The 71,761-nt window shown below is 36.2% G+C and overlaps 6 protein-coding genes, 1 long non-coding RNA gene and 1 pseudogene across 10 annotated transcripts; 4 read left to right on the forward strand and 4 right to left on the reverse strand.

The window, feature by feature from the left end:
* The first annotated feature begins 238 nt into the window (after window positions 1-238).
* LOC142528835 (ribonuclease TUDOR 1-like) lies at window positions 239-7,678 on the forward strand. 3 transcript variants are annotated; one of them, XM_075634049.1, is made up of 17 exons: window positions 239-582; window positions 1,464-1,618; window positions 2,115-2,195; window positions 2,309-2,422; window positions 2,505-2,609; window positions 2,702-2,908; window positions 3,014-3,229; window positions 3,318-3,425; window positions 4,142-4,312; window positions 4,405-4,602; window positions 4,672-5,019; window positions 5,142-5,372; window positions 5,450-5,635; window positions 5,708-5,785; window positions 5,870-6,064; window positions 6,595-6,984; window positions 7,196-7,677. In XM_075634049.1, exons 2-17 carry the CDS (start codon window positions 1,478-1,480, stop codon window positions 7,382-7,384), a joined length of 2,958 nt encoding a protein of 985 aa, XP_075490164.1. In that variant the 5' UTR covers window positions 239-582; window positions 1,464-1,477; the 3' UTR covers window positions 7,385-7,677. The 3 variants fall into 3 exon arrangements, with proteins under 3 accessions (XP_075490164.1, XP_075490165.1, XP_075490166.1); XM_075634050.1 differs by lacking the exon at window positions 239-582 and having other exon boundaries at window positions 951-1,618; window positions 5,154-5,372; window positions 7,196-7,678; XM_075634051.1 differs by lacking the exon at window positions 239-582 and having other exon boundaries at window positions 951-1,718.
* Window positions 7,679-9,714: 2,036 nt separating this feature from the next.
* Window positions 9,715-13,103, reverse strand: LOC142528716 (calnexin homolog). The gene is made up of 6 exons (XM_075633827.1): window positions 12,858-13,103; window positions 12,678-12,747; window positions 10,558-11,678; window positions 10,388-10,459; window positions 10,196-10,309; window positions 9,715-10,093 (listed from the first exon to the last, which is right to left on the reverse strand). Exons 1-6 carry the CDS (start codon window positions 12,954-12,956, stop codon window positions 9,947-9,949), a joined length of 1,623 nt encoding a protein of 540 aa, XP_075489942.1. The 5' UTR covers window positions 12,957-13,103; the 3' UTR covers window positions 9,715-9,946.
* Window positions 13,104-16,433: 3,330 nt separating this feature from the next.
* Window positions 16,434-17,609, forward strand: LOC142529477 (uncharacterized). The gene has a single exon (XM_075635019.1). It carries the CDS (start codon window positions 16,434-16,436, stop codon window positions 17,607-17,609), a length of 1,176 nt encoding a protein of 391 aa, XP_075491134.1.
* A 15,179-nt stretch (window positions 17,610-32,788) lies between these two features.
* On the reverse strand, window positions 32,789-38,006 carry LOC142528975 (calcium-dependent mitochondrial ATP-magnesium/phosphate carrier protein 2-like). The gene is made up of 4 exons (XM_075634298.1): window positions 37,286-38,006; window positions 33,700-34,473; window positions 33,499-33,589; window positions 32,789-33,335 (listed from the first exon to the last, which is right to left on the reverse strand). The coding sequence occupies exons 1-4, from the start codon at window positions 37,752-37,754 to the stop codon at window positions 33,143-33,145; spliced, it is 1,527 nt and encodes a 508-aa protein (XP_075490413.1). The 5' UTR covers window positions 37,755-38,006; the 3' UTR covers window positions 32,789-33,142.
* An 8,244-nt stretch (window positions 38,007-46,250) lies between these two features.
* On the forward strand, window positions 46,251-48,064 carry LOC142529934 (succinate dehydrogenase assembly factor 2, mitochondrial). The gene is made up of 5 exons (XM_075635657.1): window positions 46,251-46,440; window positions 46,525-46,629; window positions 46,750-46,876; window positions 47,559-47,627; window positions 47,705-48,064. The coding sequence occupies exons 1-5, from the start codon at window positions 46,349-46,351 to the stop codon at window positions 47,849-47,851; spliced, it is 540 nt and encodes a 179-aa protein (XP_075491772.1). The 5' UTR covers window positions 46,251-46,348; the 3' UTR covers window positions 47,852-48,064.
* On the reverse strand, window positions 47,855-49,703 carry LOC142529935 (uncharacterized). Its single transcript, XR_012815992.1, has 2 exons — window positions 49,354-49,703; window positions 47,855-48,900 (listed from the first exon to the last, which is right to left on the reverse strand). It is a non-coding gene; the product is annotated as an uncharacterized LOC142529935 (long non-coding RNA).
* A 12,866-nt stretch (window positions 49,704-62,569) lies between these two features.
* On the forward strand, window positions 62,570-64,299 carry LOC142529481 (mitochondrial import inner membrane translocase subunit PAM16 like 2-like; annotated as a pseudogene).
* Window positions 64,300-69,176: 4,877 nt separating this feature from the next.
* LOC142530171 (ethylene-responsive transcription factor ERF114-like) lies at window positions 69,177-70,872 on the reverse strand. 2 transcript variants are annotated; one of them, XM_075635969.1, is made up of 2 exons: window positions 70,282-70,872; window positions 69,177-69,867 (listed from the first exon to the last, which is right to left on the reverse strand). In XM_075635969.1, the coding sequence occupies exons 1-2, from the start codon at window positions 70,442-70,444 to the stop codon at window positions 69,338-69,340; spliced, it is 693 nt and encodes a 230-aa protein (XP_075492084.1). In that variant the 5' UTR covers window positions 70,445-70,872; the 3' UTR covers window positions 69,177-69,337. The 2 variants fall into 2 exon arrangements, with proteins under 2 accessions (XP_075492084.1, XP_075492083.1); XM_075635968.1 differs by having other exon boundaries at window positions 69,177-69,876.
* Window positions 70,873-71,761: the final 889 nt, after the last annotated feature.

The raw sequence follows: 71,761 nt of genomic DNA on the forward strand, positions 1-71,761 counted from the left end.
TAAAATAATTAATATATGAATTAAAGATTTTATCAATTATTTGATCATTAACAATAATACTTCACTCAGGTCGAAAAATTCTCGGAGAAAATAAAGATTTTATATGTAAATAATTATATATAAATTAAAAAGTTCATCTTTAATTTTATTGTTAATAATATTCATTACTAGTTAGAAAGATTCATGGAGGAGTTAAAGATTTTCCAAAGATTTTGGAGGCAGGAAAAGAAAATTCAAATATACGGATGCGGCAATCAAGTAAATTTATACTAAAAAGAGGTTATTTTCAGTTCTTGCTGCTGTCCTCGATTTCAGCTATAAATGCCGTTCACGTCGATTTTCTCTGTATTTTCCGATCCGCCGTCCACAATCGGAGCTTTCTCTGACGGACACGGCATCTCAATTTTCGTTCCTCTCCCGATAAAGCATCGAATAAAGGGTTTTTTTTTTGGAAATTTGATGAAGTATTGATTGGATTTTGATGCATTCGTTGTAGCAGAACAGCATTGGAGCGGTTCGATCTTCTGTGCATCAACCAATCTCCCTGAGCCTCGGCCAGCATAGAATTTTCGGCTTTTTTGGGTGAATTCTCCGGATTTCTGTTTCCTTGACCTGTTTATGATTTGCATGTAATTGGATTGAGTTAATTGAGTGAGATTGGTGATCTTTTTTGTTTGGTGTGTAGTTTGTGTTGATCATTGGTGTTTGAGTGTCAGATCTATGCCTTTCGATGTGAATTTGTGTGGATATATGACTTCATGTGCTTTTAGATTTTTGTTTGTGGTTTTGCCTTGTTTCGTGTGTTTTTTTGTTAAATTGAATTGAATATTTGTGTGCTTGAAAACGGTCGCCTTCGAGTCTTTGTAAACTGATAGGCTATATGATTCCTTTTGGTAAAATAGATCATGTTTGAGTCAGCCTGAAGAATGTGGTGATTTTTATGTATCTTGTGTAGAACGGGATAGCTTGTTCGAAAAAGAACCTATAAATTTATTCTATTTTTTACGACATTTTTTTATTAAGTTGATCAAAATTCTTCTTTAAGCCGATAACTCAGCCAAAGATATGATTTTTAGCCGTTATCTCGGCCAAAGATATGATTTTTACGAAACTATTACATTTGGCGTTGTTTAATAATGAAGATTTGATCTATTTCCCACTTTTTTCTCTTTTTTTTAGCGTGACAGTTAAATGTCTGGTTGTACGCAATTGTGAATCTTAGATTGTTTGCTTAGAGTTGGAAGGGATTATTTAGATGATTTTAGCAATTAAAGTTGCTACTCTTGAAATTCTTTGTGCTTAAATTTCTGAGATGCGGAAAGACAGAGTTTTTTAATTGTGCTGATAGCATGGTGAATGTCGTTTTATTCATCTCGTGTTCTGAAATGTGTATGATTTGGTTTTGTTGTCGGCTATATAATGATTTTGGTGCTCACCTTTGGTTAATGGTTGTGTTATTGCAGACTTCGTTGCTGAAATGGCGTCGGCAACTGGATGGTTGAGGGGAAGAGTTAAAGCTGTTCCGTCTGGAGACAGCTTGGTACTAATGGGAAACTCCAAGGCTGAAATTCCCCAAGAAAAGAGTATCACTTTGTCATCGTTAATGGCTCCAAAGTTGGTACGCTCAGATTATACGGAAATCTTCATATTTACTCTTAGTCGGAGAAAATCATATTTCCTGCCAACCTGGCTATCAGATTTTAATGCTTGTGATAAAGGTTCTATATTCTCTCCATTTGTCCTTTTGGGGGATTAGGAAAGAAAATTTGTTGGTTCTTTTGACATCCATGCATGAACATTTGTTTATGAATAATAAAATTGTGTGTCATGTTGTCTCGGCTTAGTGGATCCTAAATTAGAGATTAACTCCACTCGCTATTTGTGAACCGGTGCAACTTGGTTATATTAGTGAGCCAATAAATTTAGACGGTAAGTGCACCTCATGGTTGTATGGACTCTCTCTTGCAATTTGTATTAAGAGGGTTTCATATTTGTAGCTATCTTTGGATTTTTGGTTTTGCGACTTGTGTCTTTAGTTTAATGTGGGTTGTACATTTGAATGAACTTTTATTTTACGCTTTTATTGGGCCATCAGTTCTATTTTCTGTTTATAGGGCGCACCACACAGAGGTGGTATCGACGAGCCTTTTGCATGGGACAGCAGAGAATTTCTGAGGAAGCTTAGTATTGGAAAGGTATGATATACTTTAATTTTTGTGTGTGTGAAGAAGTACTAATCATTTGGATCTAATTTTGTAGTCTCTTGGAAAGAGATGACCCACATTTATTTGGTCTTTATGCCGGACAGGAAGTCACTTTCAAAGTGGATTACACTGTTTCATCCATAAACCGGGAGTTCGGCTCCGTTGTTCTTGGAGACAAAAATGTGGCTTTAGTCGTCGTCGCTGCAGGCTGGGCGAAGGTTTTTCTTTTTCTTTTTCCTCAATTTTCTAGCTTTTCTCTTTGGTTTAAGCCTTGTGTTATGTTATTTGGTTCCTTTGCAGGTTAAAGATGTAGGTCAACAGAAAGGAGAAGCCAGTCCTTATTTAACAGAGTTGCTTCGGCTCGAAGACCAAGCCAAACAGCAAGGTGTGGGTCGCTGGAGCAGGGTATGTCTTAATATTCTGTTTGAAGATTAGTTTATTGAATGCTAACATTGAATTACCTTTTTTATGTGGATGAATTTTGATGCTGCAATTAGGTACCGGGTGCTGCTGAGGCTTCCATTAGGAACTTGCCGCCATCAGCCATGAGCGATCCTGGCAGTTTTGATGCTGTGGCTCTCTTGGCCGCGAATAGAGGTAGTCCTTTGGAGGCTATCGTGGACCACGTCCGTGATGGAAGCACACTTCGTGTACATTTGCTTCCAGAATATCAGTATGTCCAAGTGTTTGTTGCTGGGATTCAGGTATTGAACCTGACTGAACGGTCATACAAGATCAAATTTTCAGTCCATCTTTTTTCCATTCTTAGTTTCCAGATTTTGATTCTCCCAAGTGCAAATTTCAATCAGGCACCATCTGCAGGTAGGAGGGCTGCATCAGAAACTGCCATTGTAACTGACACAGCCTCGATTGAACAAAATGGAGGTTCAGTGGCGAAATCTCCTGCCCCATTAACATCTGCGAGGAGAATTGCTGCCTCTTCAGCATCCATGGTTGAAGTTCCTCCAGATCCCTTTGGTAGAGAAGCAAAGCATTTTACTGAGACTCGTGTGTTGCATAGAGATGTGAGTATTGCTTAGGTATCATTGAGATTTTTCAGTTTAATCTATTAAAAAATGTAACTATCATGTATTTGTCATATTGTTGTTACAGGTCCGGGTTGTATTAGAGGGTGTGGACAAATTTAGCAATTTAACTGGTTCGGTATATTATCCTGGTGGTGAATCAGCCAAAGACTTGGCATTGGAGCTTGTTGAAAATGTAAGATGAAAAACTTATTACCCTTTTTCAAAAAACGATGTGTTGGATTAGATTGAGAAACTGTTTGAGCTCCAACTCTTTTGACGTTTTATGTAGAGCACGAAGGGAGAATTTGATGCCTGAAACAAGCTTCTGAACCAGTGAATCAATATAAATTTGAGCATACTCTTTAGTCTATTTTTTTAAGTTACTGGTTGAAAGATATTTGTACCAGATTGTTCCCTAATTAGATAGTATTTGAAACAAAAATATAAAAAAATGGCATTGGAGGTTGTTGAAAATGTAAGATGAAAAACTTATTACCCTTTTTTGAAAAAGCGATGTATTGGATTAGATTATGCCTGAAACAAGAGTTTGAACCAGTGGGTCTATATAATATTCGAGCTTACTCTTTAGTTTATTTTTTAAGCTATTGGTTGAAAAATATTTGTACCAAATTGATCCCTAATTGAGACATTAACTGGAAATAAAACTATAAAAAAGTTGATTAGGTTGCACAAGATTGCATTCTGCTTGTAATGACAATCTGGTGTCAGATAGCTGTTCTCATCATAAATATGGTGAATCAGAATGGAGTATGTATGGTCACTTGACACAGTCTAAATTCCCACTTGCAACTATGAACATTTTCTGATATTCAATCTGCAACAGTTAGCGTCTTGATCTATTCCGCTCTGAAGACTTATTCCTCAGAATTTCCTGTTATGATGTTACAGGGTTTAGCTAAATATGTGGAATGGAGCGCAAGCTTATTGGAAGATGACGCTAGAAGGAGATTGAAGAATGCTGAGCTTCAGGCAAAGAAGTCCCGGTTAAGAATGTGGACTAACTATGTTCCCCCTTTGTCGAACTCGAAGGCCATTAATGACCAAAACTTTACAGGAAAAGTAAGTCACTCCAGGTGTTGATACCATTCACCTCTATTTTTTTTTTGTTTCTGCCCTTTTTTTCACAGAAACTTAGTTTTGATCTTATGCAGGTTATTGAAGTTGTAAGTGGGGATTGTATCGTTGTTGTTGATGACTCATTGCCATTTGGAGATCCATCTGCTGAGCGACGAGTCAATCTCTCAAGCATAAGGGGTCCTAAAATGGGCAATCCTCGGAAAGATCAAAAACCTGATCCCTATGCTCGTGATGCTAAGGAATTTCTGAGAACACGCATAATTGGCCGTCAAGTATGGTTTTTGACTTTTGATGCATTATTTTATGTACCGTATTTCTGTTATAATATTGGCTCTCTTCAGGTGCAAGTTTCGATGGAGTATTCTAGGAAGGTTAGTTTGGTAGATGGGACTGCTGCTGCTTCATCCGGAGCAGCTGAAATGAGAGTGATGGATTTTGGATCTGTCTTCCTTCCATCCAAAGATGGGATTGAGGCCGCAGCTGGAACAAGCAGTCAACAGACTGGGACAAATATTGCTGAGCTATTAGTGGCTCGTGGTTTTGCCACAGTTGTCAGGCACCGTGATTTTGAGGAGAGATCTAATCATTATGATGCCCTTCTTTCTGCCGAATCTCGTGCAATTTCTGGGAAGAAGGGTATGCATTCTGCCAAAGAGCCTCCCGTGAGGCATGTAACTGACCTGCTAACGGTTAGTATTTTGCCATATAGAGTTGCTGATACTATTTTGTGTTAAATAAATTTTGTTGTGTTTATATTAATTAAATTACTGAGACAAGTGCTTTTCTGTCCTTGTGTTTGAAATTGTCTCAGGCTTCTGCCAAGAAAGTGAAAGACTTCTTGCCATCTTTGCAACGCAGTGGGAGGATGACTGCTGTTGTTGAATATGTGCTCAGTGGCCATCGATTTAAAATCGATATTCCCAAAGCAACCTGCAGCATTGCTTTCTCATTATCTGGGGTTAGATGTCCTGGTCGTGGAGAGTCTTATTCTGAAGAAGCTATTTCATTTATGAGGAGGAGAATAATGCAGAGGGATGTTGAGGTAGTGTTGTCCTTTTCTCATTAGATTCCAGGATTTTGTTTTCATACCTTACCGTGTTTTATATTCTCTTGCACTAGATTGAAGTAGAAAATGTTGATAAAACCGGAACTTTCTTGGGAACCCTATGGGAGTCCAGAACCAATATGTCTATACCGCTTCTGGAAGCTGGCCTGGCAAAGCTTCAATCTTTTGGCATTGATAGGATCCAGGATGCTCACCTTCTGGCTCAGGCAGAGCAGTCAGCAAAACAAAAGAAGTTGAAGGCGAGTACTATAGGGTTTAACTTACATTCCTTGTTCACACCTTTTTTTTCATAATAATATTTTCAATTGCAGATATGGGAAAATCATGTAGAGGGAGAGGAAGTTTCTAATGGTTTAGCTGTCGAAAGAAGGCAGAAAGAAGAGATCAAGGTATCTGGGCCTTACAAATGCTCACACTTTGATGTTGTCTTTTGTTTATAATGGTAATCTTTTAAACAACATGTTCTTTCTTAGGTTGTGGTTACCGAAGTCCTGGGAGGTGGTAAATTCTATATCCAGTCCGTTTCTGATCAGAAGGTGGCTGCCATACAGAAGCAGCTTGCTTCTCTAAACCTTCATGATGTTCCGTTAATTGGGGCCTTCAATCCTAAAAGGGGGGACATTGTTTTTTCTCAATTTAGCGCGGATAGTTCTTGGAACCGAGCAATGGTAAGATGCTATGCATGTGGATGCTCTTTAGATTTGTTGAAGATATATTATGAATATGATCACAATTTCATATTATTCATCCTGTTTACTTGCTTTAAGTTTTATAGTACTACTTGAATCAAAGTTATTGAACTTGAAATATATTTGGACTGGACAGTGATTCTAAAGTTGACTTGGAAATATTTTAATGGTATAATAAGACGATTATATATTACCTGAAATTAGTTTTGATTGCTAGTTTTGGGTGCTGTTTGAACGTCATTTGTAATTATTATTGCCTGCTGGTTTTCGGTGATAATTTGTAAATCTTTAGTGTAAAATAGAAAGAAAATTTGATACCCGCTGAACTGATTCTCTATGGCAGCTTCTAATAACCATATGTTGACCTGAAATTTTTTATTTAGTCCCAGATACATGGGGTATTTAAGTAGATTGAAGTTATAAATATACCCCCCCTTGTTCACCCTGAAAATTATAAATTCGTTACTGTTTCTTTACTATTTTTCTAACACATTATTTAAAATTTGAAGATTGTGAACACTCCTCGAGGTGCTGTTGAATCTGCAAATGACAAGTTTGAGGTGTTCTACATTGACTATGGAAATCAAGAAATCGTCCCCTACAGTCATTTGCGTCCTCTTGATCCATCAGTATCCTCTGCCCCAGGCCTCGCTCAGCTTTGCAGCTTGGCATTTGTCAAAGTTCCTAGCTTGGAGGATGACTATGGCCAAGAAGCGGCCGTTCGTTTGAGCGAACACCTATTAAGTGCACCAAAAGAATTTAGGGCCCTGATAGAAGAAAGGGACACATCGGGCGGAAAAGTGAGAGGACAAGGAACTGGGACTATATTTATGGTTACATTGATCGACACAAAAGCTGACACAGAAGCTGAGATCAGCATAAACGCTATCATGCTGCAGGTTCGACTGACTCCTCTTTCTAGAAGCATTTTCTTAAGTTCTGCCTATCTTTATGCTCTAACATTTTGAATGATCGATCATCTATTTTCTTAAATTCTCTTTCAAGTTCGTGCTGCAAATCTTTTATTCACGTGCTCATCTTATTTAGAACAGGAAGAGTTTTTTTAGTTAGGTTGTACTCTGGTTATGACCAAATTCTTGAACTTCTCAGGAGGGACTTGCTAGGTTGGAGAAGAGGCGTAGATGGGAACCCAAGGACAGACAAGAGATGTTGGATGCATTGGAAAAATACCAGAAAGAAGCACGTGAGAAGAGACTCGCGATGTGGGAGTACGGAGATATTGCATCAGACGATGAGGATACAGCACCACCTGCCCGCAAAGCTGCCGGAAAGCGGTGAACACTTGCTTTTCTCAGCCTGTACCCATATTAATGCGTCTCGGTATGAATCTAAATCTTGACACAGGCAGATGACAAGTTATATAGAGAAGTTTAAAGTTCTATAAGTCCACCGGTAATGACTATTGGTTGGTAGTTGAGAAGAATTTTGCTTAATTTTTGTTTTCTTGATTCGTATTTTTTCAAGTTTAGACGGTTTGACCTCCAACTTGCCTCTTGTTTATTATTAGAGATGACAATAGATCGGATTTGAATAGAATTTAATATACTTCGTCCTAATCCTCATGCTTATAGATGACAGTTGGCTGGATTTGGGTACAATTCCATATTTTCTTTCCACATCTTCGATTTTTATTTATTATTATGTTCATCATCGTTCTCATCGGATATTCAATTTTATCTACGTCTGCATATTTGTTGGAGGATCGAATATATTATTCTACGTCTGCATATTTGTTGGAGGATCGAATATATTATTCTACCCAAATATCTTATTATCTTCTATAATTGAATTTTTTCAATTTTGAATTATTTCGAGTAAGTTATGGATATTTATTTGATAACATTAATAAAAAATTAAATTTAAATATTAGCAAATTAAAAATTATAGAAAAAATGATAAAATAATCAAAATAATTCACGTAATTATCTTACAAGAACAACATCAATTTTATAATAATAATCTTTTTTATTTCATTCAACAAATATATATATATATATTAATTTAATCGAGTATTTGGATAAAGTATAAGTAAGAATTTTTAAGACTTGTTTTCATATATTTGAATATTTTTTTATTTAATTAAAAAAACTTTTCCATATTCTCTTTCATTTGGATCAGGTATCGGATTATCCGTCGAGTTCGAAAGAAATTGTCTTCTCTATTGCTTATCATTTACAAATATGCTGCTATATTTTATTATTTATTGGGGAATTTTGAAAAATAACTCTTCAAATGTATTTTATTTTAAAAAATGGCATTCATCTATTTAATAGTGTAAGAATAGCTCTCTTGTGAGACGGTCTCACGAATATTTGTTTGTGAGACGTGTCAACTCTACCGATATTCACAATAAAAAATAATATTCTTAGAATAAAAAGTAATATTTTTTCATGGATGACCCAAATAAGATATATGTCTCAAAAAATACGACACGTGAGATCATCTCACATAAGTTTTTGTCATAGTGTAATTATAAGGTGTTGCATGATGTGTTTTTCAAAGGGATTTCATTTTTTAAAATAAATAAGTTGAAAATGTTAGAACTTTAAATGCTACTTATGGATGTGGCCGTCTATACCGAAGGTACGTGACCTTGTGATTCGAACTCAACAATCTGGTGGGTTTTAAAATCTCCAACTTAAGGGCCGAAGCTCTACTCGAGTATTTCACTTGTACATTAACCTATGATTCTCAAAGTGACAAATCGTATTAAAGAAAATGAGAGATTTAAGAAAACAGCGAATTGTTTGTGCTTTCTTTGGATGGGAAATATTGCACAATTCTTCCCCGTTGCTCGAAAGTTGATGCAAGGTTTTCGAACTTTGGTTTAAATTGAAACAAAAAAAATCCTAACCGAAGTAACAGGAAATCGAGTTTATTATTTTAGATAAAATGTTTCACAAATGTGCGAAAGGAAATTGGGGAATTGTGGGTTGGTCCCACCTAAAAAAAATAGTATAGAAAAGATTATATTGTATTATATTTAATGGAAGTGTAAGAATTATTGGTCAAGATACTCTTTCTCGTATACGTCGGTACAAGGAGGTCGATGCAAAGGAGTGCAAATCAAAGACCCGATTTGAACCGGAAAAGTGACTTGTGTGCAAGCATACTAGCGCAGCCTGAGTGCGTCGAATGTCAGATCTACCAAGACAAAAATCGCTTAGCTAAGCTAAGCTTTTACAATTTTTTTCGGATGTGACCTTCCACATGCCTTGTGAAACATTTTATATATCTGACTGTTGGTGCTTCATCTTATTGATGGCGGCTTTTCGTATGTATGCTATTAGCTTTTATGAATAGATGATGTGTCAAGCTTGAAAACATAGCAAAAACATCAACTTTCTCCCTAGTCTCATCCCTACTTGCTGCCTCCTGCTTGCTTCCTGTGCTTTTTGTTGAATTCAAACAAATTACAACCAAAGCTTTATCAATAATCATACGCTTAAAATAATACAAAAGTTGCTATATATTAAAAACATTTTTGTTTATACTCAGTGAACTCGAACTCCATATTAGAAGTTTTACAGCAACAAGATGAGTCAGTTACTTAAAGCTTGGTGGGTTCGTGAATTTTTCGAATAAGCTTGGAAGAGTGAGTAGAAACATTAAGCAAAACTTAGTCATCAAAATTTCCTCGATTTGGAAGCCAATCCACGTAGAAGTATGACAACACACCACCACACCCCAATAAATGTTCTCTTATACACTGTCATACAAAACCCAACAAAGTTAAAAAACAAGCGATCTAGCTAGCAATGGATGGCAGTGCATTTTTACTCGGGTTCCCTAATTTCGGGGGATGATAACTGAAATCGTCAAAGCCATCTATCTGGCTTCCTAATTGTCACGCCTATTGTTCCTACGCCGAGGTGCAGTAGATGCAGAGGCATCGTCATTCTGCTCGTCCTTCTCCTCCGAGGTCCCTTGATCGTTCGAAGTTTCTGCAGCGCCCGTCGTCTTCTCAGCCTCTGCACTTGCTTTAGCCTAAATTCAACAATCAATTCATACACAATAGAAGAATAAGTAATTAGTAAATAATAAAAAGCAGATGTGAAGCAAAACAAATTGTTAATGGCGTCAACCCACAGGCTTCTTTCCACCAAAGATGAGATTCAACAAAACTGTGAAGATGATGACAACAAAGGTGACGAGAATTCCAATCGTGAGGTATGGTTGTTTCTCGGCCTTCTCAAGCAGGTCCTGCATAGATAAAAGACTAGTCTTAGAAATCTGAAATCTGCCAGAGGGAACTAAAACCCAAGAAATAGGGTAACTTACCAATACTTTGACTTTGTGCTCACCCAAGAAGGGAAGGTCTGCAGCTTTGTAAAGGAAATCAAACACAATTTTCTGAAACAATTTACCAGTAGAACGCTCAGTTTAAAACCAGTTTACAGGTGCAAGAAAATGTTAAAGGGTAGGAAAACACAGTAAGACTCCATAATTACCTGGACCCCCTTAAGCCCATCTGAACTAGGTTCCTCGGTCTTTTGTTTCTCTTTCTCAATGTCAAATTTCGGTTTCCATGCCGTTTCTCGGTACAATTGTGCAACTTTTTCATCGGAGGCTATCAGAATATTGTCAAACAATATACCATCTTGCATTGTCCAAATCTCAATGCCAATTGCTGCAATTGGATCAAAGTTTGGTTTGTCCACTTCGAAGTACTCCGGATTTCCAATTAGCTGAGCCTTCCAAATACCCTTGTAGTTAGGGTTCTCAATGAGAGGAGGTTGCCATTTTCCTTTGTAAGCAGGATTCCTCTTCATCGGCCTCTTCCACTCCCCACATCCAGGAGCCTCTGCACATTTGGGATTGTCAATTTTTGGTGCCTCCCATTCACCATCCTCTTCATCATCCCAATCTTCTGGTTTTGTAGCTTCAGGATCATCGACCTCCTCAGGTTCATCATCCAACCAACCTTCAGGCTTTTCAGCTTCTTCATCTTCAATTTCCATTGGAGCATCCTCATCCCAGTCCACAGGTTTAGTGGCTTCTGGGTCAGGGATTTTCACCCTCTCATCCCAATCTTCAGGTTTCCTGTCATCAGGATCTGAGATAGTCTTTGGCGGGATAAGTGATGGTTCAAAGTCTTCCTCTGAAAGGAAGTTAGCTTTCTTCTTTTCTTCCCCATCAATCAAGATCTTCAGCTCATTATCTGGTTTCAAGATGGCAGTGTAAACATGGGTCAATTTGTCTGATGGCACTGATGGTGGATACTTGAGATGATGTTCAACATATTTTCCAGTCTTGGGGTTTTCATGCTTCAAAATGAAGTGAACCTTATTGGTGGCTCCACATTTGTCAGGACCGAACATTATTGTGTACGGTGACTCATTGTCAAAATTCTTGGGAATCCATCCAGCATCCTGAGGGCGAAGGTATTTAATATAAGCACCTCCACATTCTAGGCCTTCCTGTAGGCGGACCTCAAACTGAAGGACAACTGTTTCATCCTTGAGTTCAACAGGTTCGTCAAGTACTTTCACTATGGCATGTTTCTTGGCCTTCTCGCTCACAAGAAGCCCATAATCATCATGTCCCTCACTCTTGGAATGTTTCCACACACCTGAGAACATATCATAGGCGTGATTTTCCTCAAAAACTTGAGTTGAGAAAATGTCAGTCATTTCAGAAATCAAGAACCGGATATACATCCATTTTCCAAAAAAATAACCAATTATTAGACAATAAAAACATGAAGCTTGGTAGGCAAAAAAGAAGGATATAAAGAAGAACCCTCAAGAGACTTCAAAAACACCACAATTTAAATCAAAGGAAAACTGCATCTCCAGAAATTAGACGAAACACTTAACCAAATAAGTTCTCCTAGAGTAGACAGAACAGAACAAGGAAAAGCATTATATTTTGTTATAAAAAAGGATGTTTGAATGAAGATATCAAGAAACCCAAACCCGGTAAGTGTGAGTTTAGAGTTCAATTTCAGCTTCTTTTACAAAAGAAAAGGCATATTTTAATGTGAACAATGCTTGATAAATTAGGTAATAAATTTTTTAAGCTTCGGCATCCATCCATGGTAAGCGGTAGAAATATAAAAAGGATGTTCTACCAAATGCACACAACTTGCTTTCATCTCCCCACACCTCTATGAAAATTCTGAATAGTTTACACAGTTAATATAAACAGCCATCGTCGATCTTTTCCTAACTGCAGACTAACAAACTAAATGCATAAACAATTTCTAAATCAGATAACAAGGCAAACTACTAAAAGTACACAAAGAGAGGCGAAATTCCCAAGCATGAAAACCACTGAAGATATAACCTGGGCGTTAATCTCCATATCCAAACAAAAAATTTGAACCAAACAAAACAAAACCAATCAATAAATTCATAAACAATTTCTAAATCAGATAACAAGGCAAACTACTAAAGTACACAAAGAGAGGCGAAATTCCCAAGCACGAAAACCACTGGAGATATAATATGGGCGTCAATCTCCATATCCAAACAAAAAATTTGAACCAAACAGAACAAAACCAATCAGCGAACTCATATAACAACAGAAAAAACAAAATAAATCCACAGCAGATCCGATAAATTCTTACCGTTGTAACCCTCCTTCTCAGAAACCACCCATCTCCCCTCGAACTTCTCATCAAATGAATCGTATAATTTCTGCAAAAAACCATCAAGTTCAGAAGCTAAAACAGATCAAATAAAAAGTACCCTAAACAAAACAACAGCAAAAAAAACAACAAGCATTAAAAAATTGGGAAACAACCCACCACATCATCAGAAGCTCGGAGCTGGGATACGAAGCACCCGATCGACAACAGAAACAAACATTGTATTATCCAAATCTTCCGCTTCCGATCCTCCATCATACGAGCAAAAAGCTGACAGCGCTCAGAAGGATTGTAAATCTGCAGCACAGATGGAATTATTCCCGGCGGATCTGGGAGTGAGGCGAGCCCAAGAATCTTCGAAAGAGGGGAAAATGGTAACTACAGAGAGTAGCTTTGCTTATTCATGTATAATTAATATATATAGAGAGATCTGTTCACCAAATGGAGTCGCGTATTTTCGACCAATGATCTTTTTATGCCACGAGAAGTGGACCAATAAAAACCGGCCACGTTTCACGTTTGTTGCTCCTGTCGCCGGATCTGGGGTTAGACCCGTTTATTATTATTATTTATTACTATTTATTGTTTTTTTAATTATGACATTTTTTTAAATAATTTGTTATTTACCCTCGATTTTAATACAAGATGAAATAATATTAACATTATTTTTAAAATAATATGTATATATATATATTATATACCGATATCCGAGGAGATAGGGTCGACCCATTCTTGATGGCTTGGGAGAATTAATGTCCAATATCCAGATAGCTCCGAGAGGTTATCTTAATGATTAAAATTTATTAGGAGGACATCTCATTCACCAGTATCCGATAGGTTATCCAGGGACCCATAATTGACTCCATTTACCCAGATTCATTAGAAGGTCATTCGAGAGCTCAACCTCGTTGACATCTCATACTTCCATAATCTCATTGATTAGCAAGATGTTGTTGACCTCTCGAGCCGAGCTCTCATTAAGAACTTGTACATGCTCACTACACAGCAGACGAGCTCAAGCCTCATATGAGCTCCCAGTCAGATATATCAACATGTTTCCTATAAATACCTATATTCTAGTAATTGTTTATTTATTTATATATTAACCCATTCTGAACATACATAGTACTTCACCTATTTTTTTATTTTTTGACTTGAGCTTCATTGACGTTACGTCGGAACAATCTTCTGGCTCATTTCTAACGTTTTGGTTTATATTTTTAGATCCGAACATCCAAAACGAGATCTAATCTCTCAGCATATCTCGCGATTTTCATCAACATCAAATTATATATTTATATATATATATATATATATATGTGTGTATTCCCAATACCTACCTATCTACAACCTAAAAATTTCCAATATTTAAATATATTTTTTATAATTTTATATTTATTCATCACACATTCAATTCAAACATATAAAATTTTGTTTCTGAAGTTTACCATTTTTTAAAAAATAATTTGTATTCGAAATTTGACACATTCAATTCGATCATAATATCATATTAATCAAAATTCTGAAAACAAAATATGTAAAATACACAATATTAATGCTTTACAATTCTAAATCTCCTTTAAAAAAAATTATTTTTGACATAAAGCATAATTAATTAAATAAAATTTCGAGCAACAATATAGTATAATATCAATTTTACCGATATTCACAATAGAAAGTGACATTCTTATCATAAAAAGTAATATTTTTTTATGGATGACCCAAATAAGATATTTGTCTCATAAAATACGACCCTTGAGATCGTCTCACACAAGTTTTTGTCAATAAAAAATAGTACATGGGCTATGACCTATTTTTAATAATATTATATTAGCTATCATAATAGGATACATTATTAATTTTTTTATATTAAATCCATCCAATATTAGTTTTAAACTTAGTAGAATATTTCATGTTTTAAATTAAATGAACGATTAAATGTGCTTTAAATCCAAACAAATTTGCATTCTGCCTAACATCATTGACTTTTTGATTCACAAAAAAAATTTTATTTACTCCTAATATCCACACAAAAAATTTTATTTACTCCTTGTATCCACATATTTTTTTCCTTAAATCGACGTATTTTTTGATCCACAAATAAAAAATTTATTTAATTCTCAAAAAATTTGATCGACATTCGTTTTCATAAAACTCGAACATATTTAAATTTTTTTAAAATTAAATTAAACTAGAGTTCAATATATATTGTTCAATAATTCACAAACAGATTGTCTCAAAATCTATTAATATAATACAAATATATATTAAATAAATTTCCGAACATTGAGATGATTTATTATCACAAACATCTAGAACTATTTCAAATCGAATTCAAACTCGAGCTAATTCAAATAGAACTCGAATGAAAAATAAATAAATATTTTAAGCCCTTCAATTTGTTTTTCTTCATATTCAGTCAGAAAAACAGTTAGTTTACATCCATGACTGTCAAATCATTCTAAATCAAATCCATTAACTCGCAAACAGATAACCGGAAGAACGACTGCTTCACAAACTTCTCGGCATCCTCCTGTTTGGGCTAAAAATAATTAATTATGGAAGCCCAATTAAATTATATAGGCCCATCAAGAGTAGCGGATTAATTTTTATTGATTCAAAAACTGGTCACAAAATGCTGAAAATAGAGAAGATCGTGGGAGGAGAGGTTGAGATCGTGGCGTGAAGAGCGGGGAACATGGCTCATGGGGGAGTGGAGAGAAACTGCACAACACTTGGAAGAAAAAGACATCGGCAAACACAGAATCTGCAGAACACAACTCTACAGCAAAAATTTGCAAAAATACTCTGCAAAAATTTAATCTTCAAGCGATAGTTTTTAAGATTTCTAGCATATTTCTAGCATTCTCTCGTTTTAGATTTCAACAACTTTATATTTATAAGTTTACGTCTTGTAAATTCCTATGGTTTATTGAAAATATAAACAATGTCAGGCGTTTATTCCTCAAATTCAATAGTTTTCTTCATTTTGGCGTTATAGTTGTTTTAAGATATTAGAACCGACAGTCAAATTTAGAATTCACTTTCGTTTGTTTTTAGAAGTTAGATTTTTATCATTTTCACAAAATCGGTGCACTTTCGCACCTGGCACGCCCGCAAATCAAATATTGTGCAAACATATTTTTGGCACGCCCGATGGGACCACACTATGCCGCCAAGAAGAAAGGAAAACGTCAGTCAGGAGAGCGGGGAGTCTCTGGCTAATCAAGAGGGAACTCAGGTCCCCCAGCCAGAGCAACACGTTGTTGAACCACAGGTTGAAGAAGTGGATCTGCAAATTCCTACTACATACGATCAAGTTTCAAACAGAGTGATGGAAGAATTGACTGCTATAAAGATTGAAGAAATCTCAGTGGCATTATCTAAAGTCATGTCTGACTGTTTAAAGACTCTACTGAGTAAACCGAACCAGTCTACCCGAGGAGAGCAAAATATCGCTGTCAAAGAGACTGATCAGGGAAGTAACCAAGTCCATGAATTCGACCAGGGAGTTGGAAACTCGAAGGCTGGCGATCCTCGCCGCTCGGAGTTTACTCTCCCAAATCAGCCAGAAAGAAGCATACACCACCTCACAGAAGAGAAGAAAGCTTAGGAGGGAGGGCTCAGCCATATCCACGTGCTCATGGGGTGGGGAGCTCGAAACAACCAGTTATTCAAGTGTACAGCGTGACCAATCCTCTATACCAACCGGGAGCGTATGAAGATATGTCACACATGGATTATCAAGGAGTAGATGGGGGCTTCCCAGGAGGTAATTTTGGTTTAAATGCATGGTTTCAAGCTCGGGGGGCAAATTACTACCATCACCAACTCCCCGCTCGGAATATACACGGGATTGATCCAGAAATGGTGAGAGAGGCTGTTCAAGAGCTATATGGGCCGGCCTTGAAACAGAGTGGCCGTCCAGAGTTTCACAAACCCTATCCAGACTACATAGACGTGAATAACCCATATCCAAGGGGTTATAGAGTTCATGATTTCAGTTTATTCTCCCGGGAAGATGGCCAGTCCAGCATGGAACACATAGCCAGATTCACCATCCAATGCGGGGAATTAGCCAACTTGGAGAACTTCAACAATCTAAAGTTGCGGCTATTCCCGAATTCCCTCACTGGGACTGCATTCGCTTGGTATGCCTCACTCCCCAGAAATTCAGTGATGAATTGGCAAGAAATGGAAAGACAATTTCACATTCAATTCTATATAACAGAGCCAGAAGTGTGCATTGCCGACTTATCCAGAGTCATTCAAAAGAAAGGAGAGTCTGTGGAATATTTTATCGACAGGTTCAAAAAGATGAAGAATAGATGCAAGGTGTTCTTACCTGAGACAAAGTTCGTGAAGATGGCACAAAAAGGGCTGTATTTTGAATTAAGGAAGAAATTCCAGGAAATGGAGTTCAGGGATTTCTTCGAGCTAGCTGCCAAAGTGGCTGAATACGAAGAACTATTGCGGGAAGAGTCGTACAAGAAGAAAACTGCTATGAGGTCTTATTATCAGGATGTGGAAGATGTGGCATTGGCAGAAATTCAATCAACTGGTTCTTGCACAGTTCCCCTACTAAAAAAGAAGCCAGTAGAACCTGAAAAGAAGAACAACTCCCAACTCCCCAAAGACATGCAGTATACATTTGATGTGTCAAAGACCGAGGAAGTTTTCGATTTCTTGGTAAAGAAAAAATTCATCACATTCCCACCTGATCACAAGATGCCACCTACAGAAGAGCTGAAGGGACGAGAGTATTGTAAGTACCACAACTCCTACAATCATGCTACGAAGTATTGTTGGGCGTTCAAGAACATCTTGCAGGACAGAATTAACAAGGGAGTTGTGAAATTCCCTAACAAACAAGAGTCTATGGCGTGGATGATGATCCTTTTCCCCCAGTAGCTTTGGTTAATGTGAATATGACAGATTTGAGGGATCTTCTCAATGAGAAAAGAAGCCGATCATTTGCAGTGAAAGACCGAGTAATCAAGAAATACTGGATTCCAAAGGGTCAATTGTTTGAAGCTCATGGAAGGCATAGTGCCGATCGAATGCCAACAGTTCAGCAGCGTTTCCCTAGAAGTGTTGGTGAATCCGCGGCCTTTAGGCCGAGGGATCAACATTTCCTTGAAAGACCAGTGGTGGAAAAACAATGGTTTAGAGGGGAGTCATCTCACAATCATCGCCAAAGGTATTCGGACAGGAGAAATGCATATGAATTTGAGTCACGGAGGGTGGAAACCAGAAAAATATCAGCTGATCAAGGCAGAGAGCGGCGTTCATACGAAATCTCAAAAGGAAAAATGATTGAGAGCAGGGGAGCAAAGCCGAGATACGTCCTTCCAGCCAGAGGGGAGTTCAGTGAGTCTTGGAGAGTGGCCCAACACAAAAAGTTCCCTAGGCCACCGACTAGGACACAAAAGAGACGACTGTTGAGAGAAAGAGCTATTGCAAGAAAGCCAGTGGGGAGTAAATCTAAGTTTGGAAGGTCGGCTACTGAGGATAAGTTTGTTGAAGATGGTGATGATTTGTTAAGTGAAGAAGATGATCAAGCAAGGAAAACAATTAATTTTCGCGTTGGAGAATTTCACATCACTGTGGATTGTGCCACGGGAGTGGTGATACTACCAGAGAGATTTAAAATGATAGAAGAAGGGAACGAGGAGTTGATGCCCCATGAATCATCGCAAAAAGAAGATCAGGAAAATAAACTCCCTGAAGGGAGTTCAAGAGTGTTCATAAAGGAAGATCACCCAAATAAGCCTAAACAAGTGATACTTGAAAAACCTACACCGGCCATGACCAAGCACATAAAGCCGTTGTACATCAAAGCCCACGTGAATGGGAAGCCAGTGTCTAAGGTCTTGATTGACAATGGCTCAGCTGTGAATGTTCTTCCAGTAAGGATGTTAAGAAATCTGGGCAAAACTGAAGAAGATTTGATCCCTACTGAGGTTTCTGTTGCTGCGTTTACCGGGGAAACCACCAAGACCATTGGAGTACTCCCCGCTGATGTTACTGTAGGGAGCATGTCGTCTTTATGTGCATTTTTCAGTGGTAAACTCCTCCGCCAACTTTCAAGCGTTGTTAGGCAGAGATTGGATCCATGCAAACCAGTGCATACCATCCTCAATGCACCAGCTGTTGTTATTTTGGAAAGGGGACGATGTGGAGGTCGTAGAAGCGGATGGACAGCCCTTTCAAACAAGTGCAAGTGCAGTGGAGGCCAGGTATTTCAATGAGGATTTTGGGCCCATCAAAATCCGTACCAATAGCAAGAAAGAAAGTCTATTGTACATGCAGACACCGACTCCAAGCGCTGTGTAGGAAAGAATCCTCAAGCCTACTGTTATCGTGCCGTCTAGGCCGATAATTCAGCCGCTGATTGAGAGGTAGATGATTGACTTGAACCGAAAAGAAAAGGAGGTAGCTGCAACCTCTATATGGAAGGCGCATGTGCAGCAAGTACTGGACAAATTAGAGGAAGTGGAAGCAAGGGACACCTATGGAACCGAGGTCGTCCAAGAAGAAGAATACGAAAAGGATAAACTCCAAGTTGATGAATTGTTGATGGCGCCCTCTCAAATGGAAGATGACAAACACGAGGTACAAGATCCGTTAGAAGAGATCAACTTAAGGGAGCTTGATGGTCCTAAGCTGGTATATGTGAGCACATTGCTGGAAGAAGGAATTAAGCAAGATTTGATCAGCTTGTTGAGGGAAGTGAATAAAGAGAATAGATGAACTTTTATTCAGCAGGGAGTTGGCCTTATAGCCATTTTAGCATATGTGTGGGGCCCTTAGCTCCTAATCATTATTACAATGCAATCTGATTAGTGTTAATTAATTACAGCGGAAAACGAGTTTAAATTTTCTTTACAATGAGCCCAAATCATTTTATTTGAATACTAAAAATAGTATTTAATCTCACGTCATAAACATGCCCACACGAAATCAAAATCTATCATATACAAACAACTCACATTCTCGGGACATGCCCCGGTATATAGATACATATACATATATATTGGGAACAAGACAAAACATAAAACCTCAGCCCAAGCTGTGGCTCTCTCCAGAAGTACCCTCTCCGATCTCCTGATATCCTAGAGTACCTGCCATTGTCCACACACAAAGACAACAACAGCCCCCCTTGGGGGTGAGCAAAGCTTTGTATGGAACAACCAATCATATATACCACAGATATCTAAGCAATGATATATGGTATGCAATGCATGTATGTCGTGGAGGTATCGGGTCAAATGCCCATCTACTGAGCACATGTCAGAATCAATCGAATCGCTATCAAATCAATGCTCGAGCTGGCACACCGGCCAATATGGGATACTCGTATGATAGCGTCGGCAAAGCGCCATCAAGTCCCAAATCTCATATCCAATCATATGGGACCACAATTGTCTATGCTTTACGGGTCATATAATACCGGCATAGCGATTGTGTTCACAAACCCCGGAATCCAATCCAATCATATCAGGGTATCCAAGGATCATAGTTCAACGTGCATGTCATGTATCGATGTATGCATAAAATGATGTGTGTTAACAAAACATTTATTTTATACATCGATATCTCAATCTCAATGTCATGTATGTCACGTCAATCAACAAATAAGGCATATAGGCACATAATCTCATTCCAATCAATCAAATCAATCCGACATATATCATATAATACAGATACCTGTCGTATGTTACCCGGTCGCAACATACCTCAATTCTTCGTTTCCAGTTGATGTAGCCTGAAGATATTGATATTACACTTTATCTACATCAATAACATACTCATTTCAATCAATAACATACTCCAAAATCACTAATATGAGTTTCAAATATCATTTGAAACTTCAAAAATTCATATCAAATCCAAATCATATCATAATTCAATTCCGACTTCGAATATGAGTTTCTTGTCGGTAATTCTGCTACATATAGGAAATTCAACTTCAAATACATGCTATTCCAGCACTTTGATATTTAGAGCTGCTGGAACTAGAAGAAAATTACCTTAGTCAGAAGCCCTCAACGCGACGATCACAAATATATAATTTGTTTCGCGTTTAGACAGCGTCTCGAAGTCGATTTGGAAGAAAGAAAATCGAAATCTCTCGAATTCCCTCGAAGTTATCGTATAAGAAATGAAGAAAGAAAGAGAAGAAAAGTTGCTCTTATCTTCACCGCTTCGGCGCTCGGGCGGTAGAATTCTCGCGCCCGAGCGCGAGACATTCTGCCCCCGGCTATCACTAGTACCGCGCTCGGGCGGTCACAAACTACCGCTCGGGCGCGGCATGTTCTGTCCGAGAACATTATTTACATCGCGCTCGGGCGGTCACAAACTACCTGCTCGGGCGCGAAGTGTTCTGCCCGCATACTCATTTTACATATCCTGGCGCTCGGGCGGTCATTTTCTACCGCCCGGGCGCCACACGTTCTGTACAAATATTTGATTTTCGTACTTATTGGCGTCCGGCCTCTCCCCTCGAGCTCTTACAACGTCAATTCATATTCAATATTCATTTCTCAATTTCATTATCATAATATACATCAAATGTATAATCACATATCAATTTCATGAATTATCGATAATCATACAGGATTTACGATAACACGATACACGGTCCTTACATTTCTCCCCCTCTTAAAAGATTTCGTCCTCGAAATCTCAAATATCTCTATATACATAACATTGGCAAACATACATATGTCACCAGTTATAGTACATATCAAAGCTAAAATCAGTAAAAGGATCAGAATACATCGAATACAATGGAACAGATGGATTAGCATCAAATAAATGCGGATATGAATCTCGCATTTTGCTCTCCAATTCCCACGTCGACTCTTCAACACCATGTCGTGTCCATTGCACTCGTACTAGAGGAATCGATTTATTTCGCTATATCTTTTCCTTTCGATCCATAATACGAACAGGTTGTTCGACATAGGAAACAGAAGGATCCAGTTCAACCTCGTCAGGTGCAAGCACATGTGATGGATCGGGTTCATATTTCCTCAGCATAGAAACATGAAACACATCATGAATAGTAGATAGAGCTGGTGGCAATGCCAATCGATACGCAAGATCACCAACTCGATCAAGAATCTCGTATGGACCAACATATCGAGGAGATAACTTCCCTCGCATACCAAATCGAACCGTACCTCTAAAGGGAGATATTTTCAAAAACACTCTGTCACCTTTCTGGAATTCCAAGGGTCGTCTTCGTTTATTCGCATAACTCGTTTGACGATCCTGAGTAGCTTTCATCCGCTGCCTAATTAACTGAACCTTATCGTTCATTTCTTGTATCATTTCAGGTCCAGTCAATTGTCTCTCACCAATTTCATCCCAGAATAACGGTGATCTACATCGTCTCCCATATAGAGCTTCAAACGGTGCCATACCGATACTCGTCTGAAAGCTGTTATTATAAGAAAATTCAACCAATGGTAAGGCATCTTGCCATCCCATTCTGAAGTCCATCACAATCGCACGTAACATATCCTCTAACTTTTGAATCGTACGCTCAGTCTGGCCATCAGTTTGAGGATGATAAGCAGTACTCATAGCCAAACGTGTACCCATCGCTTCTTGGAAACTACCCCAGAATTTAGAAGCAAACCTGGGATCACGATCAGATACAATCGAGACTGGCACACCGTGCAGTCTCACAACGTTCTCAATGTATAAACGGGTCATTCTCTTATAAGGATAAGTCCGTTCATACGGAATAAAATGCGCAGATTTCGAAAGCCGATCAATAATAACCCAAATAGCATCACAGCCCTTGGGCGAACGAGGTAAATAAGTCACAAAATCCATAGCGATATGTTCCCAATTCCATTTCAGGATTTCAAGACTATGGAGCAATCCTCCCGGTTTCATTCTCTCGGCTTTTACTTGCTGGCAGACAAGACATTTCGAAATAAACTCAGCAATGTCCTTCTTCATACGTTTCCACCAGAATTGAGGTCTCAATGTCAAATACATCTTCCGACCTCCAGGGTGAATACTGTATTTGCTACAATGTGCTTCACGAAGAAGAGCAGATTTCAAATCAGAATCATTAGGGACTACCAGCCGACCATTAAGTCGTAAAGAACCATCGGAAGAAATCTGGAATCCAGATTGATGTCATGCCGATACCAGTTCTTTCGACTTTTGGATCTGAGCATCGCTTCGTTGGGCCTTTCGTATCTTCGATATCAAATTCGGCTCAATTTGCAATGCTGAGACAGTAACAGAATTCCAATTCGAGTGAAAAGTCCAGCCAGAAGTACAAATATCCTCATGTACCTTGGCGACACAAACAGAAGTTAAAACAGAATCATAAACTTTCCGACTAAGGGCATCCGCAGTAACATTCACTGATCCAGGGTGATATTGAATCTCACAATCAAAGTCCTTCAAGAGATCCATCCACCTGCGTTGCCTCATATTCAAATCAGATTGAGAAAAGAGATATTTCAGACTCTTATGGTCCGAATATATAACAAACTTTTCTCCGTACAAATAATGGCGCCAAATTTTCAGAGCAAACACAATGGCGGCCAATTCGAGATCATGAACAGGATAACGTGTTTCATGAGATTTCAATTGACGAGATGCATAAGCAACCACTTTTCCATGTTGCATCAAAACACAGCCCAAACCTTTACCAGACGCATCTGTACATACCACAAATCCTCCGGTACCTGAGGGAATAGTAAGCACAGGTGCTGTGGTCAATCTCGTCTTCAATTCAAGAAAACTAGCTTCACATTCATCTGACCAAATGAATCGCTGATTCTTCTGTGTCAGTTGAGTAATAGGTTTAGCTATTTTCGAAAATCCTTCAATAAAACGACGATAATATCCAGCCAAACCCATGAAGCTACGGATCTCAAGAACATTCGTAGGTCTCGGCCAATTCAATACAGCTTCGACATTAGCAGGATCAACAGATATGCCATGTCTTGAAATGACGTGGCCCAAAAATACCACTATGTCCATCCAAAATTCACATTTGGACAATTTGGCATATAAATGACTAGTACGAAGAGTTTGAAGTACCAGTCTCAAATGTTCAGCATGCTCCTTTTTCGATTTCGAATATACACGAATATCATCGATAAATACAATAACGAATCGGTCCAGATAATCTCGGAAAACACGATTCATTAAGTCCATAAAAATAGCAGGAGCATTCGTAAGACCGAAAGGCATAACCAGAAATTCATAGTGGCCATACCTCGTACGAAAAGCAGTTTTGGGCACATCTTCGTCTCGAACTCGTACTTGATGATACCCAGAACGAAGATCAATCTTCGAGTATACAGAAGTACCTTGAAGCTGATCAAACAAATCATCAATACGAGGAAGTGGGTACTTGTTTTTCACAGTAGCCCGATTCAATTGCCTATAATCAATACACATTCGCATCGTACCATCTTTCTTTCGAACAAATAAAACTGGAGCTCCCCAAGGTGATACACTCGGTCGAATATATCACTTATCGAGAAGATCCTGTAATTGTTCTTTCAATTCTTTCAATTCCAATGGTGCCATGCGATAAGGAGCTTTCGAAATAGGTGCAGTCCCGGCACAAGATCAATACTAAACTCGACTTCTCGATGAGGAGGAAAATCAGGAATCTCATCGGGAAATACATCTGGGAATTCTTTCGCAACAGGAATCTCAGATAAAGAAGACTCCTTCTTCGAAATATCAATAGCGTAGATAAGATAACCTTCATCTCCGCTAGTCAACAATCGGGACATTTCCAAGGAAGATACCAATGGAATTTTGGCTTGGGAACCCTTGCCATAAAAATTCCACTTGGGTCCATCAATCGGTCGAAATCGAACCACTCCATGACAACAATCAACAGTAGCTCGATTCGTCATCAAGATATCCATGCCAACAATACAATCAAAGTCGTGCATTGGGAGGACAATCAAATTCAAGAACATCACATTATCCTCATATATTAATACACAATTATGCACAACTTTTTCAGACAAAATAATCTTCCCTGCTGGCGTGGCTATCGACAAAGTGTCATACAACGGGGTACACTCAATATCGTGAGATGCAACAAATGCATGAGATATGAATGAATGAGATGCTCCTGTATCAAATAAAACACGTGCAGGATAATCGCAAAGCGTGCAAATACCTGCAATCACGCCTCCAGGAGCTTCTCTCGCCTGATCCTCAGTCATGGCATACACTCTCACTTGAGGAGGAACTTGGGTACTCTGACCACCCGGTCCTCGATATCGTGAGACACTCGATTGCTGAAATGATGGAACAGGAACAGTAGGTCTCGTCATACCAGGGCCACCTCTAAATCCTGGCTAGGGTTGAAGCAGAAGTCGTACCCCTGTTCGGACATACTCGAGAGAAATGGCCTTCCTGCCCACATTGATAACAAGTACCAAACATACATCGACACTGCTCGATAGTATGTTTACCCCCACAATGGCTACAATAGGGTGCAATCACAGGACTCCCTCGCTGTGATCCACTAGAGCTCGAAGAAGACGAAGAAACATAACTAGTCTTCTTAAACTTCTTACCTCTCGGCCTCAAAGTAGGCTGCTGAGCTGACACCGGAGGTGGAGGAGTATACTGTGGACCTCCTCTCCTAAGTCCAGCCTCGGCTGCCTTGGCTCGTTCAACTGCCTCTGCGTAGCTGGTAGGCAATCCAGAAACAACATAAGTATATAAAGCAGGATGTAATCCATTTACAAACCTGTTATATTTTGCCCTCGCATTCCCAGCTACGTGAGGTGCATACTTCAGTAAAGTAGAAAACTTCGAAGCATACTCTGCAACAGACATCGTTCCCTGCTGCAGATTATTAAATTCATTCTCCTGTGCAGTATAATAAGATGGAGGAGAATACTGCTCCAAAAACTGGGCCTTGAAGACATCCCATGTGACTTCAATCCCGGCTTCCTTCAGTCCAATCTCAGCGGCTTCCCACCAAGATTTAGCTCGGTCTTTCAGCTGATACAAAGCAAGTTTCAGTCACCGAGCATTGGAATACTCAACAATATTAAACAGGTGCTCGATATCCTTTAGCCAGGCCTCAGCTCTTTCAGCACTCTCAGTGCCAAAGAACCTCGGTGGTTTCAGATCCTGGAATCGAGCCATCACTACATCCATGGACAATCCTTTAAATTGCCCAACAATCCTCTCAGTACTGCTACTCGCAGTTTCATTTGTGGGATCCATCTACAAATCAAAAGATGAATATCACAATTTCATAATCTCATCATCTCATATCATCAATCTCATCAGATACTTACTCGAATCAAATCAAGTAGGAGCAAGTAATACAAATAATTCAAACACAAGCGCACAATTCATTTGTGCCTATTCAAGTGTACACAAAACTCAATCGAGCATTCCCAGCTATGCTCTGATACCACTCTGTGTGGGGCCCTTAGCTCCTAATCGTTATTACAATGCAATCTGATTAGGGTTAATTAATTACAGCGGAAAACGAGTTTAAATTTTCTTTACAATGAGCCCAAATCATTTTATTTGAATACTAAAAATAGTATTTAATCTCACGTCATAAACATGCCCACACGAAATCAAAATCTATCATATACAAACAACTCACATTCTCGGGACATGCCCCGGTATATAGATACATATACATATATACTGGGAACAAGACAAAACATAAAACCTCAGCCCAAGCTGTGGCTCCCTCCAGAAGTACCCTCTCCGGTCTCCTGATATCCTGGAGTACCTGCCATTGTCCACACACAAAGACAACAACAGCCCCCCTTAGGGGTGAGCAAAGCTCCGTATGGAACAACCAATCATATATACCACAGATATCTAAGCAATGATATATGGTATGCAATGCATGTATGTCGTGGAGGTATCGGGTCAAATGCCCATCTACTGAGCACATGTCAGAATCAATCGAATCGCTATCAAATCAATGCTCGAGCTGGCACACCGGCCAATATGGGATACTCGTATGATAGCGTCGGCAAAGCGCCATCAAGTCCCAAATCTCATATCCAATCATATGGGGCCACAATTGTCTATGCTTTACGGGTCATATAATACCGGCATAGCGATTGTGTTCACAAACCCCGGAATCCAATCCAATCATATCAGGGTATCCAAGGATCATAGTTCAACGTGCATGTCATGTATCGATGTATGCATAAAATGATGTGTGTTAACAAAACATTTATTTTATACATCGATATCTCAATCTCAATGTCATGTATGCCACGTCAATCAACAAATAAGACATATAGGCACATAATCTCATTCCAATCAATCAAATCAATCCGACATATATCATATAATACAGATACCTGTCGTATGTTACCCGGTCGCAACATACCTCAATTCTTCGTTTCCAGTTGATGTAGCCTGAAGATATTGATATTACACTTTATCTACATCAATAACATACTCATTCCAATCAATAACATACTCCAAAATCACTAATATGAGTTTCAAATATCACTTGAAACTTCAAAAATTCATATCAAATCCAAATCATATCATAATTCAATTCCGACTTCGAATATGAGTTTCTTGTCGGTAATTCTGCTACATATAGGAAATTCAACTTCAAATACATGCTATTCCAGCACTTTGATATTTAGAGCTAGCTGGAACTAGAAGAAAATTACCTTAGTCAGAAGCCCTCAACGCGACGATCACAAATATATAATTTGTTTCGCGTTTAGACTGCGTCTCGAAGTCGATTTGGAAGAAAGAAAATCGAAATCTCTCGAATTCCTTCGAAGTTATCGTATAAGAAATGAAGAAAGAAAGAGAAGAAAAGTTGCTCTTATCTTCACCGCTTCGGCGCTCGGGCGGTAGAATTCTCGCGCCCGAGCGCGAGACATTCTGCCCCCGGCTATCACTAGTACCCGCGCTCGGGCGGTCACAAACTACCGCTCGGGCGCGGCATGTTCTGTTCGAGAACATTATTTACATCGCGCTCGGGCGGTCACAAACTACCGCTCGGGCGCGAAGTGTTCTGCCCGCATACTCATTTTACATATCCTGGCGCTCGGGCGGTCATTTTCTACCGTCCGGGCGCCACACGTTCTGTACAAATATTTGATTTTCGTAATTATTGGCGTCCGGCCTCTCCCCTCGAGCTCTTACAACGTCAATTCATATTCAATATTCATTTCTCAATTTCATTATCATAATATACATCAAATGTATAATCACATATCAATTTCATGAATTATCGATAATCACACAGGATTTACGATAACACGATACACGGTCCTTACAATATGTTTCCTTTTGGTTATCCTTGCTTGAGTACTGTGAAATATGGTAGCGAGAATAGGCTCCACAGCCACTTTTGTGAGTTAATTTATGGTTTCAATAGTAGCATGTCGAGAGCTGGGTCTCTGACTTCTTGAAAAGATATTTTGAACGCGGGGAGTTGGCCTTCAGGGCCACTCTTGTATATGTTTAGTTTTATTATTTCAAGTTGTCATGTGAGGTAGGCCGTAGGGCCACTGAAAGAAATATCTGTTGTTTATGATTCAACAATAAAATTGATCGGAGAAAGTGGAACAGTAAGCCACTTTCATTATTTTGAAGGCCCTTTGTTTCACTAGGGAGCCGACCTTATGGCCACTTATTATTCGATATTTCCAATGTTTCTATGGTATGACAAATCATGGTGAAGTAGACCGTACCGCCATTATATAAATTGGTTGTTTGTATGTGCAGTGACAGACCAATTAAGTAGGCCTTGAGGTCACCTAGAATACGACAGGAAAGAAACACACTGAGCGGGGAGTTGAGCTCACCAGGTGGAACAAAGAAGAACAAAAGAGAATAGATGCGCTATGCTAACCGCAAGAGGACCCAAAAGTGGACTTTGGTATAGAAATAGGCTATCCAGCCATTTTTATACGGTTTTTAGCTGCATGTTGTGAGATTTTATTTGAAGTAGGCCTTGGGGCCACCAATGTAGATATTTGTTGGTTATGATCAAATGAAGTTGGTCAGTAGGCCACTCTTATCATATTGGATTCATTGTATTTCGATAGGGAATCAAGGAAGAGAATAATCTCGAGCTGGGGAGTTTTAAGTCAATCTATGGTTTTGATTGAAGATATTGAAATGAGTTGGGTTAAGTGAATTAAGAACGAATAGAAACTCCTTTCCAACATCCGAATACACAACATCACATACAAACTCACCTTCATTCCACATCCATCACCCAACAACCACAACATCAAACCAACAGTCAACAAATACAAAGCGGAGTCACCACATGTAAGAACAGTAATTAAACGTGTATGTGAGAAAGGGGTCCAACTGAAGTGCAATGCATGCAAATGGCTGCTTGGGTAGGGGGAATGTGACCCAAGTGATGTGCAACACACAAAGAAAATATTAGAGTTACCTCTTGGCTGCCAATTCATGGTCACATGCATGTTAATTGAACGAGGGAGCTAGTGATATAGCGGGGAGCTATGCCAACACATGGTTTGAATCAGTTGTTTGTCGGTGGGGTGCACAAAACCACCCAACTCCCCATAGGAACTCGATACTAGCAAACAGACCAAGGTTGCAGTGATTAAAAATTCTACCAGTCCATGTTCAGAAACCGTTGAACTCGAGCCGGCATCAGAAGGAAGCCCTCTCTTAGTTCATAGACAGAAATACTGTGATTCTATACACAAAACTGTGAGGAGAAAAACCAGAACAGTGATGCTTGGAAATGTTGCTCTTGGTAGTGAGCATCCCATCAGAATTCAAACAATGACCATAACAGATACAAAGGATGTTGTTGCAACTGTTGAACATGTAATGAGAATAGCATACCAAGGAGCAAATATCTGTTCGAATAAACAGTGCAAGGAAAGAAAGAAGCAGATTCCTGCTTTGAAATTAAAAATTCCATTGTCCAGAAAACCTATAACGTCCCTCTAGTGGCAGACATTCATTTCGCACAACCCATGGCAATGCGAGTCGCTGAAGGCTTTGACAAAATTCGTGTTAACCCTGGAAATTATGCCGACCGGAGAGCACAGTTTGAGCAGCTGGGGTACACAGAAGATGAATATTAGGAAGAACTTGAGCATATTGAGAAGGTCTTCTCTCCCTTGGTTGAAAAATGTGAAAATTATGGGCGAGCAATGCGCATTGGAACAAATCATGGAAGCCTTTCAGCTTGGGCGGCTTCTATTGGGATAGCAGATGAAAGCAACAAAATTTTAATGGATTTTCATTTGGGCAAATTCACAAACACCTTTAAGGCGCAATAATGAGCAAAGTGACTTCTTGGTTGAAACGACTAACGTAAAATGCACCAATTACCTGGTAGGGGATTGACGAGTGGGTCATGGTCGACGGGGAGTTAAGCTTGGTGGAATAAATGGAGTAACTATTGAAGAGTTGAGGAATTTTTGAATTTTGCTTATGATACGTACTAGAGATCAGAGTTTATTTATGGGCTTTTCTACCAAAGTCAAGGTCCAATTATAAAGGTAAGTTTGGGCCTTATTATTGTAAATGGATGAAGTAAGATAGAATTTGGCTTTATACACAGGCATTTTGGCCCATCGGGCCAATGCCTGCGGGGGACAATTGTTTGTGCTAAAAATAATTAATTATGGAAGCCCAATTAAATTATATAGGTCCATCAAGTGTAGCGGATTAATTTTTATTGATTCAAAAACTGGTCACAAAATGCGAAAATAGAGAAGATCGTGGGAGGAGAGGTTGAGATCGTGGCGTGAAGAGCGGGGAACATGGCTCATGGGGGAGTGGAGAGAAACAGCACAACACTTGGAAGAAAAAAACATCGGCAAACACAGAATCTGCAGAACACAACTCTACAGCAAAAATACTCTCTGCAAAAATTTAATCTTGAAGCGATAGTTTTTAAGATTTCTAGCATATTTCTAGCATTCTCTCGTTTTAGATTTCAACAACTTTATATTTATATGTTTACGTCTTGTAAATTCCTATGGTTTATTGAAAATATAAACAATGTCAGGCGTTTATTCCTCAAATTCTAATAGTTTTCTTCATTTTGGCGTTATAGTTGTTTTAGGAGATTATAACCGACGGTCAAATTTAGAATTCACTTTCGTTTGTTTTTAGAAGTTAGATTTTTATCATTTTCACAAAATCGGTGCACTTTCGCACCTGGCACGCCCGCAAATCAAATATTGTGCAAACACCTCCGTCACTTCCGGGAACGTCTCTCGCCTCGACTTCCGAACGGACACGTTGGGGCCCAGCTGATGCAGCGCCGTGTACACGCCGAAACTGGCCGATAAAGTAATCATGCCCAGTGCAACGCAGACCGGAACAAAATCACCCTTCGGTAACCTGTTTACATAATAATAACTCACATATTTATGTATTCACAAACACACACACACAGAGATAGATATTTGATTACCATACTTGGATTTGATGAATCCGGGAGAAGACTGAACCGAAAGAGCAGAATCGGCGTATGCTTTCAGTTTCGGGGAAGTGGAAGTCGTGAAACTCGACCTCCCTCGTAGCTCGTTAGCCATCAATTTCCAGGTACCCAAAGCAACGAAAATCAGCAAAATATATTACATTTCAGGTACTCAAACCAACGAAAGAAGATAGATGAAACAAAAATGCAAGAAAACGGGCACACACAGCGGTTCAAAACGCCATTATATTCCATTTTTTGTTGAATTCTCGCGGCTTGTAATTGATTTTATAGTTGCGGGAGATTAATAAAGTAATAATAATGTGAGTAGGTCTTTTGTGAGACGGTCTCACGAATCTTTATCTGTGAGACGAGTCAGCTCTACCGATAATCACAATAAAAAGTAATACTCTTAACATAAAAAGTAATATTTTTTCATGGATGACTCAAATAAGATATCTGTTTCACAAAATACGATCCGTGATATCGTCTAACATAAATTTTTGTAGAACAAGGGAGATCATGCAGATAAAAGGACAGCTGACAAAAAGCTAACAGGACAGCGTTACGTTCTCACATTTCCAACCTACTTTAACCTCTCATATTTTTATTTTTATTTTTAAAAAATTTACATCTTCTTGTAGAAAAACATCTTACATACTGCATAAAAATTATGTTATGCTCTCAAAAAATAACCTAAACTGGCATTCATTGATATGCGATGTGCGATATATAAAATTTATTGAGATATGATGGTTAAAAAAATACAAATTTATTAACACAGACTTTATTTCTTTTATTATTTTTTTATCAACTATAAAAAGGTTAACATCAATATAATAATATTTGTTGTGTATAAAAATAAAAAAAATAAAAAATACAATAAATAGGTTGAAATATAAATAAAATAATTTTTTTAAAAGAAATTAATTAATTAATTAATACTTTAGTAGTGCCTCTATTCTCTTTTTGTGAGCGCCAAACATTATTTTTAGAGGTTATTTGATAGTTTATAACTTCTTAAATCTTATAAATTGTTTTGTGATTTGTAAGCCTGTTAAAGTGTTTAGATGAACTTATTTTTAACAATTTAAAAATGTTAATGTATTTGATATTATAAGATATTTTTATTGTCAAAATTACTAAAAAATATATATAATACTACAAATTAATATATATATATATATATATATAGTCATATAATTTTAATATTTTTAAAAATAAATCTATTTTAAATTTATATTTAGAAAATTTAAGTTTTTGGTGCAAAAATATTTATTATTATTTTTAATGTGTGAATAAAATATTGATTTAAAAAGTATACTTAACAATTATAAAAAATAAAATAATAATATTTTCGTTTTTAATATTTTAATGAAAAGATAAAACAAAACAAAATGATAAAATTAGAATTTATATAGTTCGGATAAAATGGAGATTTAAGAAGTTATAAGAATATTTTGAAAAAAATAAATATAAAATAAGATCTTTCTTTAAAAATGTGGGTATTCCGATTTTTTTTAAATGCAACTTCTTTTAATCTGAAAATTACTACAAAATCTCCTCTTCTTTTTTTTTTTTCCCATCAGCTGTTTATCCATACAAACTTGATATCGTGTTCAACACAAACTTTAAGACATGGAGGAAAATTCAGCAGAATATTATTAATATAGCAAAAAATGACAGTTTTCCGCAGGTTTGGTATTTGTTGTGCACATTATATACCGGTGTGGCAAAAGTATACAACAATCACCTAGTATCACTCAACATAGAGACATTGTGAAACATCCTTACATCTCTCAACTAGAGTTAGTGAGTCAATCAATCCCTTGAAGATAACTCCATGTATTGTAGCTATCTCAAGCAAGAATCAAATTCTAGAGTATAATCCCAAGAATTAACTGATCGCCAGTTCACAAAATAAATTTATTTTATCATCATCATCGACTCGGTTTCGACCATCTAGCCACCTAGCAGAGAGAGAGAGCATCTCCTAATCAAGATCCAGGCTCTTTTTCATGGCTTCGTAAACCAGATATGTGATGCTGGCTGACGGTACGACTTTGAGAAGATTCGGAAAAATACCTTTATAGAATCCCCTAAAACCTTCGACCCGATAAGTTCTCAAGAATACACCTGACATGCTACTGTCCGCGGCGCCTTTGGTGGCACGATAAGCTTGCATTCTGAAAAATAACTCTTTATCAATTAATACAAACAAGGTACGTTTGTTTATGCATGGACAATAGTGGTTTATATCACTAAATTTTTCGCCCATGGACAATAGTGGTTTATATCACTAAATTTTTCGCCCATGGACAAAAGTGGCTGATGATTTGTGCTCATTACCTTGTTCTTACCACCTGTAGGGGGTAAACACAGGTTGCTCCAAGGGCTCCTGAAATCGTCCCACAACTGAGTTGCACAAGAGGGCCGGGTTCTGCATGATATTTAAATTATCAACTATTTCAGTAATCGTGATGCATATGAGGAAACGAAGACTTTACTTGGTCCAATCAAATAGAAAAGGAGAAGTAGCTAACACCATACCACCATCCTGAAGAATATATTTCCTGGACATGTCTTTCAAGGTCTCATAGGCAGCTAAGTCGATTCCAGCGTAAGGAATAATTCCAAGAAGAGACGGGATCAATCCTCTATATAAGGCTCGAGGTCCCTCCTGAATCCAAATATCTTTTGATAACTTCGCAATATTTGGAACAGTCCCACTTTCACAAACATAAGTTTGTAACCGAGTTTTGACGAGATCCATTGGGTAGATAGAGGTTTGCGCCACGGCTCCAGCCAACCCACCGGAAACAAGTCGACCCGCAGTTCCTACATCCCCGTTAGCATCTCCAATGACGGTCTTCAACTTTTCATAGGTGTAAAACTTGATGGCACTTTCAGGTGCAACCTTCAACACATTTATCCCATTACCCCGAAAAAAACCTAAGAGGCCACCATCCTTCCATATGTTTTGAACTGCAGGAACAATTGAAACACGTGTAGTCTGAACTTGTAAATTAACCTTAAGGCGATCAAGCGGTGCCGTTGCGGTACGAGAAGCGGCTCCAGCAACTCCTCCCGCAATTAAATACTTGGTGGCATCAACATGCTTGCTGATGCCTTCAGGAATTACAGCATGTTCACCAATATCTACAAGATATACCCTTTCCCAGTATCGATATATGTTTTCTATGGTAGCTTCATGTGGATAAAGCAGAAGAAAATCTCTCCACTCTTCAAAAGTTATAATTCCATTATTGTCCTTGTCAACATGCTCAACAAAACTGGCAAGTTCATCATCATCAAGTTCTATCCCTGCAAAAACAAGCTGCCATGGCTTATAAGATGAATCAATTCAAAAATATTGAGGAAAATCAGAAGTATAAAAGGATTCATCAAAGAGGTGAAAACAAGACATCTCACAACCATAAAGAAAATTATCAGGACTTTATACGCTAAGCATGCAAAGAAACCAATAATAACTAAATAACAGAGTAAAAGGTTAACTAAGAAAACAGCATTAACCAACCAGCCACGAGATATAGACTAACTTTATCATTCAAAAACAACTAGTACAGCGACTACAACAGTGAGTTTAAAAAGGTCAAAATTATAAACATATGAGGGAGATATTGGTCACTTTTTATAACAGTCAAAGGTGCCCTACTTAACATTGGAAAAAAAATGAAGAACCATTGTAAGTGATATATAACTGAGCATAATTATTAAAAGCCCATAAGGCATGCACCTAGGCTCAAAGCTCAGCAATGCTCAGCCCTTGCACCTCGATACAAGCAAAGGGTAGACCTTAACCATAAAGCTCAAGCCATTGTGCTCTTTTAGGGCTCAAGAACGCCTTATTTGCAAGCTTAGTAAATCCAAAATGGAATGCAATATAATATATATTCGTATTGGCTTATAGACTAAAGTTTTAATTTTAATGTTTTTTGCTAAATATACATGATAAAATTCTCTACAAATACTTAGATTCTATAAAATCATTCCTTTTAGCACTCGACTTCAATATGCCACACGTCTTGCCTTGAACTTTGCGCCTAAACTCTGCGGTTATCTATGATCCTTAATGTGACTCACGCTTCCAGTAAATATGTAAAAAGGACTATATGAGGGAAGATAGCATGTGAATTAGGAGAAATAATATAAATTGGAGAAGAGACTGCCCCATGACAGCAAAAAATAATTTTATCAGAGTATTGAATGATTTGTTTTTGTTAAGCTATCACAAAAAATGGCACAAAATACTATGAAACATCAAGATAAATGTAAAAAACTATAAACCATGTATATTTGACAATTAACTATGAACAGTGAATAAGTTATTTATCAGATCCAAGGGGCAAGAAAAATAGAAGAAGATCCAAAGCATCTTTACAACTAAATTATATTCAAGAGCTTTTACAGTCATAGCATATGCCGCATCTCTAGAATTTCCATTACTCAGAAGGTTCTTACACAAGAATCCTTGTCTAAACAAGGTTCAAATAGTTACTATATGCCATATGATGTTGATCATGGAAAAATAAACAATCTCTTCTTGCACAGATATGCGCATTCATGAATCCATTCATTAATCATGATGCCAACTTACTTAGATTTTCCAATATCTGTACTTCAACTTCCAAAAACATAGGAAATCTGTATGTCCCGCCTTTACCATTGATTAACAGTTCTAACTTAAAAAACAGCATCCATTAATCAATTTATGTTCGAACTTATTTTCCTTCAACAATATAAGAACCATGGATGCAGTGGCATAATATTTGTCTCCATCTTGGAGTACAATGAGAGAAAATAATTTCCTCTGCTCTCTCATTAACACTGCATCCTTTTCACCATGTTTCTGACTTCTGAGTGTATCCAAGTATATTCATATGCAATTTCGAATGTATAAAAAACAAGAAAAAGGCAATGGTGGTTTAGAAAAAACAAGTTCTGGCGAATGGATTTGCAAATTTAAACATGTTGGAAAGAGGGAACAGGGAAGAGATAAAAATACCGCCAACACAGATAATTACAACATTAAACAAATCATAAAAATCTTTAAGCATATAATTCATCGTAAGAAATAAGAATACAGCTGCTTGTACTCCATAGTGGAAATCAGAATGCACAAAAGATAGACTATCACATACATTCACTGAACAGAAGTCTTTCACAATTCAACTTTTACCCTTCAGAAATTCCATTTCAGTGAATTATAACATCTTCGGGGTTCATATGGAGGACAAAAAAGAGAGAGATATATTCTAAGAAATTCTGCCAGAAAGCAATAAAAAATGGAAAGGACAATGGCCTCCAGTGACACGTACTCCCATCAAACATAGGGGAAAGAAAAAGGTACTGAAATATCTTGTGTATTACCTGGATTTGAGAGAAAAGAGCTAGAAAAAATAGAAAAATTATATGAGCAAATGCAGATTAATATTATCTTATAGTTCGTGATAAAGGCTTGTTTCATTATGAACGCCCCAACAGAAGTATTTCTACAAATCTATGGTGCCAAGCTCCCAAAACAGGACAAGAAGATTTATGGTCAGCACAATACAAATTATATCATGAGAAACTAAAAAAGCCAAATCTGCGTCAGTGCACTGCAAAAATATTTCTAAATGGTGGACAAGACAACAAGGTAGCATATTATAATCCAAGATCATCTTGATTTGGTATTGTTCATGTTTTCTACAGCACAGTGAACGCCACAGAATTGATTCAAGCACAAACCTTCATGCATTACAAATGAATTCTGTGTAGTTGAAGTGGCATTCCACAAGCAATGGAACTTCATCATTACTCTAATAGAAGGCATGCCTCTGCTTCTATGACTGACATTTTTATGCAAAGATCACATTAAGGAGCGATGCATGCGTTCAACAAAGAGAATAGATGGGATGGATACACAAAATTCCCAGCACAGGAAAACCATTCAGATCACTTTCAGTCAAGAGAAAAGTAACTTCAGGAATTTTACATACCATTGTAAATTAATTCAACTCTTTACTTTCACAAATCAAAAATACCAACCAGGAAATACAAATTCTCAAATGCAATCGATCATGTTTTTAAACGGGAAAGGGTACAAATACCAAAGTAGAGCCAATATATTTACCAGCCTTGACTAGAGCATCCCACAACTCCTCAGGTAGAATACATCCATTGTGCTCCACGTCAATCGCCTGAAAAATCATGTACAATTCCAGCTCCTTATCATCCATATACTTTCTAAACTCCTGATAATCAACCCTCCCATCCTGATTCGCATCGCAGACCTCGATCAGCTCCTTGGCGAACTTGTAATCCGCGGGGATTTGCATTGCCGAAAGCCCCTTCTCGATTTGGGCATAATCCAAATACCCCACATTATTCGTGTCGAAGAAACCGAACAAAGTCCGGATTCTCGAATCCCGCTCCTCCTTGGTCTCTCTCAAGGCGGACAGCACGTGATCCAGCGACACGGGCCCGGGTTTCGAGACCGGGTTGCAGGGCCCGCGGCGGTTTTTCGAGTCCTTCTGCCCGGTATCCATTTTTGCCGCAGCTGATTCCTGCGAATTCGCATTCCTCGCCACCACTCCAGACATGAATAATCTCTACAAAAAGGAATTGGTACAGAGGAAACAGAATCAAGGGGATTTTTCCCACTGCATGCTTCGAAAAATTATGGAGTTTTACAGATCTGCGGAGCGAGCTGGGGTGCCTGCGTATTGTGTATATTGAAGTGAAGACTGGGTTTGATAATGGAGAAGGAAAGGGGAATATTTGGAGAGGATCTTCTCTTGTAGGAAGACCCGAGGAAGTGACCCGGACTGTCACTTGGAGCTCCGTTTTATGAAGAAGCGAATAGCATCAAAAACATGCGTGTGCTTACTACGCGGACAGTTTGAATTCTCAAATATATTCTTTGTTTACAAAATCTCAAGTTTGTAAATGATGACTGAAAACACCATCGACTTGATAATGGGTCGAGACGTTAGACACATGAGTTCAGACATAAACTATTTTGCCCATCTTGTTATGTGATATCACTTTACAAAATTTAATGACCTTAATCTTATATATTTTTTCATGATTAATGTTGTCTTCACAATATATCAGTGTTAACCATTCAAATTTTGTATCTCTCCACAACAAACTATAGGCAAGACGGTCTCACAAATCGTATTTTGTGAGACGGATCTCTTATTTGGGTGATCCATGAAAACATATTATTTTTTATGCTAAGGGAGTGTTTGGTAGGGGTGATAAGGTGGGTTTATTTTTTTAACCCACCTTATCCTTCGTTTGGTACGTGTGATTATTTAACCAAGTCAATATCTCCTATGAATGATTAGGTTATATTAGGTGGGTTAAAATAATACCTCCTCACCCTCTAGGATTATTTATCCAACTCTTAATCCTTCATATTTTTCCAATTTTACCTTTCTCCTATATCCAAACTCACCATCACTTCCCGCCACGACCGCTGCCGCCGTCATCGCCGGCCGACCGATCGCCGCCGGCAGCCGCCGAGAACCATCAGACGCCGGACCACCGACCGTCGTCGCCGACCGATAAATTCCGGCCGGCCGGCAGCCGTGGACGCCGTTGACTGCTGGCCGCACCGACGTTGCCGACCACCGACCGCCGCCGTCGCCGCCGGAGTGGAAGAAGAAAAATAAAAGAAGAAAGGACAATTTTGTCCTTTCATCAAAAAATTCGAAATTATCATACACTTAAAAATCATACCAAACATAACACCATATATTACATTCCTACAACAATCATTTTCTTTATCATTTACTTACTAATCATTAGTTTATTTTATCCTACAAACCAAACGCAGCCTAAGAGTGTTATTTTTTATTGTGAATATCGGTAGAGTTGATCCGTCTCACAGATAAAGATTCGTGAGACCATATCATAAGAGACATACTCCCAACAATAAAATACATCAACGTTAGCAGTTTGATGCAATTTATTACATAAATTTTCAAATTATCACTCGTCTTAATTTTTTTTTCTTACAAACACACCGAACTAGATGATATTCACACCCATTCATTTTGACTCATTACTTCAAAATGTCCTTAATGTATCTATAATTTTCAAAAATCTTTCAAATTTATAGCCAAACCATATTTTTACATTTTTTACCCTATAATAACAATATAATTACTTTCAAACAAGCTATACGAGGTGAAGGAGGGAGAAGCCATGGGATTACGTGAAGCTCTTTTATGAATCCGCGAAATGAATTTCAACCAAATAATTTTTGAGTGGATGCTCAAATAATTGTGAATGCTATTACCTCTACAAAGTTGACGAATCTGATTTTGGAGCTATAATAGAGGATTTTCGGGGTATTTTGCAACATGAACCAAGTTTTTCTATTGTCTTTGATAGTCGGTTAGCCAATGGGGTTGCTCATGCTTTGGCAAATGAATCTTGATCTTATACTAACCAGTGTTTTTGGTCGAGTCCACCAAATCACACTCGTAATATTGTAACTCGAGATACTCTTATTTATCAATAAATCTTATATTTATTTCAAAAAAAAAATTACTTTCAAAAACAAATATTTGATGCCATATTTTGCATTTCAAATATTACACGTCATCAATTTATTAAAAATTTTGGACCCAGTAATTAATATGCGTGTGTGTCATTTGCCCTTTGACAAGTGAGGAGGTGGTAGTTGCACGTTAACAACACGTGTTTCTTCGTTTTATTAATTTATGCATTCCCCTAGTGACAAGTGAAACCACCTCTCCCAAATTATTATTAAAAAATTATATTTCTTTTTAATTCAATTTCACTTATTTATATTCAGTGATTCATATTTAAAATACAAAAATAATAATTTTTTATATATACAGAATATTATTTTTATGATCGAGTTTCATATCACAATATTATTCAGTCAAAAGATTTTTTTTTGTCCATTTAAATATAGGTTATTATTTTTATAATAATGTCACGTCTTGATTTGGAAAAGATGAAGTACGTTGCTTTATTCAAACTTTTTTTTAGTAATAAAATGCTGCGGAACCAGTCAACGATGGACCAAAGGTCAATTATTAATTAAGATTTAAATTTTTTGGAAAATGATGTGCATAAAAAATACTTTTGGAGCATATTTTACACACATATTAAAATAGATCGATATTTTATATTAATTATTGATTGTTTTATAAAGGATAATTTGCGGTTCACTAAAACCAGTTAGTTGGAAGATAAAAACTTGTGTGAGACAGTCTAACGGGTCATATTTTGTTAGACAGATCTCTTATTTGGGTTATCCATGAAAACGAATTAATTTTTATGCTAAGAATATTATTTTTCATTGTGAATATCGGTAGATTGACCTGTCTCACAGATAAAGATTCGTGAAATCTCCTCATAAGAGACCTACTCATTTAGAATTCACTGGGGCTTTGGCACAATTGTTAGCTATATATCCACTTTTCAAATAAGGAGATGAGGTATTCGAACCACATTGATAGTATAATAATTTTGTTGTTCTTGCTACGTGTGTAGTTGGGGAGATATTTTGTTATAATTTGATTTCGAACTAGAAATTTCATGTCATGTCCTGGGATCGGAGTTAAACATCGAAGTTGTTTAATGATTTATTTTAAAATTGACTAGCATCTGATTTTTTTTTTAATCGTACACTTGAAATACATTGATATGAGATATCATTAAAAGAGGACCAACTAGTTTGGAGGTATAATAAAACACAGTTTTGTAGATTTCTTTTTTCGTAAATTTGTTTATGTTAGAGGCTCAAACTCATAATTCTTCTTAGAAATTTTCCAATTCCTTTTTAAAAAGGTCTTCCTGATGCAAGTTGAACCATTTTTAATTTTTAAATTAAAGTCTAAACTAACTGTTATTCACACGCTAAGCATATCCAAATGTATTATACCAAATTTTTATCATGAAAAAAAAGTTTCGATGCCTTGAATTTAAAGTATTCAAACAATCAAAATAAAAACTACACATAAAATTTGTAAATGAAAAAATTACATTGATAATTATAAATGAAATTTCACTTTTTAAGGGGTTTTTTTTAGGATTTACATATCTTAGATATTCAAATATTCAAAGTTGAAGTTTTGGTTTTAAAAAAAAAACACACACACAATTTACCAAAACATCACCTTTCCCTGTATGTTTTATGACAAAAACTTGTGTGAGATAGTATCACGAGTCGTATTTTGTGACACAGATCTCTTATTTGGATTAACCATAAAAACAAATATTTTTTATGCTAAGAATATTACTTTTATTGTGAATATCAGTAGGGTTGACACGTCTCACAGATAAAGATTCGTGAAACTGTCTCATAAGAGACATACTCATGTTTTATTTATTATTTGAGTGGGAGATCTAGATTGTTATTATAATTTTGCATATACTGTGCCAAAATTATTTCTATGAGATCTTTGGCTTAATCCTTTGCATAAAAATATGTAAAAATATTTAAAAACCATTTGAAAAAACATGAACCTCTCTCTATAATTCATACATGATGACATCATTTTTTAAAAAAAAATTGACACCTATTGATTTAATATATTTCGGATAAATCTATATTATAAATGTAATTGTTATTGCATTATTTGTTTTTATAGTAAGGCATACAGTTCTGAGTATTTATCTTTTTGTTCGTTGTTTGTGGGTGGAATAATATTAATGGCCACTAAATTGGAATGGAGATTATGGGTACAGAATCCAACTAAAATCATGACCCATACCGATAAATAAATAATGGTTGACATACTAATAAAATATCTGGAAGATAATATCGAAAATAAAAACTTATCATCCGTAAAAATTAAATAGATATTTTAGATCTTTAACATTTTATAAAAGCTATACTAACACACACTGTATTACCTGGAATCATCCGAGTTTAAATATTTTGATGATATCTCATATAACAATAATAAAAATGACTAGCGGACGAAACAGTTAGAAAAAAAAATTAATTTTCTACGAGTTATATTTCAGGCCGGTTATATTAGTTCAGACACTATTTATGCTAAGTAGACGCTGCAAGGTCGAACTAGATGACAATGATACATCAAACGACAACGTCTGATTAGTATAAATAATGTCTGAACTAATCCGGTCGGTCTGTTATACGACTTGTAGTAAATTGAGTTTTTTTTTAACTCTTTATATCGCTCATTAATGTTATCAAAATACTTCAGTTTGCTAGATTTTTAGGCAATGGAGAGGGCATTTGTACAATTTTTATAAAAAGTTAAGGTCTATAATACTTATTTAATTTTTACAAGGAAGAAGTGTGTAATTTTCGATATTTCACGAGAGAGTTTGATGCAAATAACTCGAAAAATAGTTATGTTTTCTCACACGCGTCTTGCAAGAAAAATAAATATAATTATATATTTATTTTATGTGGGATGATATTTTTCTTGTCAAAATTAATTTCGGAATTCACAAATATATAAAAATTGTATGCTCCACAAATTTTCTTTTGTGTGTATAAATTAATAACATTATTTCGATAAAATTAATGTTTCAAATATTTTACTTTAGTAGGGTTGACCCGTCTCATAGATAAAGATTCGTGAGACCGTCTCACAAGAGACCTACTCTTTTATTAATAATTACCGTATCATAACACGCATACATATATATGTATATATATTAAATTTTTTATATTAAGTTATATTTGTGTAGATTTCTAGATATTATATTAAAATATAAAAAACTAAAATATTTTTTATAATAGTTTTTATGTTAGAAATCATATAATCATTTAAAAATTTAAAAATATAGCAAAGATAAGAAATTGTTGATAAGATAAATGTAATTTAGGCAAAACTAAAGGTTAGTATATACTGCTCTGGATTATTATGTAATTGTATGGATAGAATAGATAATTACTTAAAAATATAAAAATATTAAATAATTTAAAAATATGATTTATAAAATGGAAAAAATATTATATATTTTTTGTATTTGTATTATTTAATTTAAAAACCCACAAGTTAGGAAGTAACGTGGCATCTGCTTCAAGACTGCAATCTCCCCAGCAAAGGGAGGGATCCACTCATTCTAGAGAGGAAATCCCTTTTTCGGATCACCAAAGGTAGCTTTTTTTATGGGAATTTCTTAATTCTTTTGTATGATATTCATCTGAGCTAATTATGGTTGAGTTAGAGTTGATTTTTCATTGATTTTTGAGGTATTTTTGTGAATGGTTGACATACAACATTGATGATGGAAGATGATATTCATGAATTGTCATAATTATGACAAGGAAAAATTCGGATCTTGTTATCCGAATGAAAATCCAGTGAGATAATGCATCATTCCGCTCTTTCAAGACATCTCTTCATTGAGTTTTCTTCCTCATCTTATAAGCATATTTTTTGATGTTTAGTTCTATAATAGTTGCGATGTATTGTTATCATGTAATAAAAAAGTGTACTCTCTTTGAGAACATATTGAGATATTGTAATTACAAAATATATAGTGAGAGTATTTTCATCTTACCCATTGATTTTACCATAATAATTTTTAGAGGTTTTTCATATAAATCTCGGCATCCAATTTTATACTTTATTTTCATATTTGTATCGCAAGATGCTTCATCTGAGACCGACAAATGGTATCAGAACCTTGATTTAAAATTTCTTAAAATCATGAATATGCTATGTGGTTGCAACCTGGACTTATATTCCATATCAGGAAAAAAGAATTAGAATTTTTATTAAGACGAGATTATTTTGTTCCCTATTATATTGTTGTAGACATAATAACGAGCAGTTACGAGGGAGGAAAACTATTGGTAACAGATAAATCTATAAGATCAAGCGTCATGAAAATAACCAAGTGGAGCAGCATCTTGCTAGATTGGTGGTAAAAGTATATGTTCAGAAAAAAAACATTGATTTCAATGAGATATTTTTTCTGAGTTTCAGCTTACAATAGTCAGAGTAGTGTTGATATTATGTATGACGTTTGACCTACATTTAGAAAAACTAGATGTAAAAACAACATTTCTCCATGGAGATATTGAAGAAGAAATCTATACGCTCCAGCCATAAGGTTTTAACTTTTAAGGAACAAAGCAAAGAGAACTTGGTTTGCAGGTTAAACAAATCTATGTATGGTCTCAAACAGGCGCCAATGTGTTGGTACAAGAGATTTTATTCATATATCATGAGTTTTGGTTAGAACAGATTTAATGCAAACCTTTGTATATTCTTCGAGAGTTCTGGTGATGTTTATATCATTTTGATATTGTATGTGGACGACATATTGGTGGAAAGCTCCAACAAATATCAGATCCAAGACTTGAAGACACAGTTTGATAGGGAATTTCATATCCAGCAGATAAGATTATAGGAATACAAGTTCATCGAGACAGAAATAAAGAAAAATATTTGGTTTTCTCAGAACAATTGTTTGAAGAAAGTCTTACAACACTTCAATATGAAAGACAGTAAGCCAATCTCGACCCCTCTTCATATTAACTTCAAGTTATCATCCAAGATGTGTCGTAGCAGTTAAGCGGAGATGATACAGATGTCTCGAGTACCATATGTCTCAGCAGTGAGAAGTTTAATGTTCACCATGATCTGTACAGGACTGGACATTGCGTAAATAGTGAGAGCAGTTAGTCGGTATATGACGAATCTAGACAAGAGCATTGAAATACGGTTAGGAGGATCCTTAGATATATTAAGGGTACCTCAAATGGTGTGGATCAGATTTTACACTCAGATTATGTAGGTAATCCTGATAAGAGAAAATCTACTACTGATTATGTGTTTACACTTGCAGGGGAGCAGTAAGGTTGGTTTCAAAACTATAAACAGTTGTGACGTTATATACAACGGAGGTAGAATACATGACAGCTACTCAAACTTGTAAGAAGCAATATGGATTAAAATGTTATTGGATGAAATTGATCACAAACAAGATAATATTTTTTTGTTTTGTTACAATTCAGAGTATCGTGTACATACCTTGATTTTTAATCCAGAACTAAATATATTGAAGTTCAATTTTATTCAATGCGAGAAGTAGTAGAGAAAAACAAATTTAATTACTGTTAATGTGAGTTCCCAGTTAGGAAGATTGAATGGGAGGCGAAATGTTAGTAGAGCTTCAGTTTTGTTTTTCCATGTGTCAGCTCGTATTATTCTTGTCTTCTACTTCGTTTTGACCATTGTTTGTTGTTCGATTAGCTCTAGTCAAATAATTATATATTATTGCTATTATTATTATTATTAACATATAATATATATAAATTTATTTATTTTTATATAAATACAAAATTTAAATATTAAAATTACGTTAAAAAACTTTCGAGTATTTTGAACTTGAACTTAGAGCATCCACAATGGTGAATATTTGGGTAGCCATGTCATCAAAATATTTTGGCTATCCAAATATCCACCATTGTGGATGCTGTATATTTGTGGTATTCAAATACCCGGTTACAAATTGTATTACATTTTTTTTAATTTAATCAAGCCAGCGTGAAACTCACGCTGGCTTGAGACACGCGCGTGTGAGAGAAACCTGCAGCGTGAAATTTACTTTGTTTTTTAATAGTTTTTAATTATATTTAACTTATGATATAAATAATTAAATATATATATGATATGAATTGTGCACAACTTTCACTATTTTCCAAACCTTTGAATATTTTGAACGTTGAGTTTTTGAACGTTACCCAACATATTTGACTATACGCGTGGTTTGTAACGAATGGTGTATTTGACTACTCCGGTCGGCTAATTTTTACAAATTTGTCATTTAAAAATAAGCATTATAAACTTCTTAATTTTATATTTGAATAAAAATATAATACCAAATAGTAAATGAATAAATTAAAGTGATGAAATGATTTTATTTAAATGAAAATAAAATATTAATTAAAGTAACAGTGAGACTCATAAATATTTAATTGGTGTGATATTTGACTGTGAAATATGGGATATTTGAGTAATGAAATATTTGATTGATGATGTGGAGTACGAGACCCACGAATATTTGATGGAAATACCATTGTTACTGTGGATGGCCTTAAATGAATCGATATTTTCATGAGTCAAGAGGCCCAAAGGTCACAAACGAACGTATTAATTCATTCTAGATTGTACAGTGTCCAACATTTTGCAGGTTAAGCTGCATTTCCTCTTAAACAATGGCGAGTTTCAGAAGAGCTTTCCTCTCCACAATCCCTCGAATTCTCAGCTCCAATCCAGCTTCCAACCCTACATCCCACGCGATTTACAGGTTAATTTTCATCTCTGTTTCATCCGAAGTTTTCTCCAATTCCAGGCAATATCTGTTCTCACAATATCTTCGCCGTTTCTGTAGACCTGTATTGGGTCCCTTTTCGCGTTTCTACTCTTCAAATGGCACCGAAAAGTCTATCGATATTGACCTCTCCAGTGAAGAAAGCAAAAGGCGCTTGTTCAACAGGTTCGGGATCAGTAAATCCGAGGCGTCGATTTTTTCCTTTTCTTGAAAATCTGTTCTTTTTTTCCCGTCTTTCCTTGTAATTATGATGGGTAATTCATTTTCTGTGGAAAAAAACTGTAGCTTGTTGTATAGGAGCAAGCAAAGGGGGTTTCTGGAGCTTGATCTGATTTTGGGAAAATGGGTGGAGGATCACATCTACTTTATGGATGAGAGTGGAATTAAGCACCTCGTTAATGTTCTTGACCTGGTAAATATGATTTTTGTAGTTCTTTGTTCAGAACTGTTAATATGTTTTGCATACAGTGAAGTTATGAGCTTTAATCAAGTGTGAATTGTAGCATGCTTACTGAAAAAACATGCTCCTATCAATTGATTGTGCAGATAGATGCTAACAATGTTTGATTTGTTTCTTGGATTCTTGATGTCACAACGGGCCGGTTAATCCATTTAAACTGCAGATCCCAGTAAATGAAACAATGAGGCAGGAACACCCGTAATCATCACTACAATAACAAAACACAAACATAAGAATGTGAGCCAAAGAAGAGCATGAGAATTCAGCTCAACCATTATTCTTGCAAATTTCCACGGCCCATAAAAATTACCGATTCTACTCTCCGTCTGCCCATCTGACTGCCAAGATCCCAATTTATAAATATAATCGAAAATAGCTACCTCTAAGTTTTAATTACATGTAAACTAACAAAGCAATCAAAAGACAAAGCACCAAATCGTCTTTAAAAAGCTTACAATAACCAAAATATACCCCGTGCTGCTGAGCAAATTTTGTATTGCTTTGATATCTTTGATAGCAATTCGAATGTGTATTATGATGAAATTGTCTTTATGTTTAATATTGTTGAGTTAGTTTTCTATTTACCCTGGTTAAGAGGCCTTGCTTAAACTACCGATACTGTCTGTAACCGCAGGAAAATCCAGATCTTTGGAAATGGTTGACGGACCAGGAGAAACCCCCAGAGACTGTAAACGTTAATCCTGTAAGCTGTTGGACACAGTTTACATTTTTTTCCTTATATTTTTTGCTGTTATCCCGTTGTAAGCGATTCTTGTTTAGGTTTTCGTGGCTTTGAGAGAAAAGGTAATGAACAATCTAAACAACCATGCTGCTCCTGAAACTCGAGCGGCACCTGGGCAGCCCTGGACTAGAGGTTGGGATGACTTCAAGAAAGGTCAAGACGCCCCCATTACTGGAAATCAATAACCGTGCTTAAGCTGAAGGCCCCCTTCTTTGTAGCACTTAAAAGATTATTGATTCTAAGAACTGTGTGTATAACTGTATATTAAGTTAGTACTGGAATAAGGCACATATGACGACGAGGCTGTGTGCTTTGGGATGGCCATTCATGGTACTCGGAACTTGATAAGCGTGACAGTGTTACATAATATATAAAATCTCTTCTGCGTGGAATAGACATTTCAGGTTCATCTTCTACAAATCTTTGCGCGAATTGATTTGTCTATCTTCTTCAAAATTTTCCAGTGTATTGTGTCCGGCTCTATTCCCGCCTCGATTGCCCTTATTTATGCGTGCCCTCAGTCCTGGTATACAGTGCACTAGATCCCATACCAATTTTCATGATGTTCAGAATATCTTGTGATGCGTAATCCGAAGATGTTGAATTGATCACTAGATTATAATATGAAAGTGAGACGATCTTTTTGTGTAAGAAGAAAACTTTGACATCTCGTCTGAATTCGCTGATATTCATTAAACACAATCCTTCATGTATTTAATAGTGTAGGAATAGCGTTTCTCAAAATCCATGATTCTTCAGGAAAAAAACTTGGAACATTCATGTATTCAAAACCGTAACATAAATACAAATAAATCGTAGTCGAAAAATCTTTTTGGTGTAGTATAGATATCTGTTTATCACCGTGTTTCAAAAGAAGTCCTGAACACTTGGAAAAGAGAGGAATTATAGCAGTAGATGGTGCTGGTACGGTTGGTGGTGAATTTGCTTTCCCTAAACCATCACTGCTCCCAATTACATGTGAGACAATCTCAAATTCAGCAACTTGAGGTGAAGAGTCAAGACGAATGGGTCGGGTATTTCCATAGTACATCGGCCCACGTGCTCACACCATCAGTCACTTCCTTAACCACAAATGCTACCTCACCCACATTCACCCGAATCTGCTCTTTGCTATCCCTTTCGCGAACCGTCACTGAAGTTGTCGAATCTACTGTAATCGCAAAGGGAACTCCAAGTTCATCGGTTCTCGCGTATCTCTTCCCAACTGAATTGCCTGCATATGTTCTCATGCATTAACAGTTCGTATTTATATGTTAACCCATAAACTTAATTAAATTACAAATTGTCGTACAAGAGTGCCAACCCTGAGCTCCCCAAAAAATGCAAATCATAAAAGAACCAGCCATGAATGTTAAAAGCTAAACAGTGAAAAAGATCCAATGGCATCGAGAGATTCAAGCAGAAGAAAATAATTTATAGAGGACGAAAATTTTGGACTACAGCATCGAAGAACTGCATGATTTGGCTAGATGTAAAGCAATTTTTCATATACTAGTTACAAGGGCTAGGAATTAGAACTGATTTGAGGCAAATTACCGCCGGATAGGACAGTAAAAGCATAGGAGAATAAGTAAACATAATAGGCTCGTCTGTTGGCATCAGACCATTCACTGGATTATAAAAACATTAGCGTCTTTATGACGAATAACATTTTAAAGGTGCAAACCTGTTATATCGATCTTATAGTACGAGATCCCTGCTGAAGTTAAGGACTTGGCAACTTTCTTGGCAACATCCTCGTACTGTTGCTTTTGAACCAATGGAAAAACTGCGCATTTGATTGGAGAGGGAAACGGAAGACATTCATTTGTTCATCGCCATCTCTGCTAGATCAGATGTAGAATGAATGTTCGTAGAGACAATATATTATCCTTCCAATACCAAATGATGGTTCAATCACAGATGGTGTGAACACCCTTTGATGTTCCTTTATCTTCTTCTTCTCAATTGACACCATATTACTTTTACTTGTCACAACTTTGTCAAGAGTACAGACTTGAAACTCTGCTTCTCCCTTGGACTACCACTACAAATTTTTTTTTTTCGCGACGGATAAACCGTCGCTAATGACACTAGCGACGGTTTTCCGCAACGTCGCTAAAGTCATCGTCGCTAAATATTGCGACAGTTTTTCAAAACTTGTCGCTAAATAGTGACGGAATTAACCGCCGCTAAATTAGCGATGGTGAGAGAACAACTGTCGCTAAATTAGCGACGGGTCAAAGAAAAACCGTCAGTGATGATTGTTTTCATATTCCGTCGCTAATTATTTCGTTTTTATATAAAAAAAATGTTGTTTTATAATTTCTTTAAATAAAAATTATTTATACAAATATTTAAATAATCTAGTCAACTCATGTAAATTAATGATTTTCAAATTTATAAATAATGTATGAAACAATTAAATATTCCGATAATAAGTAAATAACAAAATTGTTTAAGAGAGAGAAATATATTATATATATAGATGAAGATGTACGATAAAATGAATGGAAATGCCCAAATTTATAGACAATTTGTGCGTTTTTTTGAGAAACTGTCGCTAATTATAACGACAGTTCTTAAAACCGTCGTTAATTAGCATAGCTTCCTTCTCACTCATTGCCTGTTTACAGGTTGCAAAGAATATAAATCACGGATCTGGAAAAAAATATGGTCGGATGTTACGAATGAACACAATTCAATTCCAAATTTGTTTCCTCGAGACTATAGGTATGAGCAAGCTAATCTCAAGATTGGTATTGATCAAGCACAATTAGCTCGACGACTAGATGCTCAACCTCTAGTACTCTTCGATCTATTTGAGCCCAAGTTACTAATACATATTTTTCTGTATTATTAAAATCACTACTTTCAACTTAATTCTTTAATAAATTACATACTTTTTTAAAAAAAAAATTAGAATGACTAGACATAATTTTTATTTTCATGCCAAGGCCTTAAGCACAATCTACGATAAAAAATTGAGCTCGTCGTGCTTGAATAACTTGATGTGCAGTCAATTTGAGCCTGAAATTCACTATTTAATCGAACTTGAACTCAATATTTTCTTTTTCTTTTTTGGGACTCAAGCTCAAGTCTTGGTTAGAAAAAGCTAACCCGAGCAAGGAATGAAATTTTTTTTTTTTTTGTAATTTCATATCTTTGTTCTCTTCTTGAATATCAAACCATGTTACCAATGGTACATGAAATATCGAATCAAAACTCTAAAGATAATACATATCTAAAAACTCCCAAGGCATTGAGTCTTGACAGGATGAAATTATTAACTTCATGTTACCTTAGAGGAAAATATATATATAAAAAAAGTTTCCAGTAATGTGCACAGAAGGATACCTCTAAGGCTTCAACCACCATTTTTTGATTACCTTTAAAGGCAAGACCGAGTTCTTTCTTGATTGGAGCTATTATAAGCTTCTGGAGATGCCCAAACATTAAAAATTATAATTTAACACAGAATATCATAAAAAGCTGTCAAAAATTATTCATTAAAGTCGGTGAAAGGGAGGGAAGAGGGGCGAAGCGGATGGATTCAACACTACTTGAGCACTACACCCATGCATTGATTGATAAGCCCAGCCATGCATATTGATAACAAAGTTCGATGAAAGCAATTATGCTGTGAAAAATAAAGATACAAATAGTTTTAAGGAAGGATAATTGTTTGACGGCTATTGAAATAGACCAGCGGAAATTATAGACAATGGGAAGTAAAATGAGATAAATGATAATGCTGTTACCAATTTACACTTGGCTATAGAAGAAGAAGTATTGTCAAGTATATCTGAGATAAAAACAACAAAAGTTATATGAGATACTCTGACAAAGATGTACGAGGTCAAGTCACTACACAACAAGATTTTCTACTTTATATTCTTCGGATGACGGAATTCTCATCGATGACCGATCATATCAACATATTAAATACTCTATTTGCCCAACTCACTTATCTGGGCCATAAAATATAGGAAAATGAACGTTCATAGCTTCTACGTCAAAGTCTACCAGATTCATATGATCAACTTATCATCAACATAATCAACAATATTCTTACGGGCCTTCTAAAATTCGACGATGTCTTAACTGCGGTTCTTGGAGAAGAAAGTTGGCGCAAGAATAAGGAAGGTAGGTTGGTAACTTCGAAGCAGACATAAGATTTACCGATGATAAGATGAAGATTTATGGACCGTGACTCCAGTGAGAGCCAAAGACGAGGTAGATCAAAGTCGAGAAGTAAGAAAAAAATATTTACCGCTTTAAATGTGGCAGTAAAAGGCACTTCAAGAAATAATGTACGGATATCGAGAAGAGTTTTTAAGAAAACGTGGCCGGTACTTTAGGCAGTGGTGAAATATTATTCAGCAAAGCAACAACATTTACAGAAAGCAGACACAAATTTTATGACATATGAATTATGTATTCAGGTGCGACGTGACACATGACGTCTCAGAGAGAATGGTTTGATCATTATGCACCAGTCTCAGAAGGATCTGTATTCATGAGAAATGATCATGCCTTGGAAATCGTTGAGGTCGGTACTATTAAAATAGAAATGTTTGATAGCACCATTCGCACCATACATGAGGTACGATATGTGAAGGGACTGACGAAAAATCTTTTGTCCTTGGGACAATTGGATGATATCAGGTGTAAAACCCGTATCGAGAACGAGATCATGGAAATTTTGAAAGGCGCACTTGTGGTTATGAAGGCGAAAAAAATTGCTGCAAATCTGTATGTACTTTTGGGAGAACACACAAAGAGACGGAAATTGTTGTTGCATCAATTGGTTCAGGAGAAAAATTAACAGTGTTATGGCATAGAAAGCTTGAACATATGTCAAAAAGAGGGTTGAAAACGCTCTCAGAACGGAAGCTGCTGCCAGGACTTACAAAAGTGTCATTACCCTTTCGTGAGCATTGTGTAACCAGTAAACAACACAGATTAAAGTTTGACACTTCTACTGCCAGAAGCAAAAGCATGTTGGAGCTGATTCATTCGAATGTTTGGCAAGCATCGGTTGTATCCCTAGGAGGAGCGAGATACTTGTCTCGTTCATTGATGATTTCTCTAGGAGATGTTGGGTGTATCCAATAAAGAAAAAATCAGATGTTTTCCATATCTTCAAAGAATTCAAAGCGCGGGCTGAACTTGATTCAGAAAAGAAAATCAAGTGTTTGAGGACTGACAATTGAGGAGAATATACCAGTGACGAGTTTGATGCATTTTACAACATGAGTGTATCAAAAGACAATTCACGACGGCTTACACACTTCAACAGAATGGAGTGGCGGAGCGGATGAACATGACCTTGTTGGACAGAACAAGAGCTATGTTGAAGACTGTGGATCTAGACAAGTCATTTTGGGAAGCAGACAAAATCGCTTGTTATATTATCAATCGTTCTCTTTCAGCGGCGATCGATCTAAAGACTCTGATGGAGATGTGGACCAGGAAGCCGTCGTATTATTCTCATTTGCATACATTTTGAAGTCATGTGTACGTTCTGTACAATGAGCAAGAAAGATCGAAGTTGGATTCGAAATCCAGAAAATGGAACTTCTTGGGTTATGCTGATGGAGTTAAGGGGTTTCGCTAGTTGGATCATACTGTCCACAAGATTGTCATCAGCAGAGATGTTATCTTCGAGGAAGATAAACTAAAAGGGGGAGACAAAGGCACAATGAATTCAGAAACTATTATATTTCAGGTGGAAAATAAGACGGACGAATGTCAAATTTCTTGTGAAGCAGTACCAGAGCACGAAGAATAAGAACATGTTGAGTTTGAGGTTTCCAATGTGAGGTAGTCAACTAGAGACAGAAGACCACCAGGTTGGCTTTCAGATTATGTCACTAAAAGCATTATTGCATATTGTCTATTATCAAAGGACGATGGGTCATCGAGTTTTTATGAGGCTACTCAAAGCTCGGATGTATCTTAGTGGATGATAGCAATGCGAGAAGAGTATGAGGTATTAGACAAGAATAAAACTTGGGATCTTGTTATGCTACCACGAGGGTGGAAAACCATTGGTAATAGATGATTCTATAAGATCAAGCGTGATGACAATAACCAAGTGGAGCGGTATCGTGCTAGATTGGTGGTAAAAGGGTATGCTCAGAAAGAAGGCATTGACTTCAATGAGATATTTCTCCTGTGGTTCGCCTTACAACAGTCAGAGTAGTGTTGGTATTGTGTGTGGTGTTTGACCTACATATAGAACAACTAGATGTGAAAACTGCATTTCTTCATGGAGATCTTGAAGAAGAAATCTGTATGCTTCAGTCATAAGGTTTTGTGGAAAAAGACAAAGAGAACTTGATTTTAAGGTTGAACAAATCTCTGTACGGTCTCAAACAGGCGCAGAGGTGTTGGTACAAGAGATTTGATTCCTATATCATGAGCCTTGGATACAACAGACTTTGTGCAGACCCTTGTACGTATTTCAAGAGGTTTGATGATGATTATATTATTTTGTTGTTGTATGTGGACGACATGTTGGTAGCAGGCCCCAACAAAGAACATGTCCAAGGATTGAAGGCATAGTTGGCAAGATAATTTGATATGAAGGACTTGGGACCAGCAAACAAGATTATAGGGATGCAAGTTGATCGAGACAGAAGTAACAAAAAGCTTTGGCTTTCCTAGGAAAATTACTTGAATAAAGTCTTTCAATGCTTCAACATACAAGATAATAAAGCCAATTTCGACCTCTTTTCATGTCAATTTCAATTTATCCTCCGAGATGTGTCCTAACAGTGAAGCAGAGAGGATAGAGATGTCTCGAGTACCATATTCATTAGCAGTGGGAAGTTTGATGTTCGCCAGACCGGACATTGCTCAAGCAGTGAGAGCAATTAGTCGGTATATGGCGAATCCTGGACGAGAGCATTGAATTACTGTTAAGAGGATCCTTAGATACATTAAAGGTACCTCAAATGCTGCATTATGTTATCGAGGATTGGATTTTACACTCAGGGACTATGTCGATTCGGATTATGCAGGTGATCCTGATAAGAGAAAATCTACTACTGGTTATGTTTTTACACTTGCAGAGGGAGTAGTAAGCTGGGTTTTAAAACTGCAGACAGTTATGACATCTACAATGTGGAAATATGTTTGATTCTCAATCAAATCTCCAAGTGGGAGAAATGTCGGCAAATTAATGATAGGGTCAGCAAATTGCAATAAATGAGCTGACAAAGTGGTGGTTGGCTATGCAGCGGAAGTTTCGGATAGAAGACGGGCACGTCTTCACACAGACAAGGGACTCTATAAATAGAGATCTTTCTCCTCATTATGAAATCATCCATTCTTCGAGTTTTCTCTCATCTTATAACATTTGAATGCTTAGTTCTATAACATCTGTGAGGTGTTTTGTTCTCCTATATCAAGAGTGTCACGCCCCGAAATAAATACGTGTCATTAGCGTTGTTTAATAATTTAAATCGTATAACAACAAGCCACGTAATACATCAAATAACCATAAGCCAGTCTATTACATAAATCAATAATCGTCTTTACAATGCGATTGAAACGAAATGCGGAAGCGTAAAATATGATAATCTAACTTAAAGATAGAATAATAAGACTGGTCTTGAATCGGATCACCATCCCCAAAAGTATTCTTGTTCTTTATCTTCGATTTGTTCCTCGTTCTTATCTGGGGTGGTAATGTAAGGGGTGAGTACTTGGGAAATACTCAGTAAATGGGGGCCGATCGGGCATAATAAATATCAAGGTGATAATTATACGAATACGTTATCATAATTTCAATCATAAGCATGTTGAATTGAATACGAACAAGATACAAACATGGCACTGAAAATCATATCCTTTTCATGGTTTACTGATCAGTCCCCTATATGTTACTCCTCTAAGGGGCGAGGCCAAAAGAACGGTTATTGTATCCCACCACATCAGGGCCTTAAACAAAACATATCAAATATCGGAATTTCCTTGCCATTTCTAATTCGAATCATTACAGTGCATTTCAAATATTTCAAACATGCTTTCAAATATTATAACTAATATCCAACAACAAATTGTTCAAGAATGTTCATAACAAATAGGAACGAATATATTACGTCGATCGAATTTCAAAAAACATACATAACTTATTTTTTAAGCAAATGTGAACATACTTACAAAGAACAAGTATGTCGATATATATATCAAGTAGTACACTTATGAAATGTAAGTGTACATAAGAGTATAGCAAAAACCCACTTACTTGAAAGATTGTTCCAAAATCTTGGAATGAACAAGTTGTAGTTTGACACCGACCAGTCACTTTGAAAAAATGTTTACGCCTAATTGAACCGTTGGATCGATCTAAATTTTGGATATGTTGCTCAAAACACGTGTTGGTGTATTCTGAACGGTAGAGATCGGATTTGGACATGTAAAACTATGAACAAAACCTTCTGAAATTGTGCAGAATATTTGATACTCAAAAATTACAACTTTTGGAGAGAACTTTTGATGTTGTTTTGGTGTGATTTTCATTCATTCCTTTGCCACTATTTATAGGCACCAATATGACTTCACATCCTTCCCACCTTATGAGGAGTTTCGTTCTCGTAACTTGGCTATACACGATCCTCAAAGAGATAAGGATATTGTTCTCGTATCTTTTCTTCCAACTCCCAAGTGGCTTTTTTTTCGGTATGATTGGACAATTGTATTTTGACATATGGAATAGTTTGTCGCCTCAGTACTTGATCTTTGTTATCCATAATTCGGATTGGAACTTTCTCGTACTTCAGTTCTTCATTTAGATTTACCTCAACCAGAAGTGGTCCAGCCTCCAGAATATGACTTTGATCGGAAATATATTTTCTTAGCTGCGAAACGTGGAAAACATTGTGGATTATTGACATATCGGGTGGAAGTGCTAATCTGTAAGCAAGTTTTCCCACTTTCTCAAGAATTTCAAAAGGTCCAACATATCTGGGATTCAATTTTCCAGCCTTATTGAATCAGATTACAGCTTTCATGGGTGACATTTTCACATATGCTTTTTCACCCACTTCAAATTCCACAGGCCTTCTTTTCAGGTCAGCCCAGCTTTTCTGTCGATCCTGTGCTGCTTTGAGTTTCTCCCTAATGATAGCTACCTTCTCAATCGTGATATGCACTATTTGCCCGGTAATGGATTTCTCCCCTATTTCGTCCCAAGACAAGGGAATATACATTTTCTTCCATAGAGCGCTTCATAAGGGGCCATCTCTATGCTATTGTGGTAGCTGTTATTGTAGGCGAACTCTATTAGAGGTAGATGCTCATTCCAATTTCCTTTGAAATCTAGAGCACACGCCCTCAACATGTCCTCTAAGGTTTGAATTGTTCTTTTGGTTTGACCATCTGTTTGCGGGTGATAGGCCGTGCTCAGGGTGACATTGGTTCCCATGGCTTCTTGGAAACTATTCCAGAATCGAGACACAAACCTTGGATCCCTATCAGATAGTAGACTTGCTGAAACTCCGTGTAATCTTACTATGTTGTCCATGTACAAGGTGGCTAATTTATCTATGTTGTAGTTTATTCGCACCGGTAAAAAGTGTGCCGATTTGGTCAGTCGATCGATGATAATCCAGATCCCATCATGGTTTTGTCTTGACTTTGGTAATACTACCACAAAGTCCATGGAATGTGCCCCCACTTCCATGTTGGGATCTCTAGCGATTGTAGGAGTCCTTCGGGTCGTTGCTGTTTGGCTTTGACCTGTTGACAAATTTGGCATTTAGCGACAAAGTCAGCTACGTCCTTCTTCATTTCATTCCACCAGTAACTCTGTTTCAAGTCTCGATACATTTTGGTGCTCCCATGGTGATTTGAGAACTTTGACTTGTGTGCCTCAGACATTACTTCTCGTCTTATCTCATCGAGGTCTGGTACACACAAACGTCCTTTCATCCACATGACGACTTTCTCATCAGTTTGGAATTCTTGAGCTTTTCCTTCTTGAAGTTGCTCCTTAATTTTTGTTATGAAAGGATCGTGATTTTGCTTCAACTTGAAGGTTTCTTGAAGGCATGGTTGAGCTGAAAGAGCCGATAAATTTACTTTTCCTATGTCTCTTCGGCTCAAGGCATCTTCTACCTTGTTGGCTTTACTTGAATGGTAGTTGATTGTTAGATCATAATCCTTCAAAAGTTCAATCAACCATCTCTGCCTCATGTTTAATTCTTTTTGAGTGAATAAATACTTGAGGCTTCGATGATCGGTGAATATCTCGCATTTAGCACCATATAGATAATGTTTTCATATTTTTAGTGCAAATACGATGGCTGCTAAATCAAGATAATGAGTTGGGTAATTTTACTCATAAGGTTTTAATTGCCTTGATGCGTAGGCAATTACCTGACCTTTCTTCATAAGTACACACCCTAATCCTCCTTTTGATTCATCACTATATATGGTGAAGTTCTTGTCATCTTCGGGAAGTACTAGCAATGGTGTAGATGCAAGTTTTATTTTAAGAATATGAAAACTCTTCTCTCATTCTTCGCTCCAAATGAATCTAGAGTTTTTCTGTGTGAGTTTGGTGAGCGGTATGGCTATTGAAGAAAATCATTCAACGAATTTCCTATAATATCCAGCTAAACACCAAAAGCTTCGAATCTCAGTTACTGATTTTGGTCGAGGTCAGTCCACAATTGCCTCTACTTTCTTGGGGTCCACTGAGACACCTATTTCAGAGATTATGTGTCCAAAGAAGGCGACATTTGTTAGTCAAAAATCATATTTCTTAAGTTCTTTTTCGAAGATGTTTGTCATGATCCTCCTTACTTGGTGAGTACACTAGCATGTCGTCTATGAATACGACCACGAACCTATCGAGTTATGGTTTGAAGATTCTATTTATGAGATCCACGAATGCTGCTGGGGCATTGGTCAGTCCAAACGACATTACCGTAAACTCGTAATGGCCGTATCTCGTCCTGAAGGCTGTTTTAGGAATATCTTCTGCTTTGACCTTCAGTTGATGGTATTCTGACCTCAGATCGAATTTTGAAAAGACCTTGGCTCCTTTCAATTGGTCGAAAAGGTGATCTATCCTCGAGAGAAGGTATATTCTTATTTGTAATCTTGTTCAACTCTCTATAGTCGATACATAATCTCATGCTCCCGTCTTTCTTTTTCAAAAATAGTACATGGGCTCCCCACGGAGATGCACTGGGCCGGATCTGCTTTTTATCCAACAACTCTTGGAGTTGATCTTTTAGTTCATTTAACTATGTTGGATCCATTCTGTATGATGCTTTTGAGATTGGTGTAACCCCAGGGATCAAGTTGATCTCATACTTCACTTCACGGTCAGGAATCGTGCCAGGCAATTCTTCATGGAAGACGTCCGGAAATTCCTGAATAACTGGAATATCCTCTATCTTCAGAGTAACTTTGTCATTTACCTCACTGATCATTGTTAGTTAGACTTCTTCGCCATACTCCATGACTTTCTAGGTCTGAGAAGCAGAAATGAAGGATTTTTATTTTGTTCCTTATCCTTGACATGAAATACTATTTAATCTTGGATTGGAGTTTGGCATTTTTACCCCAACAATCTACCATTGCATGATTCTTTTCCAATCAATCAATTCCCATAGTACACTGAATAACATCGGCACTGAATATATGCGTATCCATACTTATTTTATTCTATCTTAAAATTATAACGATTACTATCTCAAAACTTAAAACCAATATAGAATCTTAGAACATAACTCCTTATCAGCCTATTGACTTAAGTCCCAATAATTATAACCTAGTTAAAATTTCTTTCAACCTTGCACAGAAGAAACTAATTCCTCAAATAATTCTTCTTTTACTAAATCCTCCTTTAATCAAGACTATGAACCTAGCATGCTTTAACACGAACAAGTTTCGTTGAATGTCTTTTGTTTTGTACTATAAGAAGAGTATGATACGCTTCCTCAATGTCCCATCAATATCTTACTTTATTTTCATAAGAAAATGACCTAAAAATAATATAAATTTCTCACTAGATATTATTCCTTACGTTCATAAGATATTACAAAATCCTACATATTTAAATTTAGCACTTAGCATCCCAAATTTAATGTACATACCGTTAATTATTGACACAAAAATTAACTTCTACATCTGAATATCAAAGCTTATATGATTCTTATTTCATATTTTCATAAATAATTTATTATCCCCGAAGTCAAACATTTCATCTTAAGTCAGAAGCTTATATTCGATAGATAAATTCCCAAAAATATAAGTCAACTTATATCAGATAGGTGTGTTCCCAAAAATATGAGTCAACTTATATCTGATAGGTATATTCCCAATATAATTCAACTTATCTTTGTACGTTACCAAAGAAATGTTACACTTCTTTCTTTTCGTATCATATAACCATAATACCAGTCTAGCCTATCTTATCATCTCTCCATCATCACTGCTCTTTTTCCACTACATCCATAGGTTCTTCTTCTTCTTCTTTCACGTTTTCCACGACAAGGTGTATATGGTTATTTTGTTCTTGCAGTCTATCCATAGCGCCATGAAGCTTGGCGATATAATGTTCTTGTTTGCTAGCAAGATCTTCTTGTTGATGACGAGAGTGGTTAGCAAGATCCTTCTCAGTTTCTATACTTACTATCAACTTTCGGTTAGGGGAAACTAGTCATACCACATAAGATATGTTACGTCGGGTTAGGACGAGCTGGCTCTCTACTCAATTAAAATGATGGGTGAGACATTGTACATCAATTTGAAGTAGGTTCCTAATCTCCAAGAGTTCTTGTTTCTCTTGTTTTCCTCTAGCGAGTTAAGACTTTAGGGTTTCAATTTCTCATGCTTGGTTTTCAATGGTAAGTTGACGCATGCGAAGGGTGGCTTGAGCATGAGTACAAGGGGTGGCCATTTCCAATACATATCGAATGAAAAAGGGATCAAAATTTCATTATCAAATAAGCAAGGTATTTGGATCGAAGATTTTCCAAAAGTGGAAAGAAGGGGTAATTTCGCACAGATTGAAAGCAGTTTACAAGATTGAGTTTCAAGAATCTATGCGAAAGTATAAGCCATCCAATTATGGTGACAGCTTAAATTCGAAGATTTAAACAAACGAAGATGATTGTGATATATCAGAATGATTTGGATGGGAAAGCATGGGCTTTAGCCAAAATTTGACTTCGCCAAATTTGTCTATCAAACTCCCAGCCGGATTATGAACCTGGCGGCTCTGATACCACTTAAATGTCACGCCTCGAAATCGAGACGTGTCATCGGCGTTGTTTAACAATTTAAATCATATAACAACAAGCCACATAATACATCAAATAACCAAAAGTCCAGTCTATTACATAAATCAATAATCGTCTTTACAATACGATTGAAACGAAATGCGGAAGCGTAAAATACGATAATCTAACTTAAAGATAGAATAATAAGACTGGTCTTGAATCGGATCACCATCCCCAAAAGTATTCTTGTTCTTTATCTTCGATTTGTTCCTCGTTCTTATCTGGGGTGGTAATGTAAGGGGTGAGTACTTGGGAAATACTCAGTAAATGGGGGCCGATCGGGCATAATAAATATCAAGGTGATAATTATACGAATACGTTATCATAATTTCAATCATAAGCATTTTGAATCGAATACGAACAAAATACAAACATAGCACCGAAAATCATATCCTTTTCATGGTTTACTGATCAGTCCCCTATATGTTACTCCTCTAAGGGGCGAGGCCAAAAGAACGGTTATTGTATCCCACCACACCAGGGCCTTAAACAAAACATATCAAATATCGGAATTTCATTGTCATTTTTAATTCGAATCATTACAGTGCATTTCAAATATTTCAAACATGCTTTCAAATATTATAACTAATATCCAACAACAAATTGTTCAAGAATGTTCATAACAAATAGGAACGAATATATCACGCCGATCGAATTTCAAGAAACATACATAACGTATTTTTTAAGCAAATGTGGACATACTTACAAAGAACAAGTATGTCGATATATATATCAAGTAGTACACTTATGAAATGTAATTGTACATAAGAGTATAGCAAAAACCCACTTACTTGAAAGATTGTTCCAAAATCTTGAAATGAACAAGTTGTAGTTTGACACCGACCAGTCACTTTGCAAAAATGTTTACGCCTAATTGAAACCGTTGGATCGATCTGAATTTTGGATATGTTGCTCAAAACACGTGTAAGTGTATTCTGAACGGTAGAGATCGGATTTGGACGTGTAAAACTATGATCAAAACCTTCTGAAATTGTGCAGAATATTTGATACTCGAAAATTGCAACTTTTGGAGAGAACTTTTGATGTTGTTTTGGTGTAATTTTCATTCATTCCTTTGCCACTATTTATAGGCACCAATATGACTTTAGGCCTTCCCCCTCAATGCCAAAAGTTGCATGGTTTGAATGAGTTTTAATTCATGGTGACTTTAGGTCTTCCCTCTCTATGCCAAATGTTGCATGATTTGAATGGGGACTTTAGGTCATCCCCCTCTATGCCAAAGGCTGTATTGTTTGAATGAGTTTTAATTCATGGCTTTGTGTAGCTAATTGTGTAGCTATTTCTTTGGGTCTTCACAAAGAGAGTATGTGTTATATTTGAAAACACAGTGAGTGGGTTGTAAGCCATAAATATTATAGTGTAATTTTTTTCATTTTATCCGTGGTTTTTACCATAATAATTTTTAGAGGTTTTCACGTAAATCTCGATGTCCAGTTTTTGTACTTTATTTTCATATTATTATTTCAAATTTCATAATTCTACTGATTGTTCCTTCTTTGTTGTAGCTTATCCCAACTTGGAGTCTCTTTATTTGACTGTTCTCAAGATTAGAGGTTTAATCTATCCTCTCGAACTATGGTATGCTCTTATTTCCCCCCGAAGAACCATATTGGAAAACTTGCAAATTCCAGTAAAGCTTCAATCTGTAGCTTGAAGTTAGTTTTTGAGCTATTCTTTCTCCATTTGCCACAATACCTTGGTACTTGATTGAAAATTACCCCAAATCTTGGGTAAAAATGAATACGGAACGTTTATGAAAGTAAAAATATGGTAATCGAGTCTTTTCAAATAGGAAAGTTACCGTTTAAACATATTTGTTGCAGGAAATCCTCCAAAAGAAATAAATGCTTCCATGGAAGTAAAAACAACTTGTGCTTTGCCTTGGCATATGTGTGCTCGTTAGTGCATCCATATCTAGTGTCTGGATTACTCCACAAGTGAGTTTTTGGAAAAATCTGGGTAATGTGAGAGTACCTAAAAAAAGGAAGAGTATCAATACCGAACAAAATTTCAAGCACCGAATCCTGAGTTATTGGAACATCCTCCCTCATGACAGAAATTAAAATAAATGGAGCATCTCCAGATCAACCCCCGACTTATGTTTCTCGTCTTTTTTGGTAAGCTGCAAGGCTTCTCGCAAACTTGATCATGATAAGCTCCGGAATTGGCTAGATCATATTTCAAGCATATTGTCAGGCACTCACAAGTAAGTTTTCCTTCGCTATCTTAATCTATTTACAGCATTTTCATATGCATGAACTGGCATGTGGTAAGCTAGGCTGAGCCTTGGTCAAATAGTCTAGTAGTGGCACTTGATGAGAGCCCATAGTTAGGAGTTACTTTCAGGGGAAAAGTCTGATAAGTGGTGTAGTACAGATACGTCATTTTAGCCTCCTTCCGAGGTTAAACATGGAATGAATTTTGGAGCAAGTTTGTTTGAGAAGTCTATGTGTACCATTTGCTATCATATGCTGAATCGTGTTTTGAAATTGTTTAAATGGAAACCATGCTCTGTGGGGTCTAAAAAGCAATTTTCACGCCCCACCTACTTGTAGCCGAGGGTAACAGATCAGTGATCAAACTAGTTGAAAGTTGTCTGAAGAGATCATGCCAGTAGACTCAGATTACAATTCTTTTGGAGATGCTACATGCCTTTTCCTTCCATGTTTGAATTACTAATTAACTCATGCTCAGTAAGTTTATGAATTGATTAAAATTTATGTTTGCCTTGTCCATATATCTATTACACGATGCTATCCTAACTCGCTACAGATGCCTCAAAGAATGGAGTTGCTCAAGAAGCAGTACAGAGAAGTTTTAGGAAAATGATGACCTGAGGCAGAGGCGAGGCAAATTCTTGGTGTCACGGAGCATTCATCATGGGAAGAGATTTTGAAGATATACTTCTCCCTTTCTTTTTGATCTTATTATAACTTGGTCAAGAAATTATAGTATAATACATCTTTTTTTTATTTTCTTTGGACAACACAATTAACTTTAATTTCCACGTCTGGTTTCCACAGATATGATGACTTGTTTGAGCGGAATGCCAAGAACGGTAGCTTTTACTTCCAATCACTGGTACATAGAGTGAAAGAGCTTCTGGAAACGGTTCACCAAACGAAAGCATAAGGCACATTCTGGTCTTTTGATAGTCTTTCTGGCCTATGACTCTGTTGGCGGTGGCTGCTGCCGCTGCCTGATTCTGGTATTTGATGAGGTAATGAATGGCTTCGACAGAAACCAGATCTGGTATTTTGGTTATCCTTATTAGTCTATGAGAAATCATCTTGCGTATTAAATTATGTAAGATACCCATTTCATATAAGCATTCGTTCTCTTTTTTTTTTGAGTAAAATATACAAAAGAATAAATGGCCCTTGTATGTTCTAATTTTGAGATGTTCAATTTGTCCACAAACAAAAAGTCGATCATATGCATGGTAAGCGCGGAAATAAGTCGGTTGGGTTGGCAATTTATTGACATGTCCAAATGACGGACCGCAGAGAATGATGGACTCGTCTCAACACGCCAAATATAACTAAAAATTGATGAGTTGTCAGGTTTCACAATTGATCTGTTTTGATAACTCTATCTAAAATTAATCATATTTTAGGCTCAATGTTTATAGAAATCAGGCATAGAACCCCTACCAAAAGAGATAAACGTGTCTGAGTTTTTATAACTTAGTATTGAGATGTGTTTGATTTTTAGAAAATGAAGAATGTAATAGCCTATTATTATTATTTTTGGATATTTACGTCTACTAAATTTTTCACAAATCAGTCGGTGCAAGCCCACAATTAATGATGCGTACGTACGTGTAAAACAAAATGAGATGGGAAGTACAAAGTGGAGTTTATTGGTCGCCGGGAAATTTGACTAGAGTGTGAAGCGGCAACTTTTATCGGAGGAAGTCCGGTGGACTCGGCGGCGCCGAAATTTGACTCATAACTAATAAGTGAAAAATCAACACGTTTGATGTACATGTTTTCTTATTTTCTTCGACAACAATAAACCAAACGGGCAAACTCAAGAATCAGTCAAAGCGTAAAATGAGAATTGAATTTTAAAGGAAATTAAAACATCACATATGTCTCCTAAATAATAGATGTAAAAACTTGTGTAAAACGATCTCAAAGGTCGTATTTTATGAGACATATATCTTATTTGGGTCATCCATGAAAAAATATTACTATTTATGCTAAGAATATTACTTTTTATTGTGAATATCGGTTATTTGGGTCATCCATGAAAAAATATTACTTTTTATGTTAAAAGTATTACTTTTTATGCTAAGAGTATTACTGTTTATTGTGAATATCGATAGGGTCTCACAGATAAAAATTCGTGAGACCGTCTCAATTTTTTTCTTTAGATTCTAATTGTGAATTTCCATTTCAAATATGACATGATAAGAATTACTTTAAATAGACCATCTCAAGTAAAATATTCTAATAATCTCAATATTATTTATCTATACAATCTTATCAAATCTCATAAACCGAGATAAACAAATTTAGGGGGGTGTATTCAATATTGGAGATTTATTGACTTTTAATTACTTTTGTAGATTTTAAAAGTCTAGCTGTATTCAATTAAGACTTTTACATACTCTATAAAAGTCTAGTGATATTCAAAATAGACTTTCACAGAGTCTTAGAAAGTAAAGTGATATTCAACATTGACTTTTAAAAAATCTATAAAAATCTATAGGTATTCAAATTTTCTATGGATTTTTAATAACACCATGGAATTCATTAACATATAAACATTAAAGCTTAAGGTACAACTATAAATTGTAAAAAATTTTATTTGGTTCAACCCAAAGATTTGGATGAATTTTTAAAACTTAGTGGGGTGTATTCAATTCAGAGTTTTGATGATTTTTAATGACTTTTTAAAATGATAGACTTTTATGGATTTGATAGATTTTTATTGACTTTTACAGAATTTCACAGATTTATATGGATTTATGTAGACTTTTTTGCAAGATTTTTATAGACATTTGTAGACTTTTTTTATAGAATTTTATAAATTTTGTACTTAATTATAATATATTATTTTTTTATTAATTTCTTTGAACCAATAATTAATTGACATATATAACATATTCAGTTTGAAATTATTTTCAATATTTATATTAATAAATAAATTTACTTATTTAAAAGTTAAATCATTTAATCCTTACATGTGTATATATGTGGGTTTGTATGCATGTTTGTAAATTTTTTAAAATACATCAATTGATTAACATGTAACCTTGTTTTTAAATTGATAATATACATGTGAAAATAATATTATTTAGTATTGTGAGAATAAAATTTTGTATAAAAATATCATAGCTTACATATTAATTGAAAATACTAAAATGAATTTAAAAAATCATGGTTGTTACGAGACTATTCAATTATTAAGAATTAAGCAAAATTTTTTGAATCATCTTTTATTATTATTGAATATTACATTAATTTGTATAAATCATAAATTAAAAATCACAAAATCAATTCTAGAATTCAAAATTTCCTTTGATATTAAAATAAAAAATTATTAAATGAACAATCAGCCAAAAAACGAAAAATTTGAAAAGGAAAGATGAAAATATATATAGAGATACACTTTGAAAATTTGAGAGAGTGGTAGAAATAGATGAGAGAAGAGAAGATAGGAAGAGAGGTAATGTGAAGCGACAGAGAGAAAAATAAATAGCTTGTGTATGAGTTATAGATATGAATAAAATAGTTCGGAGTCTCGTCTTTCCCATCCCTTTCTTTTAAATCTATAGCATGCATATGTACATAGGAAATAAAGTCATTTTTTAATTTCTGATATTTATCTATGAGTAGATCTCTTGTGAGACGGTCTCACGAATCTTTATCTGTGAGACGGTCTCACGAATCTTTATCTGTGAGACGGGTCAACCTTACCGATATTTACAATAAAAAATGACACTCTTAGCATAACAAGTAATATTTTTTCATGAATGACCCAAATAAAATATCCGTATCACGAAATATGATCCGTGAGACCGTCTCACACAAGTTTTTGACTTTACCTATTTATACGTTTCACATTCTTTATTTAATTTTCAAGGTATTTTCAGAGTGTTCACATTTTAGATAGCTAGGTACGTTGAAGTCACCCTAACAAGCTAAAGTCCGTTAAATGTAACATCAAACATGAAGAGGAATTTTACATTTTTATAATGATGAATCCGTTGCTATTTTAAAATATAATTTTATGCTTACATAGTTTTTCATTTTCGATCGTGTTATAAGCTAATTCACAGTTTTGATGCACTAACTAACATTTTTTCCATCTTCAGTCCTTTTTAATCGGAATCCTACAGCGGAGTCGAATACATCCGCAATGTCAATCCATTGTCACGTCAACATTTTCTGATAATATGTCATCAATACATGTATCATAAAAAGATTAAAATCGAAAAAATGTAAATCAATGAACGAAGATTGTAAATTTACTAACACGATAAAAAACGTAAAACATGCAAGTTAATGACAAAAGTATATTTTTTTCTCGAGTAGTGAGACGGTCTCACGAATCTTTATGTGTGAGACAATAAAAAGTAATACTCTTAACATAAAAAGTAATACTTTTCATGGATGACTCAAATAAGATATCCGCCTCACAAAATACTACCCGTGAGAACGTCTTACACAAATTTTTATCTTTTTTCAAAATATAGGCATACGTAGATTAATTTGTATTAATAACTTTAAATTGAGATAATGAAACGAACCCGTGTTTTAGTTAACATAATTCATAGAACATGTCTGATTTTTAATTTGTCTGCATTAATAAAAGATTGGTAGCCGAATTGGATGACCAAACTTGGTTTCTGTTTTCTTGGACTTTCACATTTGCATCAATACTTTATAAATAGAAAGAACAAGAAATCGGCCATTTGCAGCAAAATCTCACTCTTCAAAACCTGCATTTCTCGTAGACTTTTTACTCCCATATTTTTCAAACTTTGGAAATGACAAATTCAGAGGACGGCAACTGCATTTTGCTTCTCAGGGAAGTAAACCACGCTTTCTTCATGAAAATATGTTTCTCGGGTATGTTTATGCTACATTCGAAGTAACAATCTCACTGTTTTAATAATACATTATCCTTGATTGATCACCTGAATTCAAAATAAAAATACGTGAAGTCAGGTGTATGAAAATCGAACATCTTATATTAAAATATTGGAAGAATGTTACTTCAGATATATATAATACATACTTAATCGTTTATGAGGTACTTATAATCATCTTCGACCTTTCATATATTAATTTATTGAGTTTAAATAGTTTCTCTATTTTAAGGCCATTTATGGAAACATCATAAATATATATAACAAACAAAAACTTGTGTGAGACGGTCTCACATGTCGTATTTTGTGCGACAGATCTCTTATTTGGGTCATCCGTAAAAAGTATTACTTTTTATGCTAACAATATTACTTTTATTGTGAATATCGGTAGGATTGATCCGTCTCACAGATAAAGATTCGCGAGACCGTCTCACAAGAGACCTACTCTATATATAACCAAATTTCATGTTACTAGATTTTCCAAAAAATTCTTTGTCCCTCCATGGATATTTATTTCTTGCAGCATCATTATATATCCATATTTTATGTCACCACATCAAACGAACCATATTTGTTAGCATCCTAGTAGACTACCTAAGTGCATGAAAAATAATTACATATATAAAATTTCTCAAGAATAAAATATATGCTACATATAGAGTGGCCAAACAATATTGGTCCCTCTACATGCAACCTTAACACAAAAAATAAAAAAATTAGTCCTAAATTAACTAGCATATTGATCACCAATTACTTTTAAAGGTTTAGTAATTATAACTAGTACAATAATATAGTTTTCTTGTAACGCTAAATTACTAAATAATATTCATATCTGCAACTGGCTACGCTAACCCACATATAAAATTAAGCCTAAAAAAATTATAAATCTTATTCCTTTGGCTTCGAATTTATTTACACTTTTGGAAATTTATTTTTTCAATTCTACTTGTGTGTATATCTAAATAAAATATAAATAATTACACATTAAGTTATTATTTATAATTGCTTTTTGTTATTAATTTCTAGTTATAATGTGATTGAACTGGATGCAAATCATTAACATGACTAAAGAAGATCGAAAAAAAAAATTCATCTGATTTTATTTAGAATATAATAGGTTTTGAAATATATTTAAGAAAAATATATTTCAAATTACATGTCTACGAATAATGTCTTCGTATAACCTTAAGTTCAACATTAATTTCAAGAAATTATACATGCACACTGAAAGCAGCTTTAATCTACTTTCTTGATTTCTTTTCTGTCAAATATTCTCCCTTGTTTTGGAGAGAACTCAAACTTGAAGAAGAAGTTCCAAAGCTCAATCCTAACCTCATAAGATCCTCTTCTTGCAGTAGCTGCTGCTGATGATCATCAGGAGCTACCATTGAAGATAATACCGGTTCCGTAAAATTTGATGAACTCTGATGAACAAATGATCCTCCATTAATATTGTTATAAACTTCTGATGAGGGTACATAGTTTCCTTGCATGACTTGTGCATAGTGATGAGCATTCAGATAGTTGTTAGGTTGATCATCGGACGTAACGTATCCGAATTCGGATTTGGCTTGAACCCTTTCGGGGAAATTGAGTATGGCTTTGTTTCCTTTGAATCTTAGAGCCGCGTTGTCGTATGCAATAGCTGCAGCCTCCGCTGTGTCGAAGGTTCCGAGCCAGACTCGGGCTGCTTTCTGAGGATCGCGTATTTCGGCTGCCCATTTGCCCCATGGCCGCTGCCGGACTCCTCTGTAGTGTCTTCTCCTTTGGCCTGGAATTTCTTGTAAAGACGAAAGTCACCAAACTAGACAAACTTTCTAAGAACAGACCTTATAGTTGCACATAGAAATAAAAGAGACATTTCCTAAGTTTGGGAAGATTCTCTTCAAGTGACTGAAAATTAAGTTAAGTGATGAATGATTGTATTTTTTTAGACACTTAGCTTAAATTAAAAGAAAACAGATTGAAATAGAAAGGAAATTGGACTCAGATAGTGAGTCAAAATAACCCTAAAAACATAAGAAATTCTTGACACCATACACACACAAATTCTCCATTATTGAAACTAAAATAAGATCCAACCAAATATATAATATAGAAAGCAAGAAATAGGTTTTCTTCTTGAGGAACACACACTAATTAAACACACACACACATATATATATATATATATATATATGTATACCTTGTCCTTCAATGATTTGGGACTGATTTTGCCGCACTGCTGATGCAGTTGACTGAGGATTGGCCGACACCGCTGCTGATTTACTACCAACGGAGTCCGATGAAGCTTGGTTCTCTCCGGTGGATCCGAGAACTTGGGACAGTACGGAGACTATAACAGACATGTCGTGTTGGGATCGAGCCGAATATACGGGGAATTCAGATTCATCTTCATTACGATCAATATCCTCCTCTTTCGCCTTCGATTCATCGGATGAAAAGGGCCTCTTCCCATTTCTGGAATCCACTGTTTTGCCTTTGATCTTCACTTGTTTGAAGAGGTTTGTTCTCTTGGTGGAGGTATAGCAATAAATGAAACTTAGGATATGGCCAATGGAAGAGATAAGACGTGAATAAGGAGGCCAAAGGAGTTAAGGTTGGAATAAATGAGACTATTTTCAAGGGTTTGTTATAGGCATTCATATTTTCTATGTGGTTTTATTTATTCACCAACATCATCTACTTTCCTTGAGAGACCCTTTGGTTGGTTGATGGGAACAGTTTCCATAAAATGAACAAAAGGTTCATTGGTTTGGCTAAATGTATTTTAAACATCGTGTGTGTGTGTGTGTCTATATATATATATATATATATATATATATATATGTAGGACCAAGCGCTTACCGCTTTACCAAAAACTATAGCTAGTAGTAATGGTGCAACTCAAATCTTTTAAATCGCACAGCTGCTCAAGCACCACGATTTGATCGCTCTACCAAGTAAGGACAATTATTGCACCCAACAATCTCCCTCCCAATAATTGCACTCCTTGCAATAAATGAGAATCGAACCCGTGACATTGGCTCTGATACCAATTGTAGGACCGAGTGCTTACCGTTTTACCAAAAGCTATAGCTATTAGTAATGGTGCAACTCAAATCTTTTAAACTGCACAGCTGCTCAAGCACCACGGTTCGATCGCTCTACCAAGCAAGGACAATTATTGTACCCAACAATATATATTGTAAGTTACTACGTTTTAAGCTCTTACTTTAAAATAAATTAGAAACAATTGTATTTGTAGTTCTATATGATTATTTTTAATTTTAGTAATCTATGTTATTTTTTGCGAGTTTAATATTTTTTCGACTTGACAATAATGTGATACCAATGCAGCGCCAACATCCTAGTGAAAAATGGTAAAATTACTAAAAATTTAAAGACGTGGTTAAAACGAAATTTGACAATATAGAATACCAAAATAGTAAAAAAATAAAAACACAGGATCAAAATGCAATTTTTCCAATAAATTATTAAGACATTTGGATAGAACATGATAATATAGTTTAAAGATGTTTTATATCAGAGGATAAATTTGAGATGAAATGATTTTTTTGGAAATATTTGAGTCTTTCAAAGTATAAAAAAAATAAGGTGTTTGAAAAATCATTATGATTGACATATATAATCTTTTCTAAGTTGCTTATAAGCTATAAAATAAT

This window comes from Primulina tabacum, chromosome 16, assembly GCF_025594145.1.
Source record: "Primulina tabacum isolate GXHZ01 chromosome 16, ASM2559414v2, whole genome shotgun sequence".
In the NCBI taxonomy this organism is placed as follows: domain Eukaryota; kingdom Viridiplantae; phylum Streptophyta; class Magnoliopsida; order Lamiales; family Gesneriaceae; genus Primulina; species Primulina tabacum.

Coding starts and splice junctions, on each gene's coding strand:
- LOC142528835 (XM_075634049.1), top strand. CDS start 1,478: ATGGCGTCGGCAACTGGATGGTTGAGGGGAAGAGTTAAAGCTGTTCCG. Junction 2,909..3,013: donor TGTTTGTTGCTGGGATTCAG/GTATTGAACCTG, acceptor AATTTCAATCAG/GCACCATCTGCAGGTAGGAG. Junction 4,313..4,404: donor ACCAAAACTTTACAGGAAAA/GTAAGTCACTCC, acceptor GATCTTATGCAG/GTTATTGAAGTTGTAAGTGG.
- LOC142528716 (XM_075633827.1), bottom strand. CDS start 12,956: ATGATGGAGGATCGGAAGCGGAAGATTTGGATAATACAATGTTTGTTT. Junction 10,310..10,387: donor AGCACAAAGTCAAAGTATTG/GTAAGTTACCCT, acceptor TTATCTATGCAG/GACCTGCTTGAGAAGGCCGA. Junction 10,094..10,195: donor TCTTTGGTGGAAAGAAGCCT/GTGGGTTGACGC, acceptor TGTTGAATTTAG/GCTAAAGCAAGTGCAGAGGC.
- LOC142529477 (XM_075635019.1), top strand. CDS start 16,434: ATGGATTATCAAGGAGTAGATGGGGGCTTCCCAGGAGGTAATTTTGGT.
- LOC142528975 (XM_075634298.1), bottom strand. CDS start 37,754: ATGTCTGGAGTGGTGGCGAGGAATGCGAATTCGCAGGAATCAGCTGCG. Junction 34,474..37,285: donor GGATGCTCTAGTCAAGGCTG/GTAAATATATTG, acceptor TTGTTTTTGCAG/GGATAGAACTTGATGATGAT. Junction 33,590..33,699: donor ATATATTCTTCAGGATGGTG/GTATGGTGTTAG, acceptor AATATCATGCAG/AACCCGGCCCTCTTGTGCAA.
- LOC142529934 (XM_075635657.1), top strand. CDS start 46,349: ATGGCGAGTTTCAGAAGAGCTTTCCTCTCCACAATCCCTCGAATTCTC. Junction 46,877..47,558: donor TCGTTAATGTTCTTGACCTG/GTAAATATGATT, acceptor CTGTAACCGCAG/GAAAATCCAGATCTTTGGAA. Junction 47,628..47,704: donor AGACTGTAAACGTTAATCCT/GTAAGCTGTTGG, acceptor ATTCTTGTTTAG/GTTTTCGTGGCTTTGAGAGA.
- LOC142530171 (XM_075635968.1), bottom strand. CDS start 70,444: ATGTCTGTTATAGTCTCCGTACTGTCCCAAGTTCTCGGATCCACCGGA. Junction 69,877..70,281: donor CCAAATCATTGAAGGACAAG/GTATACATATAT, acceptor CGTCTTTACAAG/AAATTCCAGGCCAAAGGAGA.